The 72,089-nt window shown below is 34.9% G+C and overlaps 1 pseudogene; it reads right to left on the minus strand.

Annotated features, from left to right (window-relative positions):
- Positions 1-34,050: 34,050 nt before the first annotated feature.
- LOC110223545 (glutaredoxin-3 pseudogene) lies at positions 34,051-35,098 on the minus strand (annotated as a pseudogene).
- Between the last annotated feature and the right edge of the window lie 36,991 nt (positions 35,099-72,089).

Consider the following 72,089-nt stretch of genomic DNA (forward strand, 5'->3'; position numbering starts at 1 on the left):
AAGAAGCAAGAAAGAAACAATTCACATATCTTGAAACTACAGTCAGAATAACACAAGATTTAGCAGTTTCTACATTGAAGGATCAGATGGCTTGGAATATGATATTCCAGAAGGCAAAGCACCTATCCATCAAAACTGAGTATATTCTTTGAGGGAAAATACAAATTTAACAAAATGAGGGACTTTTTTAAAATATAAATTTATTTATTTTTAGTTTTCAATATTCACTTCCACAAGTTTTTGAGTTCCAAATTTCTCCCCCTTCCCCCCACCCAAGATGGCATGCATTCTGAATACCTCTTCCCCTGGTCTGCCTTCTCTTCTATCTCTCCCACCTCCCTTCCTTTATCCCCTTCCCCTTCTATTTTCCTGTTGTGCAGAATAGACTTCTATACCCCATTTCCTGTATTTCTTATTTCCCAGTTGCATGTGAAAACATTTTTTTAAACATGTGTTTTTAAAACTTTGAGCTCCAAATTTTCTCCCTTCCTCCTTCCCCACCCACCCTCCTTGAAAAGGCAAACAAATCAATATAGGTTGTATATGTGCAATTATGCAAAACACTTCCTTAGTAGATGTGTTGTGAAAAACTAACTCTATTTCCCTTAATCCTATCCTGCCCTCCCGTTTATTCTATTCTTTCTTTTGACCCTGTCCCTCCTCAGAAGTATTTGCTTCTGATTACCTCTTTCCCAATCTGCCCTCATCTCTATCACCCCCCTTCTCTCTTGTCCCCTTCTCCCCCTATCTTTCTGTAGGGTAACACAGATTTCCATACCCAATTGAATGTGTATGTTATTCTCTCCTTAAGCCAAATCCTATGAGAATAAGATTCTCTCATTCCCTATCACCTTCCCCTGTTTCCCCTCCACCGTAAGAGACTTTTCTTTTCTGTTTGTTTTTTATGTGAGATAATTTACTCCATTCTACCTCTCCCTTTCTTCTCCAAGTATCATCCTCTCTCATCCCTTAATTTTATTCTCCAAATATGACCCTTAATCTTCAACTCACCCTGTGCGCTCTATCTATATATACACACATACACTTTTTTCCTTCAACTTCCCTAATACTGACAAAGTTCTCATGAGTTACAAATATCATCTTTATATGCAGGAATGTAAACAATTCAATCTTAACAAGTCTCTTACGATTTCTCTTTCTGTTTACCTCTTCATGTAACACTGGAGTCCTGTATTTCAAACTCAAATTTTCTGTTTAACTCTGGTCTTTTCATCAGGAATGCTTGAAAGTCCTCTATTTCACTGAAAGTCCATTTTTTCCCCTGAAGGATTATATTCAGTTTTGCTGGGTAGCTGATTCTTGGTTGTAATTCTATCTCCTTTGCCCTCAAGAATATTATATTCCATGCCCTGTGGTCCTTTAACGTAGAAGCTGCTAAATATTGTGTTATCCTGATTGTGTTTCCACAGTACTTGAATTGTTTTTTTTCTGGCAGCTTGTAATATTTTCTCCTTGACCTGGAAGCTCTGGAATTTGGCGACAATATTCCTAGGAGTTTTCCTTTGGGGATCTCTTTCAGGAGGAGATCTGTGGATTCTTTCCATTTCTATTTTGCCCTCTGGTTCTAATACATCAGGTCAGTTTTCCTTGATAATTTCTTGAAAGATGATGTCTAGGCTCTTTTTTTCTGATCGTGGCTTTCAGATAGTCCAATAATTTTTAAATTCTATGTCCTGGTTCTATTTTCCAGCTCAGTTGTTTGTCCAATGAGATATTTCACATTGTTTTCTAATTTTTCATTCTTTTGGATTTGTTTTACAGTGTCTTGATTTCTCATAAAGTCACTGTCTTCCAATTGCTCTGTTCTTATTTCTAAGGAAGTATTTCCTTCAGTAATCTTTTGGACTTCCTTTTCCGTTTGGCCAATTTTTCTTTTGAGGGCATTTTCCTCCTCATTGGCTTTTTGGACCTCTTTTGCCATTTGGGTTAGGCTGTTTTTTAAGGTGTTAATTTCTTCAGTATTTTTTTGGGTCTCCTTTAGCAAGCTGTTGACTTGTTTTTCATGATTTTCTTGCATCACTCTCATTTCTTTTCCCAGTTTTTCCTCTGCTTCCCTTACTTGCTTCTCAAAATCCTTTTTGAGCTCTTCCAAGGCCTGGGACTGATTCATATTTTTCTTGGAGGCTTTGGATGTAGGAGCTTTGCTTCTGTTGTCTTCTTCTGGTTGTATATTTTGATCTTCTTTTTCACCAAAGTAAGATAATATAGTCTGACTCTTTTCGCACTGCTTGTTCATGATCCCAGCTAATTACTTGAGTTTTAAACTCTTTGTTAAGGTAAGAGTCTGCTTCCAATGTGGAGAGTGTACTGTCCCAAGCTTCAGGGGTTTGTGTAGCTGTTTTCAGGGATACTTGTAGGGACCTGTAAATTTTCAGTTCTTCCAAGGTGGTATGATAAGGGGCAAGGTGTTTACTCCTTTCCTGGCCTGTTACCACAAGTATTCCTTTCTGTCCCATAACTGTGAGGAGGGGTTCCTCTCCACAGCCATTACAAGCTCCACCATGCCAGCTCTCCTCCTCACCCCAGCACTGCCGCCCAGAACTGTGACCCAGATCCACACACGGGCAAAGCAAGAGATTCCTGCCTCAGCACTGGCAAAGAGATCCCTGCAGTCCCTTTCTGATCAGCCACTGGATTCCCCCTCAGTCTGTGGGCTGGAAGCTCAGGAAGCAGCTGTCCCCCCCCAGGGCCACGCTCTTGGGGAATGGAGCTGAATCCCCACCTTCCTTTCTCAGCACCGACAGAAACAAACTTTTCCCACTGACCTTCTAAGTTGTGTTTGGCATTAGTGGATTGAAGAGTCTGGAAACCTCCACAGCTGCCTGCCATTCAGTCCTCTGAGGCCTGCTCTAGGTTTGCTTGGCCTGCCTGCCCAGGCCGCAATGTGCTGTGCTCCCATCCCGGGGCGATACACCTTTCTGATCAATCATCCAGGTTGTCTTGGGTTGGAAATTTGTTTCACTCTGTCTTTTTGTGGGTTCTGCTGCTTCAGAATTTGTTTAGATCCATTTTTTATGAATATTTGGAGGGGTTTGGTGGAGAGTTCAAGCAAGTCACTGCTTTCTCTCTGCCATCTTTGTTCTGCCCCCCAAAATAAGGGACTTTTGACCAATCCCTATGAAAAGACTAGAGCTGAATAGAAATTTTGACTTTCAAATCCAAGACTCGGGTGGAACGTAAAAGATAAACAGGAAAAAGAAATCATAAGGAATTCAATAAGGTTAAATTGTTTACATCCCTAGATAGGCTGACTGCACTTGTAATACCTGAGAACTTTCTCATTATTAGGGCAGTTAGAAGGAGCATACATAGACAAAGGGCACAAGTGTGAGTTGAGTACAATGAGTTGATAGATCAAAAAATAAAGTTGGAAATTGGAAAAAAAAGGAATGCAGTGGAAAGAGGAAAGTGGAAGCAGAAAGTGGTAAATTATCTTCCATAAAAAGGTACAAAAGAACCTCTACAGGAGAGGCTAGGATGAGGGAAGTCAGAGGAAGTGCTTAAATCTTACTCTTATTACATTTGATTCAAAGAGGGAATAGCATGCATTCTCACTTGATTATGGAAATCTATCTTACCCTGAAGGAAAGTAGGAGGGGAAGAGGAATAAAGAACTAGGGAGGAGTTGCTAGAAGGGAGGGAAGATTAGGGTAGGTGGTGTTCACATGCAAAAAAAAAAAATTAGGATGGACAGGATGAAAGGAAAGAGAGTAAGATAAATGGGGGCAGAATAAGATGGAGGGAAATACACAGTAATCATAATTTTTAAAAATGAGAGCAAGCTTCTCTGATAAAGGATTCATTTTTAAATATGTAGAAGACTGAGTCAAATTTATAAAAATAAGAGCTATTTCTCAATTGATATATGGTCAAAGGGTATGAACAAGCAGTTTTAAGATAAAGAAACCAAAATTTCCTATAATCATATGAAAAAAATATTCTAAGTGAATATTTATTAGAGAAATGCAAAATAAAATATCTCTGAGGTATTGCCCTACACCTATCTTGTTGGCTAATTTAACGGAAAAATAAAATGAGAAATTGTAGAGGAAACGTGGGAAAATTGAGACATTAACTTATTGTTGGTAGAGCTATGAACTGATCCTACCATTCTGCAGAGCAATTTGAAATTATGCCCAAAGGGTTATAAAATTGTGCATACTCTTTGACTCAGCAATATCACCACTAGGTCTGTATCCCAAAGAGATCAAAGAAAAGGGGAAAAGACCTATTTGTACAAATGTATTAATAGCACCTCTTTTGTGGTGCCCAAGAATTTGAAATTGAGGGTATGTCCATCAATTAGGGGAATGGCTAGACAAGTTGTGATATATCATTGTGGTAGAATACACTTGAACTATAAGAAATAATGAGCAGGATGTTCTCAGTAAAACCTGGAGAGACTTACATAAACAGATACAGAGTGAAATAATCAGAACCAGGAAGAGAACAGTGTGCACAGTAACAGCAATATTGTACAATGACCAACTATAAATGATTTAGCTCTTCTCAGCAATGTGGTGATCCAAAACAATCCTGAAGACTTGTGATGAAAAATGCTATCCATCTCCATAGAGAGAACTGATGGAGTCTGAATACAGATCAAAACATACATTTTTTAAAACTTCCTTTCTCTTTTGTTTCTTTTTCTGCATTTTCTTTCATAATATGACAAATTTGAAAATATATTTTGCATGATTATAAATGTATAAAAAAATTTTTTTCTTCTCAGTGAGGGGGAGAATACAGAGGTCTGGAGATAATTTAGACCTCAAAAATTTTAAATCAAATTTTTTTTACATGTGATTGGGAAAAACATTAAATGAATATGTAAATAAACGGTAGCAGTTTTTTTGGGAGGCATATAGTGTCAATACTTATTCAGTGCACATTTACCAATCCTATTTATTTCAGAGCAGAAGATGAACAGCAAAGAAACTGAATTAAGAAATGATAAGTCTCTTGCGTGAAACAATAAAAAAAAAACTTTGAAATAAGTAACAGAAAAAATAATCCTGTAAAGAGATAATTTTGATTGGTCAATAGATTATAAGCATTTAAGTATTACTTCTATCAGTAACTATATATTTTATGATATTTGCAGTTAACATGGAGGGTCAGCCCTACAAGAAGGTGAAATACTCATGCTTAAACTTGTTGAAGGAATTTTGATTATGCCAGGAGATTCTTGAAGTTTTTTGAAAAAGGATCTTCTACTGATAATCTCAATTTGTAATTCTGACTTACCTATAAGCTGGACCTTCAAAGTCCAAGTTAGAAGAAACGTTATCTGGAATAGGTAATATAAGTCATTAGTAGCTATTAACAACTTTCCTGAAACTGCTTTATTAATGTCTTAGCTGGTCAGGTTCTTAAGGGAATTAGAGAAAAGATAGATTATTTGACTCTACTGTATTTGGAATCAGAAGTCCTGGCTTTGAATTCTCATTTTAGGACTTTTTAGCAATATGAACTTGAGCAAATCACTTACCTTTACTGATCCTCGGTTTCCTTATTTGTAAAATGGGGATAATAAAACCCTAACTGCCTCACAAAGTTGTGTAGAACAACAACAATAATTACAATGAGTGAGAGAATTTATGTAAGTTTGAGGTTTGCAAGGTGATATAAAATATTAACTTTTTCTTCCTAATAATTCTGAGAGATAGGTGTTATTATTATCCTTATTTTATAAGTGAGGAAACTGAGGCAGAAAGAAGTTATGTGATTTGCCCCAGGTCACACAACTAGCAAATTTTTGAAGCTGACTTTGGATTTATATCTTCCACAGTCCAGAGCTCTGCCCAAGCTGTCACCTGGCTGCCTCAAATTAGAAAATGAGTGAAAATTAATTTTCAGCTGTAGAGGCATAAGGTCATACAAATTACAATCTTTTGATTAGGTATTCAAGAAATTATAATAAGCTTACACTTAAGAGATTGCTTTAAGTTTTTCAAACTACAGACCATGGGACATTACCCAAGCCCTTGCTTGAAACAACTCCCTCCCCCAGGATATGTGGTGGGAGAATAATGAGGTCCTAATCACAAGCGTAATGGTGTGGACATGAGAAAAGAAGGAAGCAGATTGAAGACTGGAGAGGAAAAAAATAGCTACTTAATTTTGGCTGTCAATGAGCCTTTAGCATTTGCTATAGCTATGTATGCCATTGCCAAAATCTGACTTTATTTTAAAGAAACACAAAGGTGACAATATGAAGCAATGTGGTATATAAGAAAGACCACTAGAAAGGAAATACTGATTTGCCTTTGACTATTTCTCCTCTCATTATCCCAGGAGCAAAGAGAGGTATCTCATTGATTCTGAAGTTATAGGGAATTTCTCACTCATTTAACTTGGAAGAGTTGTGTTGGACACTCCTTCCTCTTTAGCTGATCTCCCACACTAGATGATGAAATAATGAAAGGACTAGTAACTAAAGACAAGATGAAATAGTTTATGAAATAGATTATAAAGATGTGTTTATACAGCTGAATCCTTAGGTACCACAGAAACCTTTGCTGATTTCAATTTAAGATTTCTGTTGTGTAACACTTGTGAACCTGATAGAGAAAATATTACTATCCCTTATATACTGATGAGTAGAATGGGGTCTGGTTGATCATGTGGTTATCTGAGTTGACATGACTAGTAAGCTTGAAATGATATTGTAAAAGTACACTATTCTTAATGCCACACGAAATATTTTATTCTGCTTACATTACTTGTATAGAAAGTTGAACTGAAGAAGAGGTTTGGAATGCCATTAGCCTCCTCTTGTGTGGCAAAATGTTGGGTGCTGATTCTATTCCAGCTGAGATTTACAAGACAGGGAGTCCACTGCTCATACAAAAGCTAAGTTATATGGTGAGAGGGGATTGACCCCAGGAGTTCAAGGAGGTCTTCAGTGCCCATCTCTATAAAGGAAAACAGAATAGGTTGTCCTGTGACAATCATGGGGAGGGAGGGTGGTTTGAGGGGGAGAAGTTTCTCTCTAAGTCATTGCTAGAAAGATTCTTGCCAGAGTCTTCCTTAATAGGCTATTCCTTCACCTGGAATGGGTCATCTACCCAAGAGACAGTGTGTCTTCAGAAAGGGCCAAGGAATGGTCAATATAGTATTTTCTACCCGACCACTCCAGGGGAATTGCCAGGAGCAGAAGAGAGGTCTGGACACAACATTCTTTGATCTGACCAAAGCCTTTCATACTTTTCATCAGAGGGCTTGTGGAAATCATGGCAAAATTTGATTGCCCAGAGAATTTCATCAGTACTATTATACAGTTTCATGACAGCATGATTGCACAGGATCTAAATAATGGTCAGTGCTGTCATAATTCCCTAGTTACCAGTGGAGTGAAGCAGGGCTGTATGCTTGCTCCTATGTTTTTTAACATTACATTTTCAGCAGTGTTGTCAGATGCCTTTAATGAGGACAAAAATGGCATCAAGGTCAGCAAACATTGACGGTAAATTATTTAACTTGAAAAAGCTACAAGCCAAGCTTAAGTGGAAGAATAGTTGGTGTGCAACTTTTTCCTCATAGATAACTGTGTACTCAATGCAGCCTCTGAGGCTAAGATGTAACAGAGTATGGATCAATTCTCTTGTATTAATTGTATTAATTTTGTATTAATACTTGTATTAATTTGTATTGCAGTTGTATTGCTACTTGTATTAATTTTGGCCTAAGAACATCAAGAAAACAGATTCTTGATCTTGCTATGACTGAATCATCCATACATGGAACCATTGGCTACAAAAATGGAGACATTTGAATGCTGTCGATAAGTTTACTTACATTGACAGTATATTTAAAAAATAGTATTTTATTTTTCTCCAGTTGCATGTAAAAATAATTTTTAACATTTTTTAAAAATTTGAGTTCCAAAATCTCTCCCTTCCTCCCCTCCCACCCCCTCATTGAGAAGGCAATCAATTCAACATAGGTTATGGATGTATAGTCATGCAAAACATTTCCATATTAGTCATGGTTGTGAAAAAAAATAGGCCCTCCCCTTAAAAAATATTAAGAAAAATAAAGAAAGTAAAAACAAGTATGCTTCAATCTGTATTCAGATATCATTAGTTCTTTCTCAAGGGCTTCATAGAATTTTTTCCACATAAGTCCTTCAGAGCTATCTTGGATCATTGTAATACTGAGAATAGCTAAGTTATTCCCAGGTGATCATCTTACAGTATTGCTGTTACTTCGTACACAGCACATTTCACTTTGCATTAACTCATGTGAGTCTTTCCAGCTTTTTGTGAGAGCATGTGGCTTATCATTTCTTATAGCACAGCGGTATTCCATCATAATCACATGCAACAAATTTTTCAGCCATTCCCCAATTGATGGACATCCCTTCAATTTCCAACTATTTCCCACCAGAAAACAAGTACTATAAATACTTTTGTACATAAATGTCCTTTTTGACTATTTTTTATCTCTTTTGGAATACAGACCTAGTAGTGATAGTATAGGTGAAAGGGCATGCATGAATTTATGGCCCTTTGGGTATAGTTCCAAATTGTTCTGCAGAATGATTGAATCAATTCACAACTCCACCAACAATGCATTAATGTCTGATTTTTTCCCACTTCTCCTCCAACATTGGTCATTTTCCTTTTCTGTCCTATTAGCCAATCTAACAGGTATTAGGTAGCACCTCAGAATTGTTTTGCTTTGCATTTCTCCAATCAGTAGTGAGTTAAATCATGTTTTCATATAGATAGTTTGATTACTTCAGCTGTAAAATGTTCATATCTTTTGATCAATTGTCAGTTGGGGAATGGATCTTATTTTTACAAATTTGACTCAGTTCTTTATATCTTTGAGAAATTAAGGCTTTATTGAGAAACTTGCTTCATTTTTTTCCCTCACAGTTACTATTGCTAATTTCATTTACCTCCATACTATGTCCCCTGTTTATTCTATTCTCTCTCTCTTTTCACCCTGTCCCTCCTCAAAAGTGTTTTGCTTTTGATTACCCCTCTCTCAATCTACCATCCTTTCTATCATCCACCACTTTTCTTATCCCCTTCTCTAACTTTCCAGAAGTGTAAGACAGATTTCTATAGTCAACTGAGTGTGTATATTATTCCCTGTGGAGCCAATTCTAATGAGAGTAAGGTTCACTCACTTCCCCTCACCTTCCCAATCTTCCCTTCCATTGTGAAAACTTTTTCTTGCCCTTTTTATGTGAGATAATTTGCCCCATCCTAGCTGTCCTTTGCCCTTCATCCCAGTACATTCTCACTCACCCTTATTTTTTTTAAAGATATTGTCCCTTCATACTCAGCTCACCCTGGTGCCCTCTGTCTAAATATACTTCTTATATATACCTAATAAGAGAAAGTTCTTATGAGTAACAAGTGTCATGTATCTCATGTAGGAATATTAACAGTTTAACCTCCTTAAGTCCATTATGACGTCCCTTTCCTCTTTACCTTTTTATGCTTCTCTTGAGATTTGCATTTGAAAATCAAATTTTGTATTCAGCTCTGGTCTTTTCATCAAAAGTCCTGTAAAGTACTCTATTTCATTGAATATTCATTTTTCCCCTGAAGGATTATACTCAGTTTTTCAGGATAGGTGATTCTTGGTTGTAATCCTAGCTCCTTTGCCCTACGGAATAAAATATTCCAAGCCCTCTGATCCTTTAATATAGAAGCTTGCATTATCATGAGTGTGGATCTATGACAATTGGATTGTTTCTTTCTGGCTTCTTGCAATATTTTTGCTTTGACCTGGAGCTCAGAAATGTAGCTATAATATTCTTGGGAATTTTTGTTTTGAGATCTTTTTGAAAAGGTGATCAGTGGATTATTTTAATTTTTATTTTACCCCCTGGTTCTGGAATATCAGGACAGTTTTCCTTGATAACTTCTTGAAAGACAATACAAGCCTCTTTTTTTTTTATCATGGCTTTCAGGTAGTCCAATAATTTTTAAATTATCTCTCCTGGATCCATTTTCCAGGTCAGTTGCTTTTCCAATGAAATATTTCACATTGACTTTTACTTTTTCATTCTATTGTTTTTATGTATTGTTTCTTTATTTCTCATAAAGTCATTAACTTCCATTTGCTCCACTCTAATTTTTATGGAATTATTTTCTTCAGTGAGCTTTTGGACCTCCTTTCCCATTTGGCCAATTCTATTTTTGAAGTCTTTCTTCTCCTCACTGGATTTTTGTAACTTTTACTGTTTAGCCTACTCTTTTTTTATATAATTAATTTATTTTTTAGTTTTCAACATTCACTTCCATAAGATTTTGAGTTTTTAAATTTTCTTTCCCTCCCTTTCCTCCTCCTCCCCAAGAAGACATACAATCTAACATAGGCTCTACTTATGCATTCACAATAAACATATTTTCCCACTAGTCATGATGTAAAGATGAATTAGAACTAATGGGAGAAACCACAAGAAAGAAGAAACAAAACAAAACAATAGAAGAAAAGGAGAACAAATAGTATGCTTCCATCTGCATTCAGACTCCAAAGTTCTTTCTCTGGATGTGGATAGTATTTTCATGAGTCTTTTGGAATTCTCTTAGATCTTTGCATTGATGAGAAGAACTAAGTCTACCAAAGTCATTCATCACACAGTGTGCCTTTTACTGCGTACAATGTTCTCCTGGTTCTGCTCATTTTACTCAGCTTAGTTCATGTAAGTCTTTTCAGGTTTTTCTGAAGTCTGCCTGCTCATAATTTCTTATAGCACAATAGCATATCAATACATTCATATACCACAACTTGTTCAGCCATGCCACAATTGATTGGCATCCCTTCAATTTCCAATTCTTCTCACAACAAAAAGAGTTACTATAAATATTTTGGTACATGTGGGTCCCTTTGCTTTTTTTTAGGATCTCTTTAGGATACTGATATACAAATGGTATTGTTGGGTCAAAGTGTATGCCCAGTCTTATAGCCCTTTGGGAATAGTTCCAAATTGCCTTCCAGAATGGTTGGATTAGTTTACAACTCCACAAAAATTGCACTAGTATTCCAATTTTTCCACATCTCCAACATTTATCATTTTCCTTTTTTGTCATATTAGCTAATCTGATAGGTATGATTTGGTACTGATAGTTATTTTGATTTACATTTCTCTAATCAATAGTGATTTAGAGCATTTTGTCATATGAGTATAGATGGCTTTAATTTCTTCATCTGAAAACTGCCTGTTCATATCCTTTGACCAAATGGATCAATTGGGGAATGACTTGTATTCTTATAAATTTGACTCAGTTCTCTTTATATTTTAGAAATGAAGCCTTTATCAGAGAGACACTGGCTTTAAAAATTGTTTCCCAGTTTTCTGATTCCCTTCTAATCTTGGTTGCATTGGCTCTGTTTGTGCAAAAACTTTTCAACTGAATGTAATCAAAATCATCCATTTTGCATTTCATAATGTTTTTATCTCTTATTTGGTCATAAATTCTTCCCTTGTCCATAGATTTGATGAGTAAACTATTCCTTGCTCTCCTTATTTGCTTATAGTGTGAGCCTTTGTATCTAAATTATGTACCCATTTTGACTTTATCTTGGTATAGGGGATAAGATGTTGGTCTATGCCTACTTTCTGCCATGTTATTTTTTTTTTTTAGTTTTCCCAGCAATTTTTGTTAGATAGTGAGTTATTGTCCCAGAAGGTAGAATCTTTGGATTTATCAAATAGTAGGTTGCTATAGTCATTGACTATTGTGTCATGCATACTTAGCCTATTCCCCCGAACTACCACTCTATTTCTTAGCCAGTACCAAGTATTTTTTATGATTGCTGCTTTACAATACAAGTTAAGCTCTGGTACACCTAGGCCACCTTCCCTTGCATTTCTTTGAATTAGTTCCCTTAATATTCCAGATCTTTTATTCTTCCAGATGAATTTTTCAATCTTTTTTTCTAGCTCTATAAAACAATTTCTTGGTAGGTTGATTGATATGGCACTGAATAAGTAATTTAATTTAGGAAGAATTGTCATTTTTATTATATTAACTCAGTCTACAATGAACAACTAATATTTTCCTAATTACTTAGATTTGATTTTATTTGTGTGAAAAGTATTTTGTAATTGTGTTCATATGGTTCCTGGGTTTATTTTGGCAGGTAGACTCTCAAATATCTTATAATGTCTACAGTAACTTTAAATGGAAATTCTCTTTCTATCTCTTGTTGAGCTTTATTAATATTATAAAGAAATGCTGACGATTTATGTGGGTTTATTTTATATCCTGCAACTTTGCTAAATTAGTTTATTATTTCAAGTACTTTTTTACTTGATTCTCTAGGATTCTCTACATATACCATCATATCACCTGCAAAGAGTTATTGCTTTGGTTCTTCTTTACCTATTTTAATTCCTTCAATTTACTTCTCTTATTGTTAAAGCTGACATTTCTAGCACAATATTGAATAACAGTGGTGATAATGGACATCCTTGTTTCATCCCTAGTGTTTTTGGAAATGCTTCTAGCTTATCCCCATTACATATAATACTTACTGACGATTTTAGATAGATGCTACCTATCATTTTAAGGAAGACTCCATTTATATGTATGCTCTCAAGTGTTTTTAATAGGAATGTATGTTGTATTCTGTCAAAAGTTTTTTTCCTCATCTATTGAGATAATCATATGATATCTGTTAGCTTTGTTTTTGGTATGGTAAATTACGCTGATAGTTTTCTTAATAATGAACTAGCCCTGCATTCCTGGTATAAAATCCTATCTGGTCATAGTGTATTATCCTTGAGATTGGTTGCTGTAATCTCTTTGCTAATATTTTATTTGAAAATTTTACATCCATATTTATTAGGGAAATTGGTCTATGATTTTCTTTCTTTTTTGTTTGGCTCCTCCCAGTTTAGGTAACAGCACCATATTTGTGTCATAAAAAGAATTTGGTAGGAATCTTTCTTCAGGTTTTTTCCCAAATGGTTGATATAATATTGAAGTTAATTGTTCTTTAAATGTTTGATAGAATTTATTGCAAATCCATCTGGCCCAGGAGATTTTTTCTTAGGGAGTTAATTGATGGCTTGCTCAATATCTTTTTTCTGTAATGGGGTTATTTAAGTATTATTTCCTCTATTGTTAATGTGGGCAATTTATGTTTTTCTAAACATAAATACACTTCACTTAGATGTCAGATTTATTGAAATACAGTGGGGAAAATAACTTACAATAATTATTTTAATTTCCTCTTCATTTGTGGTGAATATCACTCTTGTAATTTTTGATACTGGTAATTTGGTTTTCTTCTTTTTAAATCAAATCAAGCAAAAGTTTATCTATTTTATTTTTTTATAAGACCAGCTGTTAGTTTTATTTATTAGTTCAATAGTTTTATTACTTTCAATTTTATCAATCTGTCCTTTGGTTTTCCAAATTTCTAATTTAGTATTTAATTGAGGATTTTTAATTTGTTCCTTTTATAGCTTTTTCTAGTTGCATGCCTAATTCATTGAACTCTTCTTTCTCTATTTTATATATGTAAGCATTTAGAGATATACAGCTTCCCCTAATAACCACTTTCACTGCATCTCATAAATATTGGTATGTTGTCTCATTATTGTTATTCTCTTGGATGAAGTTACTGCTTTTTTTCCTATGTTTTTTTGTTTAGTCCACTTACTCTTTAGTATCAAATTTATTTAGTTTCCAATTAATTGTTAGTCTATCTTTCCATGGCCATTTATTATATGCAAATTTAATTGCATCTTGATCTGAAAAGGATGCATTTAGTATTTATGTCTTTCTGCATTGGTTTGTGAGGTTTTTATGTTCTAATACATGCTCATTTTTTGTATAGGTGCAATGTATCACTCAGAAAAAGGTATGTTCTTTTCTATCCCGATTAAATTTTCTCCATAGGTCAACCATCTCTAACTTTTCTAAAATTCTATTTATTGCCTTAAGTTCTTTGTTGTTTATTTAGTGATTACATTTATCTAGTTCAGAGAGGGGGAGGTTAAGGTCCCTCACTAGTATAGTTTTGCTGTCTATTTCTTCCTGTAGTCCCTTAATTTCTCCTCTAAGAATTTGGATGCTATACCATTTAGTGTATATATGTTTAGCAATGATAGTACTTCATTTACTATGGTGCCTTTTAGCAGGATGTAGTTTCCTTCTTTATCTCTTTTAATTAGATCTATTTTTGCTTTTGCATTTTCTGAGATCAGGATTGCTACCACTGCTTTTTTACTCAGCTGAAGCATAATATATTTTATTCCAGCCTTTTACCTTTACTCTATGTGTATCCCTCTAATTCAAATCTATTTCTTGTAAACAACATATTGCAATATTCCGGTTCTTAATCCACTCAGTTATCAGCTTGCATTTTATAGAACAGTTCATCACATTCACATTCATAGTTATGATTACTATCTATGTCTTTCTCTCCATCCTACTTTCCCCTCATTTGTGCTTTTCTTTTTCCTTTATCCTTTTCCCTCCTCACTGGAGTTCTGCTTTCAACCACTACCTCCCTCAGGCTATCCTCCCTTTTATCATCCTTCACTCTTTTCTTTCCCTTTACCCATATTACTTCTTCCCTCCCTTCTATACACACCCTGCCTTTTTTTTCCTTTCCCCTCCTACTACCTATAGGGTAAGCTAGATTTCTATATCTAACTGATTATATTAGTCCTGTCTTGAGCCAAGTCCAGTGAGAGTAAGGTTCAAACAATTCACCTTTGTCTGACTCCTAATTTCCTCTTCTCCCAGAAAAATCCCTTTTTGCCACTTAATTAGTTTTTTTAATCACATCAAAGTTAACTTATACACATGCCTTCTGTCTATGTATACCCCTTTTGAATGTCATTATAGTGATATAGTTCTCAAGAGTTACAAGTGGCATCCTCTCTTGTAGGGATGTAAACAGATTTGCTTTTATTAATCACATATTGTTTTTTTTTTCTTTCCTGTTTACCTTTTTATGCTTCTCTTGAGTCTTGTATCTGAAGATAAAATTTTCTCTTGAGCTTTTTTCTTTTTAACAGGTAGGTTTGGAAGTTCCCTATTTCATGAATCACTATCTCCTCCCCTAAAAGTTTATACTGAGTTTCACTGGGTAGTTGATCCTTGGTTGTAATCCAAGCTCTTTTGTCTAAAAGACTAATGTGTTCTATGCCCTCTAATCTTTTAATGTAGAAGCTATAAGGTTCTGTGTAGTCCTGACTATGGTTCCATGATATTTAAATTGTTTCCTTCTGGCTGCTTGCAGTATTTCCTCTTTGACATGGGAATTTTGGAATTTGGTTAAAGTGTTCCTTGGTGTTTTCAATTTGGGATCTCTTCCATGAGGTGATGGGTGGATTCTTTCAATGTTTATTTTACTTTCTGGCTGTAGGACCTGAGGGAAATTTTTCTTAAAGATTTCCTAAGAGATGCTGTCCAGGCTCTTTTTTCATCATGGTTTTCATGTAGACCGAAAAATTTTTAAATTGTTTTTCCTGAATCGGTTTTCCAGGCCAGACATTTTACCAATGAGGTATTTCATATTTTCTTCTATTTATTCATTTTTTTGTTTCTGTTTGACTGATTTTTGATATCTCATTGAGTCACTAGCTTCCACTGTATAATTCTAATTTTAAATGAGTTGTTTCTTTTTATTATATTTTTGTACCTCCTTTGCCACTTGACACATTTTACTTTTAAAGGAGTTCTTCTTTTGGGGAATTTTTGTGCCTTCTTTTCCATTTGGTTAATTCTACTTTTTAAGGAGTTGATTTCTTTAGTATGTTTTTCCCCTGCAATTTGGGCAATTGTATTTTTTCTTTTTTGGTGAGGCAATTGAGGTTAAATGACTTGCCCAGGGTCACACAGCTACTAAGTGTCAATTGTCTGAGGTCAGATTTGAACTTGGATCCTTCTGACTCCAAGGCCAGAGCTCTATCCACTGCACCAACTAGCTGCCCCCCAATTGTATTTTTTAAAGACTTGTTTTCTCCAGTCCATTTTTTCCTTCCTTTCCAAGCTATTGACTCTCTTTTGCATATCTCTCATTTATTTCCCAATTTATCTCCTACCTCTCTTATTTGACTTTTAAAATCCTTCTTGAGTTCTTTCAAGAAGGTTTTTTGAGCTTGAGACCAGTTCATATTCCCCTTTGTGGTTTTAGATGTGGGTATATTGAAAATGTTGTCCTTTTCTGAATTTGTGCCTTGATCTTCCTGTTCCCATAATAAAAATATATGGTGGTTGTCCATTTCTGTTTTTTGCTCATGGTGTTTGCCTTTTTCTTGGCTTTTAACATTGAAATCTCCTTGTGGAGTGCAAGGGGCACTGACCAAAGATTCTTTGCAGGGAGCCCAGTACCTGGTCACTGACTTTCTTTGTGTTCTGGGGCCTTAGGGGCTGGCAGCTGGAGGCTGAAGGTCTCTGGCAGTTTACCTGGTGCTGAGCTGGGGTCAGCAACACTGGAGCTCTTGGAGTAGGGGTGGGACATCTGGCCCTTGGAGGATGCCTGCTTACCCAGGCTTCTTTAAAGTACCTGAAGGGCAACTAGGTGGTGCAGAAGATAGAGCACCAGCCCTGGATTCAGGAGGACCTGAGCTCAAATCTGGTCTCAGACACATAACACTTACTAGCTGTGTGTTCCTAAGCAAGTCACTTAACCTCATTGCCTAGCCAAAAAAAAAAAAAAAGTACTTGAATGTTTGGCTACTGGAAGATGTCTCCCAGTCTTGAGCTGTGCCTCCTGGAGTTATGCTTCCTGGAGTTGTGCTGAAGCACCAGGAGATATGGTTGCTGGTATACATGGTGGTTTTCTGAGCTATTGTCTACCAGTTCCTCTGCCTGTGCTGAGGCACTCAGAGGTTCCTGGTGTTGGCTCTTGGTTATTCCATCACTATAATTTGCTGAGATGGGGCTTGCCACTGGCTTCCTGGGATGCCTCCCATTCTGTACTGCTCCCTCTCCCCCCAGAAGGAGCAGGTCTTTTCCTTCTAATTCCCCAAGTTTCTTGGGCTATAAGACTATTGCACCCCATCTTTCTGCTGGGTCAGCTGTTTCAGGGTTTTTCCTGGGCTGATATTTTCTGGGCTTTCAGAGGTCATTAAGGGAGAGTGAGAGTGACTTACTTCTTACTCTGCCATCTTGGCTCCTGGAAGTCCAAAAACCTAGTTTGTTATTTAAGGTGTTACTTTCTTCAGTATTTTTTATGTCTCATTTACCAATTTGTTGACCCATTTTTCTTGATTTTCTTGCATTATTCTCATTTATCTTCCAAATTTTTCTTCTACCTCTCTTACTTGACTTCCCAAATCTTTTTTGAGCTCTTCCGTGGCCTGAGACCAATTTTTTTTTTCTTCAAGACTTTGGATGTAGGAGCTTAGTGTGTGTTTTGATCTTCCTTGTCAACATAGTAACTTTCTGTGGTCAGATGTTTTTCTTTTGTTTGCTCATTTTCTTAATCTATTATTTTAATTTTAACTCTTTGTTAAAGTAGAGCTCTATTTCCATGCTGGAAGGTGCACTGTTCTAAGTTTCAGGGTTTTTTTTTTGAAGCTGTTTTCTGAGATATTTCTAGGAACATATAATTTTTCAGGTGTTCCAAGGTGATATGGTCTAAGGAGAAGTGTGTTTATTACTCTCCTGGCATGTGCTCTGGTCTGTGCAAGACCACAAGCATTCTGCCTTGGAAATGTGAGGTGGGTCCCCACTCCACTGTGGTAGGAAACTCTGTTGTACTAGTGCTCCTTCTTGCCCTGGGACTGCCACCCAGGACTGAACCCAGGACTGGTACCCAGATCTTAGTATAGGCAAAGCAACAGATTCCTGCCTGAGTGCCAGCAAAAATGCTCCTGTAATCTTCCAACCTGTCATTTGACCCCTTTATCTTCTGTGGGCTGAGAATTCAAGAAGCAGGTGTTATAGCTGTTTATTCAATGGCTTGCAAAGGCCTGCATCTGTTTTTCTGGGGCAGGGCTATGCTTGTGCAGCTTGTACTTGACTGTATTCCACTGTAACTATGTGTGACAGCCCTTTCCTGCTGACTTTCTAAGTTGTCTTTGGCTAGAACATTATTTCATCCCATTCTTCTGTGACTTCTGTTGTTCCAAGAATTATTTTATGGCAATATTTAAAGATCTTTGGAGAGGTTTTTGGAGAACTCAGGCAAGTTGCTGTCTTTTCTCCACCATTTTGACTCTGTCCCAACAGTATACCTTTGAGGGATGTACACATAGATGATAAAGTTGATGCACACATTGCCAGGGTTAGCTCAGCATTTGGTAGGACCTGAAGGTAAAGTGTGGGAGTGAAGAGGTATTAGGCTGCCTACAATATTAAAAGTTAACAGAGCCACTGTGGTGACTTCTTTGTTGTATGTCTGCTCATCCCAGATTATATACCAGTGCATTTTTAGGAAAGTGAGTTTCTTCCATTTGAATTTTCTTAGGAAAATTCTGAAGATAACCTGGCAAGATAAGATACTAGACACTGAGTTCCTTTCTTGAGCTGAACTACCAAGGATTCAAATTCTACAATTGAAATAAGCTGGCTGTGTTGTTCAAATGCCAAACATTAGTTTGCCTAACCAACTATTTTATAGAGAACTCACACAAGGCAGGTATTCACATGGAAGTCAGAAGAAGTGATACAAAGACAGTCTCAAGGTCTCTCTGCAGAACTTTGGAACAGATTGTGAGACATGAGAGACTTTGGTACAGGACTTCCCATCATGTCATGCCTGCATCAAAGAAGGTCTGTGCTCTATGAACAAAACAAAATTGAAGTAGTTCAAAAGAAACATTATACAGGCAAATTTAAAGATATCTCCCTTCCAAATGTCGATTTAGATTATTTATGCTTGACCTGAGGTAGAGCTTTCCAAACTCATATTGTTTTGATCTGCCACAGTTTGTCACACTGTACCTTTACCCTTACATAGTGATGTCATTTTGATTCTTTTTGAGCACTAAGGACATCAAACATAACAAATATTTCCCTGTAGATAGAAAACAGCTGAAACAAAGCATTTATACCTTTTTAACCTTTTTCTGTCATCAGCTAAAAATAAATATACTATTTATGAATCTTATTTTGGACTGATGTAAAGGTAAAAAAAGTAAATTTGATCAATTTTAAAACTCAAACTTTGTTTCATTCAGGTCTCACTTGAATTAAATTCTAAGGCATTTTAATTCATCTTTGATAGACAAGATGGGGCTTAAATACAACCCCAGTCATTAATATGGGACTCATGGCTCAGCATCCATTCTAGGACTCTAGGTGAACAAGGATTGGATCCAATCCTTGAAGTCTGATGCAGAGTCATTATGTATCTTTGGCTCTCCTTTACTCTGGAGTATCTTCTGGTAAAGCTAAAACAGGTATAACTTGTGTCTGTTTTCCCAAAAGTGGAGGTATAGTCAAGATGGATACATAGCTCTATATATTTCCAGCCAGTGTATATTTGTTTAATTACAGAAGTAGCATAAAATTGTACTATTTTCTTTACTGTAGACCCATTCAAGAGAGACTCAATATCTTGCTTAAAGAGACACAGAGTTAATGAGGACATAATTAGAACTTGAAACTAGTCCTTTAACTGAAAATCAAGTGTTGTATACATTCTTCAGTGAAGATTCTAAATACTTAATCGGTATGAATGATTTAACTAGATGTTAGGTCAAAAAGCAATCAAGAGACATTTGTATCAATAGATAGTATGTCTTAACCATCCAGTTATCCTGCTTGGCCATGGCTGGGAAATTCTAAAAGAAAAAAAATCACTGCATCTTGCGATTTTTTTTTAGAAGAGCATATTGAAGGGGAAAAAAGTATAAAACATTTGTTCATCTACAGTAAGAAAAAAAGGCTGACTCTATAGCTGGAAGTGAAAAATCTTGAATCATTTTTACTTTTGGGATAATTTTTTAAGCCAAGTGCCTTTCAGATAAATCTCTCAGCTGACATTTGGTGAGGATGAAAATGGAAGTAGTGTGAACAGAGCTATTTTCATAGCATTTCACACCTAGTTAAAATCTAGAGATTTTATGAGAAAGCCTTTTCTCATGAGAAATATGTCCTATTTTCCTTCTTGTATTTTTCTTGTGTCTCCTGTAATTTTAGTAAAAGACTCTTAGAAAAAGATTGTTTCTAAGATATTGGTGGTCTATTGCTCACCTTTCAAAATTAGCAAAGCTTCTAAGAATTTGTGATATTTGTCTCTAAGTAATTTTATGTAAAAAAAAATGGATTCAGACCATAATTTGCATTAATTTAACCATATTGATCTCCTTTTTTTGTTGTTGTTCAATCAGTCCTTATTAAGCAGCTATTATGTTCCAAACATCAGGGGAAGAACTGCAGGTACAATAAAAGGCAAAGAGAAGCCCTTTCCTCAAGTAGCTTACAATCTAATGGGAGAGACAAGATAGGGATATTTACAAGGCAAGCTATACACAGGATAAACAAGAAATAATTAATAAAGGGAAGGCATTAGCATTAGGAGAGATTAGGAAAGGCTTTTAGTAGAAGATGGGGTCTATCTGGGGCTTAAATAAAGCCACAGAAGTCAGTAGTGGGAGAAGAGGTATTAGTGTAGCCATAGAGAAGGTCTAGAGTTGAGAAATAGAGTGTCTGGTTCATAGAACATCCAGGAGGCTAATGTCACTGAAATGAAGAGTATGTGACAGGGAGTAAGAAGCAAAAAGCCTGGAAAATTTGTAGGTGGCTAGGTTATGAAGGGCTTTGAATGCCAAACAGAATATTTTATATTTGTTTCTGGAAGCAAAAAATAGGGTTTGTTTGTTTGTTTTTTTTTTTTTTGTGGAGAAGGTTGATATCTTTGGACCTATAATTTAGGAAAATAATTTTAGAGACTGAATGAAGAATTTTTTTTGAGTCTATTGAACTACTTTTAAAAAATGTTTTGGAGATCCTATACTCTCAGGTATAGTATTTTCATCCAGAAATGCATTTAAATGACTTCAGTAATTGAAAAAAATAACATCACTCCAAAATGAATTGTGTGGTCACAACAACCCATGAAACAATTATGAAATATAGATGTATGTTAAGGTCCAGGGGTATACAAAATGTAGCTTGTTCTCTGCTAGTTCAAAATTCTCTGTTTGCATTATTTATTTCTTTTATCCTATTACTTACCTAGTCTTTTCAGAATCTTAGGAGTGAAATAACTCTAGATGATCTAGTATGATTATCCTATGAGTTCTGGGCTCAGTCTGGTAGGATACATCATATTAGCCATAATCAAATCTCTGAGACTAGGCAAACACGATAGAATAATATGAAGGAAGATCCCAGTAGCAATCAGAAGATATCTCTGAAGGAAAACAGAAGATATATCAAAAGAATCTGGACATGTATAGATGTGCTGATGGGATAACTGGTAGTGAATAGGCTTGAGTGGCTAGAGGTCAGAAGAAGACTTTCAGATACATAGTCTATTGAGGATTAATAACTTGTCATGGGTCAAGTATATTATTTGGTTTAAACAAAAACCAAGAAAGGTGGCAAATTAGGAAACAAATAGGCCAGTCCAAATGACAATAGAAGAATCAAGGGCAACCAAGCTATGAGTTAGGGAGTATATATATCTATGTATAATATATGTATGTATGTATGTATATGTGTGTATACATATGTATATATGTATATGTGTGTGTATGTGTGTGTGTGTGTATATATATATATATTCAAACTGACAAACTCTCTGGTGTAAACTGACATTGATGAGGGGTTTTTATTTTTATCTCTCTTCTCCTCTCCCATATCTTTATCTCTTGAAGAACTTATTGAACCACTTAACCATATGTGCTATGGCTCTTAAGGAATCTCATCTAAGGCTGGGTCTTTACATTGAATTTGACAGGGACTGATTACTAGAGTTGACATGTGAAATAGGCGGTAGGTTAATAGGTACAAGGAAAGAACCCATGCAGTTGATCAAAGGTATATAATCATAACGGAACCAGCATCATGAACTGACTATAAAACACCTTATGCAAGTGTTTGCTGAAAAGTTAGAGTGATCACATAATATGGAGTGGAACTGTGGCTAAAGGCAGAGCCAATGGAACCAGATATAGGGAACGGGAAGATAAAATAAGAAAACCAGATGGAATCATTATAGTTTTTTTTAAAGGCATGTTCGAGGGATTATATTTATTTTATTATTTTTATTTTTAATTCACATTTATTTTATTATGTATATTATATTTATTATTTAACTGTTGAAAATATGTAATGTTCAAAAATATTCAAAGAAAAAAACTCAGTTACTTTAAAATACAAAATGAATGGAAGGATGAGATTAAAAAAATGGATATATTAAGTAGATGACCAGTTAACTAAAGGAAAGTAAAAGGGTAAATTTTTGAAAGCAGGTAACAGTTCTTGGTTTCCTCTCTCACTGAGACATGGTCAGATTACTAGGGAAGATACCACTAGGTACTGGAGAAAACAATGCTTTGGTTTGATATTTTTTGAAGTTTTAGATAATTAGATAATTTAGATAATAATATTTTTTTATTTGTTTCAAAAGAGCTTCACTCTACATACATTCGATGTTCTTCACCATCTTGGTAACCTTTTCATATATTCTTTAGCTTGTCACTGTTGTTTGTTAGCTTCACTACCCAGACTGGAAACCAACACTTTAGGTGTCCCACCAGGGCAGAAAACAGAAAAATTATCAGCTCTCCATTTTTGGAAGCTGTTACTCTCTTAATCTGTATAAGGTTACTCTAACTTTAATTTCTTTTTTACTTAAACATATGAGCTTTTCAGACCACTGAAGTTTCAGATATTTTTAAATTAAATTTTATTCTTTTAATTAACAAGAAAGTTATTTTCTCTCCCCATCCACACAATTGAGGGAAAAAAAGAAAGAAAACAAGGCCTTTGTACCACATATAATGTTGAGCAAAATAAATTTTTACATTGGCCACATTATACATAAATGTATGCGTAAACTTTAATGTGTATACATGTATACTTATGTATGCATGCATGTATGTATAGATTTATGTTTGTCTTCTTCTATACCCTGAGTCCATTACTTTTTAGTGAGGAGCTGGGTAGCATGGTTCATTAACAGTGTACTGGACTTATAGTTGGTTACTGAATTGAATTTTTTTTAATTCTGCATTGTTTTTACATAAATTATTCTCCTTGTTCTGACACTACATTCATCATCAATTCCTAGAAGTCATTCCAGCTTTCTTGATACTCTTTACTTCCTCATTTCTTATGCAAATACTATTCCATTACATCTATATACCAAAATTTGTTTAGCCATTCTACAATTGATGAGTACTCCCATAGTTTCAAGATCTTATTAATACAAAAAGAACAATTACAAGTATTGCTTTTGTACATATGGCTCATTTTTCTTTTTCCTTGATCTTTTTAGGTTATAGTTATAGTACTAATATTGCTGAGTTTTATCCATTTACAGAATCATATCAAATGGCTAGGTAGCTCATATATCTGTGTAATTTCAGTGTATCCATAACTTCAAATTTTGTATAGGTCAAGTTGATTTTTTTATGTACTAGCTATAAGATCTTATATTAATTCCTGTAAGAAGCCTGGCTTGAGTGACACCAGTTCTGTGGTGTGGGTTCAATTCTGGAATGAAATGAGATAGTATTAGGTCATCTAATAGTTAACAAAAATTTTACTTTGCCAAATTAGGGAAAAGATATTCAACAAGATATGCTTCAAAAACATCATATATTAGTTCAGCAGAGCAAAGCTACCTTGATTCTGAATTACTCATGATGATTTGTTAGCTGAGCATCAGAAAGCAATTTGATCTCCAAATGACTCATTTGTACTCAGGCAACTGGGAAGTGATGTCTATGGACTAAGGATTTAGTTTACTAAGCCAATTAAGTCTCATGTTTGGATCAAATAACTTTTACTGGACAAAAGGAAAAAAAAATCTAGCTTAACTTTTGTGGGAGTACATGTGTGGAGGGTGGGTGTGCAGGGTGTTGTTAAAGTATTGATTTCAGGGGGCAGCTAGGTGGCTCAGTGGATAGAGCACCTGCCCTGGATTCAGGAGGACCTGAGTTCAAATCCAGCCTCAGACACATAACACTTACTAGCTGTGTGACTGTGAACCCCATTGCCTAACCAAAAAAAAAAAAAAAATATTGATTTCATCATAATCCTTGTTGAATTTAATCTTATTAACTCAGCACAAAATTCTGTCCAGTTTCATCTACATGACTCTGTCATGGACTATATAATCCCTTCCAACTTTGTATCATTTCCAGATCTAATGAACATGCCATGTATGTTTTTATTTAAGTCATTAATAGAAGTATTAAATAAAATGTAGCCAAGCGTAGATCCCTGGGTTACTGTAATGGAGACCTCCTTCCAAATAGGCATTGAATCATTTATGACCATTCTTCAAACTATTTATTATAATTACCACATTTTACAAATCAAAATATTCCTCTTAATTATTTATTTCATCACATCTTATACTTTAGTACAGGGAGTGGAACCTGCAGCCTCAAGGCCATATGTGGCCTTCTAGGTCCTTGGGTGTGGCCTTTTGACTGAGTCAAATTTTACAGAACAAATCCTTTTATTAAGGGGATTTGTTCTATGAAGTTTGGATTCAATCAAAAGGCCACACTTGAGTACCCAGAGGGCCACATACGGCCTTGAGGCCACAGGTTCCCCACCCCTGCAGTTTAGCACTTTTAATTCATCCCTTTTATTCTCTACTGCCTTTTAAATTCTGTTATAATAAGGTTGATGGCTGACTTATCTCTGAGCACTTTGCACATAGTAATTCAAAATTATTTTATTTTTAATTATTGCTTAAAACTATTTTATTTAGTTTATTTTTCATGTAGTTGTTTGATAACTACTCATGATCCTATCATTTTAAGAAAGATTATAGCTGCCATAATTTTATGGAAAACTGATTTATTTTTTTTTTCTTTTAATCACTACTAAGCTCCTAGCATCACCTCATGGCAAATACCCTAAATTAAAGGCAGAAAGTCCACAAAGTAAGTGTAACAAGTCTCCAACCCCTAACAGTCAGTATCCAGGGAGGCAATTTATGTGTCAAATGGGTCAACCATCCCTAACAACTACTACATTCAGGTAATGCAGTCCAGCCCATCTGAAGCATCAAGGTACCCTAGAGGATTGACAGAAGGCAGCATGTGTCAGCCAAGTCAAACCACCACTGCCATCTAGACCATCATCTTCCTTTAGACACTGATGGACAGATTCCAGGACCCTAACCCCAAAACCTTGGGAATAAGCAATGTTTCTACCCAATCCTTGCAGCTATTATCCTGGAAAGCAAGCCCTGTGTAGATATAGCCTGGCAATTTTCAGCTACTGAAGATCCAGAAAAGAAAATTCTTACCAGAAATATCCTTGGCTCTGTCAAATGCTCAATATCAGAAACTAATATTATTTTATCAATGGAAGTGATATTAAAGAAGTATGGTTACTATCAACTTTGTACTGGGACTTTAAAGGACATGGGACCTTTGTGCCTGATTTGCAGCTGTAAACTTCTGTATCTATTTTTGCCTCATTAGAACATGAGCTCCTTGAGAGCAGGCATTGTCTTTCTTTCTATATTTATCACCATTACTTAGTACAATGTTTTGTACATAGTAAGTGCTTAAAATACTTCATGCATTTCTTCACTCAAGAAATATGGCCAATAGAATCAGTAATATCAAAAGTTAGCATACATATTAAATGAATAGGTCTAAATGAATATCAATAAAAGTTGTATTCATAAAGGAACAATGATTGAAAGGAAAAATTTAAATTTCAATTCTGATTATCCTTGAGGACATATCTTTAAATGTTTTAATCATAACATGAGCAGAGTGTCAAAGTTTCATAATAATATTTTAGTAATTATTGAATAAACCTTAAATTCCTTGGATAGACCATTATTTGTGAGTCTACTATGTGAGCAATAGAGGTAAAGTACAGCTGAGGAAAGTAGGATAATTCCAATAGCACATGGAATTAAAAACTGAGGCTATCAACACACAAAAGGCACATTTCAAGGCTACTGGAATAATTTAACAAATCTTTCAAATTCAATTTATAATTCAAATCATACAGTAAATTTTCTTTAATACAATTGATTAAGACAAAATGGCAAGACTCCAATTTAACTATGATAGCTCACTGCAATAATGGACATCTTTGTTTCACTCCAGATCTTATTGTAAATGCTTCTAGCTTGTTACACAAAATGCTGGATGATGGTTTTAGATAGGTGCTATCTATAATTTTAAGGAAAACACCATTGATTTCATTCCATTGATTCCTATACTCTTCAGTGTTTTTAACAGGAATGTGTATCATATTTTGCCAAAAGTTTTTATTATTTCTGTTAATTTTGTTATTGATATGGCCAATTATGCTGATGGTTTTCCTAATATCGAGCCATTCCTGCATTCCTGGTGTAAATCCCACCCAGTCATAGCATATAAACCTTGAAATAAGTTGCTGCAGTCTCTTAGCTAATATTTTATTTAACATTTTTGCATCTAGATTCATTAGGAAAATTGATCTATAATTTTCTTTCTCTTTTTTGGCTCTTGCCAGTTTAGATATCAGCACAACATTTGTATTATGAAAATAATTTGTAGGACTTCTACTTTAACTATTTTGAAAAATAGTTTCTATAGTATTAAAATTAATTATTCTTTAAATGTTTGGTAGAATTTACTTATGAACCCATATGGCCCTGGAAATTTGTTCTTAGGGAGTTACTTGATGGCTTGTTCAGTTTCTTTTCTGAAATGAGGTATTTTAAATATTTTATTTCCTCTTCTGTTAATCTGGACAATTTATATTTTTGCAAATATATATCCATTTCAAAGACATTGTAAGATTTATTGTGATACAGTTGGGAAAAATAGCTCCTAATTGTTGTTTTAATTTCCTCTTCATTGGTAGTGAATTTCACTCTTTTCATTTTTTGATACTGGTAATTTGGTTGTCTTTTTTTTTTTCATGTTTTAAATCAATTTAAACAAAGGTGTATCTATTTTATCCTTTTTTATATAACCAGATCTTAGTTTTATTGATAAGTTCAATAGTTTTCTTAAATTCTTAATTTCAATTTTGTTAATCTCTCTTTTGGTTTTCTGAATTTCTAATTTGGTGTTTAGTTGAATGTTTTTAATTTGTTCTTTTTCTAACTTTTTTAGCTCCATGCTCAATTCATTGATCTCCTCTTTCTCTATTTTATTCACGTAAGCATTTAGAGATACAAAACTTTCCCTAAGAACAGTTTCACTACATCTATAAGTTCTGGTATGTTGTCTCATTATTGTCATTCTCTTACATGAAGTTTTTGATCGTTTCTATGATTTGTTTTTTGACGCATTCATTCTTTAGGATTAGATTACTTAGTTTCCAATTAATTTTTAGTCTATCTTTCCATGGCATTTTAGTATATGTAATTTTTAATTGCATCATGATCTGAAAAAGATGCATTTAGTATTTCTGCCTTTCTGCATTGGACTGTGAGGTTTTTATGCCCTAGTACATGGTCAATTTTTGTGTAGCTGCCATGTACCACTGAGAAAAAGATATATACCTTTCTATCACAATTCAATTTTCTGTAGAGGTCTGCTATATTTAACTTTTCTAAAATTGTATTCATCTAGTTAACCACTTGGCACATATATGTTTAGTACTGGTATTACTTCATTGTGTATAGTAACTTTTAGCAACATGTAGTTTCCTTTTATCTCCTTTAATAAGATTTACATTTGCTTTTACTTTGTCTGAGATCAGAATTGCCACCCCTGCTTTTTTTTTTTTTACTTCAGCTGATGCATAATATATTTTGCTCCAGCCCTTTTCCTTTACTCTGTATGTATCTCCCTGTTTCAGATGTGTTTCTAGTAAATAACATAACTTAGGACTCTGGTTTTTAATTCACTCTGCTATCTGCTTATGTTTTATAAGATAGTCCATCTCATTCACATTCACAGTTATGATGACTAACTCTGTATTTCTCTCCATCCTATTTCCCCGTTTATATTTTTCTCTCTCCTTTCACCCTTTCCCTCCTCACCAGTGTTTTGCTTCTGACCACCTCCTCCCTTAATCTTCTCTCTATTCTATCAGCTCCCTTTTTTCCCTTCTCCAACTTCTTCCTTCCCTTCATCTCTGCCTTCTATCTACTCCTTCCCTTTTCTTTCCCCTTTCCTCTTTGCCCTGCAACTTCTCTTTTATCCTAGTATAATTCTTATTTTCATCCCTTAATTAATTCATTGATTAATTATTCTCATCATCACTTCAAATTCAACTTATTCCCACACACTAACCCTTCTAAATGCCATCAAGAATTACAAGTATCATCTTCCCATGTAGGGATGTAAACAGTTAACCTTATTAAAGAACATATTTTTATTTTCTTTCTTGTTTATCTTTTTATGCTTCTCTTGAGTCTTATATTTGAAGATCAAACTTTCTGTTCAGTTTTTTTATTCAAGAATGATGGAAAGTCCTTTATATCATTGAATATTCATCTTTTCCCCTGAAAGATTATGCTCAATTTTTCTGGAGAATTGATTCTTGATTGCAATACAAGCTTCTTTGCCTTCCAGAATATCATATTCTCTCCATCCTATTTACCTGTATCCTTTAATGTGAAAGCTGCTAAGTCCTGCCTAATATTGACTGTGGTTCCACAATATGCAAATTGTTTCTTTCTGGATGATTACGGTTTTTTCTCCTTGACCTGATAATTTTGGAATTTGGATATGATATTCCTTGAGTTTTCATTTTGGGATATTTTTAGGAGGTGATTGGTGGATTCCTTCAATGATTACTTTACCTTCTGGTTCTAGGATGTCAGGGCAGTTTCCTTGACAATTTCTTGAAAGATGATGTTCAGGCTCTTTTTTTTTTTTTGATGTTGGCTTTCAGATAGAACAAAAATTCAATCTCTCCTGGATCTATTTTCCAGGTCAGTTGTTTTCCCATGAGGTATTTTACATTTCCTTTCGTTTTCTCATTCTTTTGATCTTGTTTGACTGATTCTTGATGTCTCATACAGTCATTAGCTTCCACTTGACCAATTCTAATTTTTAATGAATTGTTTTCTTCAGTGAGTTTTTATACCTTCCTTTCCATTTAGCCAATTCTACTCTTTACAGAGTTGTTTTCTTCAGTTGATTTTTTCTCTATTTGACCAATTATATTTTTTATTTTTTTTTTTAGGCAATTGGGGTAAAGTGACTTGTCCAGGGTCACACGGCTAGTAAGTGTCAAGAGTTTGGTCTGAGGCCAGATTTGAACTCAGGTCCTCCTGACTTCAGGGCTGGTGCTCTATCCACTGTGCCACCTAGCTGCCCCCTTGACCAATTATATTTTTAAGGAATTCTTTTCTACATTAAATTTTGTCCTTCCTTTTCTCTTGACTCTTTCTTGAATACCTCATTTCCCCCTGAATTCTTCCTCTACCTCTCTCATTTGACTTTTAAAATCCTTCTTGAGCTCTTCCAAGAAGACTTTTTTTGGTCTTGAGACCAGTGAATATTTGAGATTTGAATGTATTGATAATGTTGTCCTCCTCTGAGTTTCTGTTTTGATCTTCCCTGTTCCATAGAAACAGTCTATGGTCAGTATTCGTTATTGCTTTCTGCTCATTTTGTTTGCCTATTTCCTGACTTTTAAAGTTGACCTTTTTCTCTGGAGCATAGGGGGCACTGCCCCAAGCTTCTTTTGATGGGGTTCAGTCCTCTGATCACTAGCTTTGTGCCCTGGAGTCTCAGGTGCTGTAAGCTGGAGGCTGGAGGCTATAGGTGTCTGGCAGCTTATCTGGTGCTGACCTGAAGTCCCGGTTATGGTGTCTGGCAAGTGGAATTTTCAGCATTTTCCCAGTGCTCTGCTGAAACATGGGGAGGTCTGCTGCTAAAAGACACCTGCCTGGGCATGTGGTGGTTCTCCAAGCTGGAGTCTGCAGATTCCCTTGGATATGCTGAGGCATGTGGGGTTGGGAGGGTGTCCTGGGGTTGGTGTTTGCCTGCTCCACCACTCTGGTCTCAAGATCTCCTGCTGGTTTGCTGAGTTGGAGCCTACAGCTAGCTGGCTTGTGGGGATACCTCTTTTCCTAAACTGCACTCCCCTTGTACCAAAATGATATATACCTTATTTACATATTCTTTTAGTCCACTGGATCAAAAGATTGGTGCACCCTGACTTTCTGCTGGTTCTGCTATTGCAGAGTCTTTTCTAGGGAGCTGTTTTATGGGTGTTTAGGAATGAGAATCAGAGAGGGACAGTGATCTACTGCTTACTCCACCATCTGGGTTCCCAGAAGTCATGATAACTCATTGTGGCATAGAATTGATCTTGACCTCTTGAAGGCTTTGTTAACAGAATGTTAATTACATGTTCTAGCATGTTCTACAAACTTAAAAAACCTTCAGTTGACCATTTCTAATAAATCAAGTAGACACAAATAATACTGCCACAAGATAGTTAGAAACCTGTACCAATGATAACAATTATAGCAAATCTTTGGGCAAATCCTGAAGACTTCAATAGGAGCACAGGTGGTGTTTGAATCATTGCTGTCAAATATAGGCAAATGAATAAGAATCAGATTTGTAAGTAAACAGATGACTAGTAAGATGATACCAGAGAATGGAAATTAGAATTCTGGAGTATGGTTTAGGAAAAAACAGGCTTTCATCCAGACATGGAGTGCACCCAACAAAAGCAGATACCTGGCATCTTATAAATCTAATCAAAAGGTCTTTGAATTAAAAAATGATAAAAGTAGAAAGTAATTAACTACCTTTATTCCCTAGGCTGCCTGTCATAGAGTGTAGTTGCCATGTAAGAAGAAGAAGAAGAATGTGACTTGAGAAACCCAGGAATTTTGAGGAAACAACATTTAAGAAAGGATTAGTTCTTAAGACCAATATACCCTACAATATTTTCAAAATTACACTAAATTTGGGCAACAAGCAAGAAGAATTAGAAGTTTTAAAGCAAAGAAGCAAAGCCAACCTCAAAGCTAATATTTTGATTTACTGTATTGAGATGTAGGCTAGAATGTATCAGGGTAGATATCTCTTATTCAAAATTAAAATGCATGTGGGGTCATGAGCAAGTTTAGATTCTTTTAACATCTCTAGGCATAGTAATGCCATTATGATAACTAAATGTGCTTTGTTGATGACTTAACTTTCAAACTATTTTACCTGCAGAGAGTCCCTGCTTATTCTCAGTCCCTAGATATGGTAAATGTTCCTTTGAAAGTGGTTGTCAGCCAGTTGCCAAAGCACTCTTAACTAGATGTGGGTTTTTTTTTTTTCCCCTCACTGGTATTCTTTCTGAGCTCATATAGTTGAAGCAAATAAATTCATTATTTCTGACATTTTTGCCCTGGGGGGGCATGTACAGTACTAATGAAAATCTAATAATCACTCCCCCATTCCTACTTCTCAGTGTTAGGCACCAATCTAAATAGTTAAACAAAAGTATCTGTCATCTCTACAAAAAGGAATGACCCTTATTTCTTTTTCATCCATATGTGGAGTATTCAAGGAAGACAAGCACCTCTGGTTTGAGGGCTTGTTGAGTCATTTTTAGGGTTGCTCATCCTCCTTTGGTGCCCACCTTCACCAAGTTCTCACCTGTGGCTCCAAGAAGTTGTATGACAGAAAAGTTGCCTAAGAAAATTCCAAAATGAGTGATTAAGATATCTTTAGTGATCATATTGATTTTACTTTAATGAAAGCAGGACATGACTGACTAACTAGATTTTTTTTTCAAATTGATAACTAAGCTTATCATGTGAAGGGTGTAGATGTCGTATTCTTAGATTCTGGTTTAGATTAAAAAAAACCAACAACAAACCTCATGCTACTCTTATAACAAAGATGGAAAGAAATTAGTAGGATTTAGATTCTGAACTGACTAAATCACTGGCACAAAAGTTTTATTTGTATAATGTCAACTAAGAAGCCGATTTCTAATGTTGAATCCTAGAGATCTAGGCTGTTCCATATAATATTTTTATTATCAATAACTTGCATAAAGACATAGATATCATGCTTATCAGATTTGTGTATGGCACAACGATGGATAAAAGTCAGGGTCAAAAAAGATCTTTGCAGAGCAGACCATTGAACTGAATGTAATGAGGGAGGAAATGTACAATCTCACACTTAAGGAAAAAAATTGAAAGTAGCATTTTTTAAGACTCTCTTGTTGATCGGAGACCCAAACTGTTAAGTAGTGAAAAGGTTGTGTCTCATAGGGTACATATAAAACAATTAGACCTTATTACCTCATCATGCAACTAAAAAGTAGAAAATGCCAGATATAACATTAATCAAAGACAGGCATATTCTGTTTTAAAAAGTAAATGCAGAAATGGACATGCAATCTACGTAAATGTGTGCAAACAAAATTCCAGGTTAAGTAAAGCACTTGGGCATTCATGAAATTGCTTATATCAATGTTTCAATAAAACTGTGCTATATATAGTCATAGAATTATGTATTTTCTCCTTTAGTGAAACTATAACATCAGAGGCATCATTCTTTTAAATAAAATGTTGTATGTCAAGAAACAAAGAGAAAGCAAAGCTAATTTACTTCCAACCAGGCGCATTTCATAGGGAAACTTCTTGAATGCTCTCTGTTGCAAATTCTATCCAAACATATTTCCCCTACAGAGGCATAGTGCTCTCATATTTTGTTGGCATAGCACTGGACAGCCACCTGCATGGTGTCAATAACTTGTTGCTTATATTTTCAAAATACATTTTCCTTTATCAAAAGTGAATGGCTCTATGGTGGACTTCCATGTAAATAAGAAAAATAAAAATGATTTCAAACCATTTTGTCCCTCGATTTCTGTGGCATCATCTAGGTAGCCAGGAAAGAGTTGCCAGGTCTCAGTAAACAACTCTTCTTTGAAGGCAAATACAAAGAGGAGAAAATTAATTTGACATAAAACACTTAGGATCCTAGTGCATCACAATGACCAACCATGATTCCAGAGGACATATGATGAAACACATTACTCAAATCCAGAAAGAGAGGTGATGGACTTAGGCTGAAGACTGAGGTATAGCTTGGACATGGTCAATGTGGGAATTACTTTTACTTGAATTTACATATTTTTAAACATGCATATTGTTTGCTTGTTTTCTAAATGAGGTCAGAAAAGTGGAAAGGAGACAAGGCATTTCTTCATTTGAAAAAATAATAATTTTAATAAAGCAAATGGGTGTGACAGAAATAGCCATATTCATTGATCTTAAAGTAGACTAGTGTTGCTTCTATCACAAGCTTTCTTATGTGTGTATGTGTGTGCATGTGTGTGTGCATCCCTTAACCACAACTGTCCTTACAAATAACTTATCTTATTATTAGAGATAAAAAAGTGGTAACAAAAGTATTTAAAATAATGCACCAGGTGATTCTTCCTGTCCATGTGGAAAGAAAATGCGTGTTGATATTTTTATATAGTAAGTCAAAGGGGAGAATTCTGGGAAAATGGTGGAGTAGGTCAGAAAATTTCAAACTCTCAAGATTTTCCTTCACAAAAGAGATAAATAGCACCTCATAGTGAACATAGAGTGGTGAAAATAAATAATAGTATAGGCAGAACAGGGCTTCTTTTGGAACAATAGGAGAAGATCTGAAGAAAAATGCCAGGATTAAATTTCATCCCTGTGAAGAATAAACACAGCCAGGCTAGGGGCACTTACACAACAAGTGGCAAGCTTTGGGGTTAGCTGGGTTGGGAGGCTGCCTTGACCCCAGTCACAGGAACTTTTTTTTTTTAATGCCTTCTTTTTCAATTGAATTTTGAGATGTTGTGGGGGGAAGGAAGGGGTGCTAATATGACTGTGTACATGGAGCATGACTGTGGGCAGGAAGACAGACACAGATGATGAACAGGTGAAGAAGCCCTAGGCACCCCACTCCCCAGGACTGACTCATGAATCATTCCACACTCAGGGAATGCTTTGGGCAGCACTCTGCAGCCCTGTAGATCCTTAAGTTTCTCTTTCCAGGACAGGCAAAATTTGCCATTTTCTTTCAGTTCCTTAACTATATCCAATTCTCCAACAAGCTCACCTTTCATGTACAACGGGGGGTACGTTGGCCAGTTGGAGTAAACTTTTTGTCCTTGCTGCACTTCTTCATCCTTCAAGATATCAAAGGTATCAAAATCAAGACCAGTTTCATTAAGAAGTTCTAGAATTTGTTTGCTGAATCCACATTTTGCCATCTGTTCGCTTCCCTTCATAAACAGCATCACAGAAGCTTTATTTGTCAGTAATTTGAGCCTCTCTTCTAGTTTGGGGGCTTTGGGGCAAATTTTATGAAGCTTGTTAGAAAGTGCCAGTTCCTTAACAATATGAGCCCTCCTATCAGCTTTCCAGACACATATAACAGAGGATAAGTGGGTCACCTGGAGTATATTTTGAGTCCTTGGTGCACATCTTCATCTGAAAAGATATCAAAACTGCTACACTGAATATTATGCTTGTTAAGAATTTGCACCATCTGCTTGCTGAAGCCACAGTGGGGTTCTTGTGGTGACCCTTTTGTGAAGAGCATGCATGGAGAGGCGTTTGTCAGCTTCTTCAGCCGACATTCAAGGTCTTCCTTCATGAATTCGACGGGGGTAAGAACAGTGCTGGAGATGTGGCACGCCACCTTCCTGGTCAGTTCAGAGGCGTGGGCACAAATAACTGATCCACTCTCTGCTTGTTCTTAAAGAACAGAAAGGTCGGGACAGAGATATTTTCAAATATCACAGACACTTCAGGAATACCTTCCCCTTCCAACTTCACAAATGCCACTTGGGGGCATTCCTTGGCTAATTCCTCCATGACACCCTTCATCTGGGTGCACTGAGGAGCTCATGGTGCCCAGAAATGGATGACAATAAGGGACCTGGATCAGAGGTGCAGCAGCTCCTCCAACCATAGGACAACACCTCCAGCAGAGGCCTGGGCTGGGGGTTGGCCTCAGGCTCCAACCCTGACCCTGCCCAGCCACCACCTCAGCCCCAGCTGCCACGGCCTTAGACGCCATGCTGCCCACTGCCTGTGCACTTCATTGGTGCTGCAATCAGGCAGGAGTAAAAGAGTGCTATCCACTCACAGGAACTTTTACCTCTGGGACAGTGAGGGGAGTGGGGCACCTGAACTGGGGAAGGTCTAGGGAACCTCTACTGACAACGAACATCAAACCTAGCTTTCCTGTGGAGATGTGGTGGGGGCAAGAAGGAACCAGCACAGGTGAGTGCAGAAGCGGTGAGGTGGGATGCACTGGATGTGGGCACTTAAAGGAGGCCGGGATCTGACACCAGAGGCACCAACCTCCATACACCAGGACTAGAAGCGATTATAAAAAACTAAACTATTAAAAAAAAATGCACAGGCAAAGGAGAAAGAGTCTAACCATAGAGAGCTACTATGGGAATAGAGAAGACCAGGTACCATCTTCAGAGGAGCATACTGAAGCAAAGAAGCCCTCTTCTACCCCAAATACTAATGTCAAATGGTTACCTGCCAAAAAGGATTCATTGAAGAACTTAAAAAAATACTTTAAAAGTCAAATGAGATACACTGAGGAAAAACTAAAAAGAAAAATAAGATTAATCCAAGAAAAGCAAGGAGATTGTGAAAAGAAAGTCAACCAATTAGAAAAGGAGATCCAGAATGTTAAGGAAGAAAATGACTCTTTGAAAATCAGAATGGGGCAAAAGGAAGCCAGCAAAGTTAGAAGAGGTGAAGAAACAAAACAAAATATAAAGAATAGGAAAAATAGAAGAGAATGTGAAACATCTCATAAGAAAATCCACAGATCAAGAAAACACAAAAATTATCAGACTACCTGAAAGCTATGATAAAAAAAGGATCTTGATATAATAGTGCAAGAAATAATTTTTAAAAATTGTCCTGAAGCATTAGAAAAGCAAGGGAAAATAGAAACAGGAAAAGTCCACTGATCACCACATGAAAGAGATCAAACAAGGAAAACTAACAAGAATATTATAGTCAAATTCTGAAACTCCTAGCTTAAGGACAAATATTCTGAACAACAAGGATAAGAAAAAAATTATGTGTGGTGGTACTACAATTAGAATTACACAAGACCGAGTAGTGGGGACACTAAAAAACCTCAGGTCTTGGAACACTATATATTGAACAGCAAAAGAACTGGGCTTCTGGCCAAAAATGTCATACCCATCAAAGCTAAGCAAAATTCTGAATGAAAAAAAAATGGATATTTAAGACTTTCAGGACTTTGTTAAAAAAAAACAAAAAACAAAACTGAACTTAATAGAAGATTTGAAATACAAGAACCAAGAGAAATATTATGAACATACCAATGACCAATTACAAGGGACTCAATAAGGATATGATGTTTACCTTTTAGGTATGTAAAATGTAAAAACAATATCTAAGATTGTTATTAGTGTTTTTGCACCTTATAAGAAAGATTGGAGGATACATGAATATGATATGACTTCAAAAATTAAAACTGTTTAGGGGGGCAGAGCCAAGATGGCAGAGTGAAAGCAGTGACTTGCTTGAGCTCTCCCCCCAAACCCCTCCAAATACTCATAAAAAATGGCTCTAAACAAATTGTAAAGCAGCAGAACCCACAAAAAGACAGAGTGAAACAAATTTCCAGCCCAAGACAACCTGGATGATTGATCAGAAATGTGTATTCCACCAGGCTGGGAGCACAACGCAGCACAGCATGAGCGTGGGTGTGCAGGCCTCAGCGAACCTGAAGCAGGCCTCAGAGGACTGAATTGTGGGCAGCTGTGGAGGTTTCCAGACTCCTCAATCCACTAATGCCAAACACAACTTAGAAGGTCAGTGGGAAAAGTCTGTTTCTGTCGGTGCTGAGAAAGGAAGGTGAGGATTGAGCTTCCTTCCCCAAGAGTGTGGCCCTGTGGGGGCAGCTGCTTCCTGAGCTTCCAGCCCACAGACTGAGGGGGAATCCAGTGGATGATCAGAGAGGAATTGCAGGGATCTCTTTGCCAGTGCTGAGGCAGGAATCTCTTGCTTTGCCCGTGTTTGGATCTGGGGTCACAGTTCTGGGTGGCGGTGCTGGGGTGAGGAGGAATGCTGGTGTGGTGGAGCTTGTAGTGGCTGTGGAGAGGAACCCTTTCTCACAGTTACAGGACAGAAAGGAATACTTGTGGTCACAGGCCAGGAAAGGAGTAAACACCTTGCCCCTTATTATACCACCTTGGAAGAACTGAAACTTTACAGGTCCCTACAAGTATCCCTGAAAACAGCTACACAAACCCCTGAAGCTTGGGACAGTACATTCTCCACATTGGAAACAGACTCTTACCTTAACAAAGAGTTTAAAACTCAAGTTATTGGCTGGGATCATGAGCAAGCAGTGCAAAAAGAGTCAGACTATATTATCTTACTTTGGTGACAAAGAAAATCAAAATATACAACCAAAAAGAAGACAACAAAATCAAAGCTCCTACATCCAAAGCCTCCAAGAAAAATATGAATCAGTCCCAGGCCTTGGAAGAGCTCAAAAGGGATTTTGAGAAGCAAGTAAGGGAAGCAGAGGAAAAACTGGAAGAGAAATGAGAGTGATGCAAGAAAATCATGAAAAACAAGTCAACAGCTTGCTAAAGGAGACCCAAAAAAATACTGAAGAAAATAACACCTTAAAAAATAGCCTAACCCAAATGGCAAAAGAGGTCCAAAAAGCCAATGAGGAGAAGTATGCCCTAAAAAGCAAAATTGGCCAAATGGAAAAGGAAGTCCAAAAGATTACTGAAGAAAATACTTCCTTAAAAATTAGAATAGAGCAATTAGAAGACAGTGACTTTATGAGAAATCAGGACACTGTAAAACAAATCCAAAAGAATGAAAAATTAGAAAACAATGTGAAATATCTCATTGGAAAAACAACTGACCTGGAAAATAGATCCAGGAGAGAGAATTTAAAAATTATTGGACTATCTGAAAGCCATGATCAAAAAAAGAGCCTAGACATCATCTTTCAAGAAATTATCAAGGAAAACTGCCCTGATATATTAGAACCAGAGGGCAAAATAGAAATTGAAAGAATCCACAGATCTCCTCCTGAAAGAGATCCCCAAAGGAAAACTCCTAGGAATATTATAGCCAAATTCCAGAGTTCCCAGGTCAAGGAGAAAATATTACAAGCTGCCAGAAAGAAACAATTCAAGTACTGTGGAAACACAATCAGGATAACACAAGATTTAGCAGCTTCTACATTAAAGGACCGCAGGGCATGGAATATAATATTCTTGAGGGCAAAGGAGATAGGATTACAACCAAGAATCAGCTACCCAGCAAAACTGGGTATAATCCTTCAGGGGAAAAAATGATCATTCAGTGAAATAGAGGACTTTCAAGCATTCCTGATGAAAAGACCAGAGCTGAATAGAAAATTTGACCTTCAAATACAGGACTCAAGTGGAACATGAAGAGGTAAACAGGAAAGAGAAATCATAACATACTTATTAAGATTGAACTGTTTACATTCCTGCATGGAATGATGATATTTATAACTCATGAGACCTTTGTCAGTATTAGGGTAGTTGGAGGAAAAAAGTTATATGTATGTATGTAGATAGATAGATAGATAGATACATGGCACTGGGTGAGTTGAAGATTAAGGGGAAATAAAAAAATTAAAACTGTTTAATAATAGCTAAATGAGTAATTAACTTACACAAATGAAGTGCAAGAGGAAGAACCAAATACAGAGGAATTAAAAGGGAGAGGGATCCTGTTAGTTCTGGAAACCTACTTTCATCAGGAATGATTTTAAGATGGAAAATATATATATAATCTAAAAAAGATAAAAGTCTTCTAAATTTAGAAAGAGATAAAACTCTAAAGCTATAGGGGGGAACATAAAGGAGGGATCTTCAGAGGGAAGGGTGAAGGAATAGGTCAAAGGGGTGTACAAAAAGATATTTTGAGTTATGCAAAGGGGAAGACAAGGAAGGAATTGTTGTGGTGGGATAGGTTAAGTAATAGGAAGACAAGGGAATTGGTAGAAGAAAAACAATAGGTCAAAGGGGCATATAAAAAATGTTTAGATTTATGGGAATGGGAGGATAAGGGAGGAATCTCTGGAGGTGGTGGAGGTTAAGTAATAGGAGGGCAATGTAGCAGGTAGAAGTAAAAGAATTAGAGGAATTAGGAGATATAGGGAAAAAGAGATAAGTATAAACATAAAAACAAAGACTAGGAATAGAATCTCTTAGGGAAAGTATATATTAATATATGTATGTATGCATGTGTGTGTATATGTATGTGTGTGTATATATGCATACGTGTATGTATATAGCTATATAGCAATATATATGTATATATCTGTATCTATGTATGTATGTATGTAGGTTTCATATATACATATGTGTGTATACATATGTGTGCATACATACATGTGTTTATACGTGTGTGTGTGTGTGTGTGTGTGTGTGTGTGTGTGTGTGTATAAATATAAAAACATATATCCACACAATTGTAGCAAGGCTGAGGTCAGGGTGGAGAAAGGGGGGAAAAAGAATAAAGAATAAAGTAAAAAGTGTACAGCAGAGAAAGAAAAGAAAACTGACAAGGAAGCAAAGAAAAGATGGACAGCTTTCAGCATAACATGGAGTATTTAATATATAGGCTTACTTGCAATGGAAAGTTATTGCTATATATTCTGAATCCTGTCCTATGTTGTGCTACACATATGACTTATTTTCTTTTCCTGTTTTATATTTAAGTTTAATATTTAAATTGTTAATGTTTCCTTTTGTTTTCTTATTATGTATTTATTTCAGAAAAAAATTAAAAAAGGCATTCAATGACCAACTTAGATTAAAAAAAATACAAGCAACAAGCGCAACAGTTGGTAGTATGAATGAATACAAAAGTTTAACACATTCCCATAATAATATTGTTAGATGATAAAAAATTCAGAATGAATTGAGTCTGGTAATAAATGTGTGTGTAGAGATAGAGACTTGATATATGATTTTATGGTATAGGGGACTCTCATATAATGAAATTTCATCTCTAGGTTGCATAAGAATAAAAAGAACTTTACTTAGAATGATGTGACACCTTTCTAAAACCATCAGCAAGCATTATCTATAATAGTGACAAGATTAAAGCCTTCCAAATAAGATCAGGAGTGAAGCAAGCAGTCCCATTATCACTGCTATTAGTCAATATTATAATAGAAATGCTAGCTATAGCAATGAGATAAGAAAAGAAATAGAATTAGAAGAGGAAATGCAGAAACAAAATTCACTCTGCCAATATACTAGAGAAATCTAGAGAATAAACTAAAAAAACTAGTTGAAATAATTAACAACTACCAAAGTCTCTGTATAAAAAATTGTTGTTTAGTCATTTTTCAATCATGTCTGACTCTTATTGAACGCTTTGGGCTTTTCTTAGCACATATATTGAATTGATTTGCCTTTTCTTTCTGTATAGGTAGAAAAAAAAAAACAACAGTAGTAAATGACCATAGTAATCTAGTGCTTGATAAACCCAAAGATCTAAGCTTTTGGGACAAGAATTCATTTGACAAAACTACTAGGAAAACTGGAATGCAGTCTGTCAGAAAATAGGTATAGATCAACATCTCCCACTGTAAATCATGATAACTTAAAAAACGGTACATGACTTAGACTTAAAGTGTGATACCATAAGTAGATTAGAGAAGTATGAAATAATTTACCTGTCAGATCTGTGGATAATAGAATAATTTATGACCAAAGATGAGATAGCTATCATTATGGGATATAAAGTCAAAAATTTTGATTATATTAATTTAAAAAGGTTTTGCACAAAATGAAACCAATGCTTCCAAGATTAGGAGGAGAGCAGAAAGCTAAGGGGAAAAAAATACAGCAAGTTTTTAGCTGAAGGTCTAATTTTCCAAATATATAGAGAACTGAGTCAAAATACAAGTCATTCCTCTATTGATAAATGGTCAAAGGGTATAAACAAGCAGTTTTTAGGTAAAAAAAATCAAAGCTTTCAAAAGTCACAAGAAAACAATTTTAAATTACTATTGATTAGAGAAACACAAATAAAACAATTCTGAGTTACCATCTCACACCTATCAAGTTGACTAATATGGAAGAAAAAAAAAGACAAATGTTTAAGATGTGGAAAAATTGATATACTAATACAATTTTGGTAGACTTGTGAACTGATGAAATCATTTTGGAGAGCAATTTGGAACTATGCCCAAAGGGCTATAAAAATGTATGCTCTTGATCTGGCTATATGACTGTTAGATCTGTATCCCAAAGATATTAAAAATAAAAGAAGGAAAAGGACCTCTATGTACAAAAATATTTACAGCATTTCTTTTTGTGGTGGAAAAAATTTGGAAATTTAAAACCTGCACATCAATTGGGGAATGGTTGAATAAGTTGTGGTATACTGATTTTAATGGACTGCTATTGTGGTATAAAAATTAATGAGCAGGATGCTTTCAGAAAAAAAATCTGAAAAGATTTACAGGAATTGATGCAAAGTGAAGTGAGCAGGATTAAAAGAACATTGTACACAGGGATAAAAATATGATGATCACCTTTGAATGACTTAGCTATTCTTAGGAATATGATGATCTAAGACAATTCTGAAGGATTCATGATAAAAAATGCTATGTGTCTCCAGAGAAAGAACTGGTGGAATCTGAGTGCAGATCAAAGCATACTTTTCTATTTGTTTTTACTTTATTTTTCTTGGTGTTTTTATTGAGGGGGGGTCCTTTGTTTTCTTTCACAACATGACTAATATGGAAATATATTTTGCATGAGTGCATGGGTATAGCCAACATTAATATTTTTTTTCCTTTCTCAATGAATGTGGAATCCCTTTCTCAAGGGATATGGGGAGAGAATTTGAGACTTAACTTTTTAAATGAATATTAAAGTTGTTTTTATAAGTAATTGAAAAAAAGTTAAATTGAAGGAAATTGCTTCTATTAGAGGAATTTAACACCTGGAAATTTCTCTGAAACTTAATTTGAGATGCCTACAACACTGAAAAATTAAGTGTTTTGACCAAGATCACAAAGATAGTTTGTGTCAAAGGCGGTGCTTGAACCCAGCTTTCCTGGCTTCGATTAGAGGTCTCTATCCTTTATACAATACTGTCTCTATAATGCCAATTCAACAGGGACTGATTAATGAGAGCCCAACATTTATGAACATATGTGGCATGTTGGACTTGATACAATTTCCCACGTGGACTTCAAAGGATATTTGACATTCTTGTCTGGCTATACTCATGTGAGGAGACAAGAACTTCTATCAGCTTTTGTTATGGGAAAGTGCCCACCTTAATGAATAGGAAGCCAGGAGGTTATACTTTGTTGTTTCTCTCCCTATTTTTTTTCTATTTTTCTCTGCCTTACGTAAATTGGAATAATGAAGAAAGGCTGGATTAGGCTGTGGTTCTTTGAGCTTTGAAAGGATGGAAGAGCTCAAAGAATCCATAAACTCTTTAGAACATGCTAAAAATTTTTAGCAGCACTGCCCATTAAGGAATGACCCATTTGACTTAGTGTAGCAGTATTTTGATAGCAGTACTCCGTTGAGCCTGGAGCAAAAGAAGTATGACTTTTGTCTATAATAAAACCATGGCCCTAGCCAGAGACTCACCAACAAAGTATGAGAGAATTCATTCTGTAAGACAAATCACAAGATAGGCATAGGTAAACACTTAGGATTGACTTGGATGAAAATTTTAATGTTTAGTTCTCATTATTTTATACATAATGAATCAGAATCTCAGAAAGATTGTGATGTGCCTAGGGTGGAGATTTAAAGCCATTCCCTTTGATTTGAAATCCAGTAGTACTCTTTCCACTAAACTTTACTCTAAATCTTAAGATCTTTGGTTCCATTTTTCTAATAAAGACATTGAAAGAAACTCCACAAATCTCTTTTAAGCAGCAAAATCAGCAAAAATGTTTCAATATTTAATATCTAAGGTCTATTTGAATTTTAAAATTTGTTAATTGAGGCAACCTTATCACTAATCTGAGACAACTGCCAAATGGCATATCAATGCAAGTTGTTATTGACTATACTTTGCCTGAACCACCTGCAGTAACAAAGCATCCTATCATTGTCCTATCATGTCCTATCATTCTTGTGTTTTCATCATAACTCACATTTATATATCACTTTAAAGCTGACATTAGTAAAGAAAATAAGAACCAATAGGTACAACCATTATAACTAAAAATCTGAATCATTTATCACTATATCAAAGAAAGATCTGAATGACAAATTTAATATTTCACTTCTCATCTGTATGTTTTGGCATAAAGTAGACATTGGTTAAGCTGGTCTTCTTGTTGTACTATCTTACTTTTTAAAAACAAGTATTCATTCCCCCCCATGCCATGTAAAAACAGTTTTTAACATTTAAAAAAGTTGAGTTCCAAATTCACTATTTTCTTCCCTGTTTCACCTGTCCCTCCTTATCGGAAAGCAAGCAATTTGATAGAGGTCAGATATAGAAGAAACATGGTAACGTAGAGTAGTAACATAGTTGTTACTGTTTACAATGTCCTCTTGTTTCTACTCATTTCACTTTACATCAGGTTTTTATGAAAAGATGTTGCTTGTTATTTCTTGTGGCACAATAGTAGTTCATCATAATCATGTACAACAACTTGTTAAGCCATTCCCTAATTGATAGAATTTCCCTCAATTTCCATTTTGTTTTTGCCACCACAAGAAGAATTGCTATAAATATTTTTGTACACAGAGGTCTTTTACCTTTTTTTTTTTTTTAAGAATCTCTTTGGAAAGAGATGCAAATTTGACAGTTGTATTGCTGGATCAAAGGACACGCATTTTTATAGCCTTTTGGGTATAGTTCCTAATTGCTCTCCAAAATAGTAGGATCAGTTCACAACCCCACCAAAATTGTATTACTATATCAATTTTCCCACATCCCCTCCACCATTTGTCATTTTACTTTTTTGTCATACTAACCAATCTGGTTGGTGTATGTTAGTAGCTCAGAATTGTTTTGATTTGAATTTCTTTAATCAACAGTGATTTAGAGTATTTTCTCATGTAAGTATAGACAGTTTTGACTACTTTGTCTGAAAACAGACTGTCCATGCCTTTTAACTATTTATCAACTGAAGAATGACTCATTTATATAAATTTGACTCAGTTCTTCATATATTTGAAAAATGAGGTCTTTATCATACAAATTTTTATTGATTTTTTTTCACTGCTGTGATTACTAATTATGTATTTTCTTCCATCCTGTTTTCCCCATTTATCTTTGTCTCTTTTCACCATGTCTTTTTTTCAAAAGTGTTTTGCTTCTCACTTTGACCTTTCCCAATCTGCCCTCCCTTCTACCAGCACTCCTTCCCCCCTTCTCTTATTCCTTACTTTTCCTATGTTTTGGTAGGGTTAGATAGTGCTCAATGGAATGTCTGTACTATGCCCTCTTTGAGCCAATTCTAATGAGAGTAAGGTTCATGTATTCTTCCCCATCTTCCTCTCCACTATAATAGCTCTTTTGCACCTCTTTTATGTCAGATATTTTAACTCCATTATTTGTGTACCTTTACCCTTCTCCCAGTACATTCCTCTTTCTCACAATTTTATTTTAATTTTTAAAATACTCATCGTATTCAACTCACGGGAATTACCACTGTGAACATATACTCTTTATAAATGCCCTAATGATGAGAAGTATATTGGGAGTTACAAATTTCCTTTTTCCATGTAGAAATATAAACAGTTTAATCTTATTGAATCCCTTATGATTTCTCTTTCCTTGTTTACCTATTTTTGCTTCTCTTGAGTTTTGTTTTGAACAGCCAAATTTTGTAATCAGCTTTGGTCTTTAAATCAGGAATGTTTGAAAGTTCTCTGTTTCATTGAATAGCCATTTTTTACCTTGAAGGATTATACTCAGTTTTGCTGGATAGGTAATTCTTGGTTGTAATTCTTGCAATGTTTTCTCCTTAACTTGGAAGCTCTGGAATTTGGCTATAACATTCCTTGGAGTTTCCATTTTGGGATCTCTTTCAGTAGATGGATGGTTGATTCTTTCAATTTCTATTTTATTCTCTGATTCTAGAATACCAGAGCAAGTTTCCTTGTTAATTTTTTGAAAGATAATGTCTAGGATCTTTTTTTTTTTTTTAACATGGCTCTCATGTAGTCCAATAATTCTTTTGATTTTGATTGTTTCTTGATTTCTCATAGAGTCATTAGCTTCCATTTACTCGATTCTAATTTTTAAGGATTTATTTTCTTCAGTAAGCTTTTGTACCTTTTTTCCCATTTGGACAATTCTACCTTTTGTTTGTTTGTTTATTTTTAGCATTTCTTCTCTTCAGTGAATTTTTGTGCTTCTTTTACCATTTGGCCTAGTCTGTTTTTTAAGGTGTTATTTTCTTCAGTTTTTTTTTGGTCCTTCCTTTACCAAGTTGTTGACTCTTTTTTTTTTTATGATTTTCTTGTTACATTCTTATTTCTGTTCTCAAATTTTCCTCTGCCTCTCTCTATTGATTTTTAAAAGTCTTATTGAGATCTTCCTTGGCTTGAGACCAATTCATATTTTTGTTGTTGTTGCTGTTGAGGCTTTGGACTTTGCTGTCTTCTTCTGACTTTGTGTTTTGGTCTTCCCTCTCACCATAGTAACTTTCTATAATCGGAATATTTTTCTGCTGTTTGTTCATTTTTTCAATCAATTTCTTGCCTTTAAAATCTATTCTAAAATGGGGCTGTACTTCAAAGTGGAGGAGGCATTGTCCCAGCCTTCATGTTTTTGTATAGCTGTTTTCAGAGGTAATTCTAAGGACCTACAAGTTTTTTTTTTCATGGTGGGATGTGTGTTTACTACTCACCTGGACTGTGCTCTGGTTTGTGAGTGACCATGGCCTTCTTTTCTATGCTAGAATCATGACCAGAGTCCCAGCTCCCTTGCAGCCAAAAGCTCTGTTGTGCTAGTGCTCCTCCTCACCTTGGACTGAGACCCAACATTGTGACCCAGATTCTTATATGGGCAAGGCAAACAAATACCCCTGGTGCTAGCAAAGGAATTCTGGTCTCCTCCTTCTAAGCAATTAGCTAACTGCCTTACCACCTATTCCACTGATTCAGTTTGCCACCAAAACCTACTGATGGTTTGCTGGGGCACAGCCTACATGGGACTGTTGTCTATTTTCATCCCAGTGCAATAGACCTTTCCTTCCAAACTTCTAAGTTGTCTTGACCTGGAAAATTATTTCACTTGGTCCTTTCATAGGTGCTGCTACCCCAGAATTTGTTTTGAGGCATTATTTAAAGTTGTTTTGAGGAATTTGGGGAACAGCTCAGGTGAATTCTTACCTTTTCTGGGCTATTTTGGCTCTGCCTCAAGTTCCATAATTTTCACCCTTTACTGTGTTGCTTTGAATGACAATTCCTAAATATTTGCATAAAGAATACCCAGAGTATTTTCTTCTGAATACACAAACTTCTCAAGACTTAGAAGTAGTCATTTAGAAAAACAAAAAGAAAAAGAAAAACCTTTGGGAAAATTAATGGACCTGAAACCGTAAGAGATAAAAATTATGTGATTCGTACACAAATGAACACAGTCACATGAAATGACAAAACTTTAAAATGGAAATAAATAGACAAAACATTTATTAAACACTTGTTAAGTGACAAATATTGTGCTGAACCCTGGATAAACAAAAAGAAAGGCAGGACAGTCCTTGCCCTCAAGGAGTTTATATCACAATAGAAGAGATAGTTAGCACACATGATGGAATGGTGGATAAGGAAGAGTGTTTGGGTTTGGAAAATCACCAGAAATGAGAGACATAGGAGAACTGAAATATTTTTCAACAGATAATGATAGTGTGTTGATTGGATTCCAGATCAATTATTGGAAAATGTTGAGGGAGGAAGAAATAAGTGCAATGGCAATGATATGACTGGGCTACAAAGGGATATGAAGCATAGTCCATGATCAGGGGTAAGCTGGGTATGTACAGTATGTATTTGTTCTGGCTAACTCACTGATCAGACAAGTAGGACCTGAGAAAAATGGTTTAGAAGCTGAGTGGATCAAAATCATGCTTTAAGGAAGTATGGTGATATATTACCTTAATAAGTCATCTTGTAGCTATATGAACTCTTCCATAATGTTTCAATCCTTATGTGGTACTGTGAGGGACATCCTCAAGTCTTCAGAGCACTTAGTGTAATATAAATATTGATACTGGAGTCAAGATATGCATAAAAATATTGAACAGAGTTTGGATAAATCATCTAGCTCCAGAAGGAACCTTAAATACAGTACTCTGTAACTAAACAAGATACTCATTGGCAGTACCAGAAAATTGTGGAAATGAATTCTTCTTTTCACTCACTCAGCTTCCAGGAGATGCTCAAAATGAGCCCATTACAACTTTCTCTGTTACTTGTAGTGGCTTTTGATTTAGTGCAGACTACTCATGGTACTTTATGGAGAGAGGGAATCTTTTATCTTAAGTGACTACAGATCAATCTCATTTTTTGTCTGATATTTCCCTCTATCCCTGATATTAGAGATAGCTAAAACTAGAATATAAACAAAAGTTGCTTTGGCATGAGATGATATCATGGGAGAAACAAGCAAATATAAATTGTTTCCAAGTAGTTCAGAAGGTGTGCCAGATTCTTGTTTTTCATACAGTCAGAAAGTGATTCAAATGACCCCCTTGAAGAAGAAGATTGCCCCTAACTACCTTTTAACTAGTTAAAAATGGGCTAGCATCATCCATTCCCCTCACCCCTGCTAGGGATAGCTAACTGATATGGCATCTGTCAAAACATCCAAAACATCCAAATACCAATCACATAAATATAGTTCTGTAATTGGATTTTGTTGACTACATCATATACTACGAAACAATGCATAAATCAGACAAAGGGATAGCAATACACATTAAGAAAATGTTTCATCTTTTGAGATGTTGACAGATTAATGAGGTAGTAAATTTCCTTTGAAAATCAAAACTGACAGAATGATGCTGATGTCCATCTCCTCTATTACATCCATTTATCGTACATTTTCTGCTGGTATCATCTATCTATCACATTCAGCAACAAATGTCAATAACAGGGCTAAGGTCCTGGAACACAGTAACTTGTAGTTAAGTTATTATAAGTGAAAAGTCAGTATGCAGAATGTGTAGAGACAAATTTCAACCAAATATAAAAGTGGATTTGACCAGATGGCTTCTAAGGTTTCTTTCAAATAAAAATCTTTGATCTAATAAAATATTCAAACAATTAAAACTATGTAAATGTTGAATATTTTTCTGTGATAGATAGTGAATTCTCCATTCCTGGCTCACAAACTGTGTGTCATCCTTAACTCCTTACTCTCTCTCTCACTTCCTACCCCATTTAATCAATTTCTAAATCCTATAGATTCTTTATCCTTTCTTTTCTCTGACATAGTCACTATCGTGGTGAAGGACCTGATTACCTCACTCTTAGACTATTTCAGTACTCTTTACACTAGTCTTTTTGCCTCATCTCTCCACATTCCAGTCCATCTCCACTCAGCTGGCAAAGTGATTGGGCTGAAGTGAAGATCTATCTCACCATGTCACTATCCTACTCATTTACCTTCACTTTTTCCCTTTTACCTAAAGAATAAAATATGAAATCTTCTGTTTGACTTTTAAAGCCCTTCATAACCTGGCCCTTTCCTTCCTTCCTAATCTTATTATGTCCTATTAACCTGCAATGAATTGTCCTTGGCCACTTTGGCATTTCTTATATCATATTCCATATTCTAATTCTGGGCATTTTCACTGACTGAAATTCTCTCCCTTCTCATTTTGTCTCCTAGTTTTCCTAGTTTTTTCCAAATCCTAGCCAAAATCATATTTTACAAGGCACCTTACCGTATCCACATTGATGCTAGTACTTTACTTTTATTGATTATATCTAATTTATTGTGTCTATATCTTGTCTATAAATAGTTGTTTTCATTCAGTATCTCATATAAGAGTATAAACTTTTTGAAATTAGAGACTTTTTTTTTACTCTTCTTTACATATCCAGAGCTTAACAGTGACTGGCACAAAGTAGGTAGTTAAAAACTCCTGTTGACGAAAAGTAGAGTCTGGATAACCACCTATTAAAGGTATTATAGAAAAAGAAAACTCCCTACTGTTACTGTTTGGATTAAATGACATCTGACATTCCTCACAACTCCAAGTTTCTCTATCTGAGACTGTGAGAAAATCAAAAATGAATATATGTCCAAATACATTTTTTAAAGAAAACTATGCAGATAAGCTCCAGAGAATCAGATAAAAAACAAAACAAAACACAACAAAGCAAACTTCAAAGAGAGTAAGTACCCAGACTAGCCATACAACTTTCCCCAATAACATATTCCAGTATCTTAGTCTGTAATGCATGTCTTAAAATTCCTCTTAATACAATAAAAATCATTTTATTTGGTCCTGTCCTCAGTGGAAATGGAGAACAGCTGCTTACCACCATCTGTACAATATCCCACATCATGCTGAACACAAAATAGTTTCATGGATCATGTTCATATGCATTTCATAGAACCAGACCTGTTAGAGAATCAGGAGTAGAAAGGAAGTACTTATTAACAACCTTGAGGACCAGTGTTACATAAGGCACTATAAGATACAATAACAAGATGAGGAAGCGCAAATCATGTCTATGCTATGTGTAAATTGATTGAAGAAGCCAAGTATGTTAAGATTAGCAAAGAAAAGATTTAGAGAACATGAAAGCTATCATCAAGCATATGGTATCTACAGTTGCCCATGTATTATTTTCCATTTCCTGCCTCCATGTCATTGCAAATGCTTTACCAATGACTGGAATACCCTTTTTTGTCTCCTTTATCTCTTGAAATAACTGACTATTTTAAAGACCTAGTTTAATTTTGACTCCTTACCTAAGTCTTTTGTTGGTCCCCCCAGACTCCTCTCACAAGTTGTTAGAATTCTCTAAAATTTCTTCATCTACAAAGGTGAAGTATATTCTTAGTATATTCTTTTTTAAATTATTTTTCACTTAGTACATTCTTAACAATTTCATCAAGAATTGAATTGTTTTAAAATGTAAATTGTTATCACATTGTAAGTACAGATCATATCATCATAGATTAATATTTGGAAAAAAATATTAGAGGTCATTTTGTTTCCCCAACTACCCCTTCGATTTTTTTTTACATATTAAGAAAATGAAGATGTAGAGAGTTGGTGACTTTTTCAAGGTTACCCAGATAGTAAACTCCATGGTCAAAAACTGATACCAGCTTCCCTGATTCCAGAGCTGGTGCTTTCTCACTATACTGTGCTACTTCCTTATAGTTTTCTTCTTAATATGAGAGAGAACATGGGCCAGATAAACAGAAACAAACAAAAAAAAAATTCAAGAAAAATTAAAGAAAAAGTTTCAATCTGTATTCAGATACCATTAATTCTTTCTCTGGGAATGGATATAAGATTTTTCATCATAAGTCCTTCAGAGTTGCCTTAGATAATTATTGCTGAGAATAGGTAAGTCATTCATAACTATTCATCTTACAATATTGCTGTTATTTTGTATATAGTACAATTCACTATGTATCAGTTCATGCAAGTCTCTCATGTCTTTTCCAAGAGCATCCCACTCATCATTTCCCATAGCACAATAGTATTCCATCACAATCACATACCACAACTTGTTTAGCCATTCCCCAACTGATGAGCACCCCTTCAATTTTCAGTTCTTTGCCACGAGAAAAGAACTGCTATAAATGTTTTTGTATGTATAGGTCCTTTACCTATTTTTTAAATCTCTTTTGGATTACAGACCTAGTATTAGTATTGCTAGGTCAAAAGGAATGTGTGGTTTTATAACCCTTTGGGCATGGTTCTAAATGGTTCTACAGAATGATTGAGTCAGTTCACAACTCCACTGACAATGCATGAATGCCCCATTTTTCCGACACTCCTTCCACCATTTGCCATTTTCCTTTTCTGTCCTATTAGCCACTCTGATAAGTATGAGGGAGCACCTCAGAATTGTTTGACAATGATTTACTTCTTCAGTCAATGGTGAGTTAGAACATTTTTTCGTATGGCTATAGTATCTTTGGTTACATCATCTGCAAACTGCAAACATGTATTTTCATAATTTGTCCATGGAGGAATGGCTCCATTATAAATTTGACTCAGTTCTCTATATGTTTGCGAAATGAGGCCTTTATCAGGGAAACCTGCTTCAATATTTTTTTTTCAAAATTACTATTGCTAACTTCATTTCCCTCCATCCTATCTCCCCATGTATTCTGTTCTCTTTCTCCTTTCACCCTTCTCAAACTATTTCACTTCTGACTATCTCCTCCCTCATTCTTCTCTCCCTTCTATCACTCTCCCCCCTTCTCTTAATCCCTCCTTATTCTACTTTCCTGTAGTGTAAAATAGCTTTCTAAACCCAGTTAAGCCAATTCTGAATGAGAGTAAGGTTCACTCACTCTCCCTCAGCTCCCACACACCACTTTCCCCTCCATTGTAAAGCTTTTTCTTTCATCATTTAGGTGAAATAATTTACCCCATTCTACCTCTTCCTTTCCCTTTCTCCCAGTACATTCCTCTCTCACCACTTAATTTTATGTTCTTTAGATACCATCACTTCATAATCAACTCACACCTGTGACTTCTGTTTATATATACTCCTTCTATCTGACCTAATAATAAGAAAGGTCTTATGAGATACAAGCATCATTTACCCATTTCAAATGTAAATAGTTTAACCTTATTAAGTCCCTTATGATTTCCCTTTCCTGTTCACCTTTTTATGCTTCTCTTGAGTTTTGTATTTGAAAATCAGATTTTGTATTCAGCTTTGGTCTCTACATCAAGAATCCTTGAAAGTCCTCCATTTCATTGAATGTCCATTTTTACCCAGAAGAATTATACTCAGTTTTGCTGGGTATGTGACTTATGGTTGTAATCTTAGCTCCTTTGCCCTCTGGAATATCATATTCCAAGCCATCTAATCCTTTAATGTACAAGCCACTAAATCTTATGTTATCCTGATTGTGGCTCCATGATCCTTAAATTGTTGTTGTTGTTTATTTTTTTTTCTGACTGCTTAAAATATTGACCTGGGAACTGTGGAATTTGGCTATAATATTCCTGGGAGTTTTTATTTTGGAATCTCTTTGAGGAACTGTTCTGTGGATTCTTTCCATTTCTATTTTACTCTCTGGTTCTGGAATATCAAGGCAGCTTTCCTTGATAATTTCTTGAAAGATGATGTCTATGCTTTTTTTTTTAATCATGGCTTTCAAGTAGCCCAATACTTTTAAGATTATATCTCCTTAATCTATTTTTCAGATCAGTTGTTTTTCAAATGAAATATTTCATATTGCCTTCTATTTTTTTCATTCTTTTATTTATTTTTCTTTGATTTCTCATAAAGTCATTACTTCCATTTACTCCATTATAATTTTTAAGGAATAATTTTCTTCAATGAGTTTTTGTACCACCTTTTCCATTTGGCCAGTTCTACTTTTTATGTTTTTTTTTCTTTATTCAGTGAATTTTTGTGCCTCTTTTTCCCCATTTGGTCAATTGTGCTTTTTAAGCCATTCTTCTCTTCATTTGCTTTTTGAACCTCTCTTACCATTTTGCCTAGTCTTTTTTTTTAAGGTATTTTCTTCAGTACTTTTTTGTGTCTTCTTTACCAAGCTGATGACTCTTTTTTTATGATTTTCTTGCATAACTCTGATTTTTCTTTCCAATTTTTCTTCTACTTCTCTTACCTGATTTTCAAAATCCTTTTTGAGCTGTTTCATGGCCTGAGATAAATTCATATTTTTCTTCGAGGCTTTGGTTGTAGGCGCTTTGACTTTGTTATCTTCTTCTGAATGTATGTTTTGGCCTTCCTTGTCACCAGAGTAACTTTCCATGGTCAGAATTTTTTTTTCTGTTGTTTCTTCGTATTCCCAGTCTATTACTTGACTTTTAACTGTTTGTTAAAGTACGGTTTTTCTGCCAGGATAGACAGCACACTGTCCCAAACTTCAGGGATTTTTTGCAGCTATTTTCAGAGATACTTCTAGGGACCTGTAAGCTTTCAGTTTTTCCCAAGTAGTATGATCTAAGGAGAAATGTTTACTATTCTTCTGGCCTGCACTCTCATCTGTGAGTGACCTCAAGCACTCTTTTCTGCTCTGGAATTGTGAGGAGGGTTCCTGCTCCATTGCAGCTTCGAGCTCCTCCTCATCCTGGAATGGTCACCCAGAACCATGCATGGATCTGAGTATGCACAAAGGAACAGAATCCTGCCTCAGAGCTAGCAAAGAAACCCCTGTTATCTCCTTCTGAGCATTTGTTGACCCCCTTACTATCTCTGGATTGAGAAACTCCAGAAGAAGCCTCTGCTGCTACTGATTTAGTGGCTCCTAAGGCCTGCTCCTGGTTTGCTGGAGCCTAGTCTGTGCTGGCATGGTCTGTGCTGGACTATGTTTCACTCTCACTCTGGTGTGACAGACCTTTCCTGCCAACTTTATAAGTGTCTTGGGTTGGAAAATTGTTTCACTCCATTGTTTTATGGGTTCTGCTGCTTCAGAATTTGTTTAGAATCATTTTAAAAGGTATTTGGAAGGGTTTGGGGGAAAGGTCAGGTGAGTCCCTGGCTACCATCTTGGCTATGCCTCTGTAATGATATTTTAAATATCATCATTCATCTGCCACTAATATTTCCTTTAAATGTCAGCTTCCTGAGGGCTAAAGCAAAGATTTTTAGCATAAGTACCGGGTGACTCCCATTCTAACAGGTACCACATTACTCCTTGATTTTACCATTCTGATGTTGGTATCATTTGTACCATTACAGTACATTATAGTACGCTGACTCAGTCTGTACTGAATAGTTCCCCAGTTCTGCTTCAATCAGACAGTAACCATTTTCTTCTTGTTGTCGAAATTACTCTGGCAGTGTCTGGATCAGCAGTTAGCTTGCAAAAGGAAATATTGATTAGCAAATAATTTACTCTTCCACAGAACTCAGCACACAAGGAAATCAATAAGCCTACTTTTTCCTGCAACTACCCCAAGCCATTCAGATTGGAGTCCCAAGGTTTCTACTGTCATATAAGTTTGTTTTTATGACATACAACATTCAAAGTAGACTTTCTTCTCCTTTGTAAATATAAGGGGGTCTGAATTAAACATTCAGTATTCAGTATCCAATGTAAATTATTCCCAACAATACAATTTCTTGTTAGTGGGAATGCATGGCATTTTTAAAAATCAGGATTTTTGTTTTTCTTTCCACAGCTGACTCCACTGAGGCATATATACTGACTCATATTTCCATCAATAACCTAGTAATATCAAATCATTAAATATATGCTATAAATGCATAAACATACAGAAAGCTTTCATGCCAACAACATTTTAATTAGACAGAATAGGATTGTACATTGAAACTATTGAAGCTGTTTTGTTATACAATTCATATTGATATGGAGGCAGCAGTGGTATAATGGAATGAATACTGATGTAGAATCTGAAGTCCTAAATAATGCTAGTTCCAATTTTACTATTTATATACTACGTGACCTTGGGTAAGCCACTTTGAATCTCTAATCTTAATTTTCTTGAAATGAGCAGGTTGTACTGGAAGATTTCTAAGGTTCATTAAATTTTTGACATTTTGTCATCAGAACATGGCTTAATTGTATTCTCAAAATGCAGTACTAATCCTTCCCCAAATTGCTTAGTGTTCTTCCCATTAAGGAAAAGCATCCATAATAATACTTTGCCCAGGCAAGTGCTTAAATTATTGAATGATCAAACTTACAAAACTTTTAAATGTGAATCAGGGTAATATCCAACAACATATAAAGAACTTAATAAGTGCAGCTGTGGAAAATGATCACCCCCTCCCATTTAGAGAGAATTCTCAAACATACCCTTCAGAAATTTTGAATGCTCAGAATTAAACCAAAATTTGCTTGTAGCAAAACGGTTTCCCAAATCCTTTAAGTAAAGAGGCTCAAAAAGGGATATTACTGTTTACAGACAAATGCCTATGAATGTTGTAAAACATGAAAAAAAAACACATTGAATTAAATATCTAACAGAGGAATCACTAATTTTTTGAAAGTCAATTTTTAGGCCCTTTGCTATACTTCATAGAAATATTATGGTTTTTTTTTTTAAAGAGAAACAGGCTATGTCACAATAAATCTTGGAAAATTTCAAGAGACTTCATCTCCAGCTTGATTCTTTCAGTCTCCCTGTGTTTTGTGATACTGAGACAATATTTGTATGTCCACAGAATATAATCCCACCATTGAAACTTTGCCAAAATATATGACAAAAATTAAAATAGTAGATAAGAACATTGAACATGTGAAAATCAATAAGCAAAGATAAACAAAGAAATTTTTAAATTGATTTTTCAAAAGAATCTGATTTTGTGACATATCATGTTATGCTATGCTATGCCATATTACTCTGTTATATTATCTATGCTATGTTACGCTTAGCTATACTATATAATTACCCATATGAATATAAATATTTACCTAATTATGTATATGCATAATTTTACTTAAGTATAATTGAATTCCTTTGTAATTTTATGTATTTTTATCTATTTATAAAGGTTATTTTCTGAAGAGGTTGTATGCATATTTCACCAGATTGACCAAAGAGACCACAAAACAACAGAATTTAAGAACTATATCTAGAGAAATATGCCTTATTATAAGCATTATTCAGTTGTTCTAGTCATGTGTGACTCCTTGAGACCCCATTTAGGGTTTCCTTGACAAGGATACTAAAGTGTTTTCTATTTCCTTCTCTAGCACATTATACAAATGAGGAAAATGAGGCAAACAGTGTTAAGTGACTTTCCCATTGTCACACAGCTGGTAAGTATTGGAGTCCAGATTTGAACTAAAGTCTTCCTGATTGCAGGCCTGGTGCTCTGTTCACTTCACCACCTTGTTTCCTTGTTATAAGCATTATACAAGTATATATCTTGATTATATCATATATATAAGATCCAATTGGATAGATTTTATTCTCACTACACCTCTCCTGTTTTCCAACCCTAGTCAGAAATGTATCTTATCTTCTTTTTTCTTCTACTCTACTTATGGAACTTGGGAGAAAGGAGAGATGAGGGTCAGAAATGACCAAAAAAGACAGAGGAGAAACAAAGGAGAATAATACTAATTAATTAATGATTAGAGTTAATGGACATAGAGAAACAATTGTAATCAAATGTGTAAGCCTAGGTATACCTAAAACTTTGTCATTGCTTCTTTAAGTAGCAAAAGCCATAGTATTTTTGGTTATGCTATATGTTTGCTGCTGAATTATAACTAATTATCATAAATAGTAATTCAGTAGCAACATACACAATGTATATGCAGCAGTCAAAATAAATGATGACTTTTTATTTCCTTGTAATAGTATTAAAAAGAGTCATATTACAACAATTGATGATAATTTAGAAAAAAAAAAACAAACTGTGTTTTATAGACTTAGACATCTGTAATCTTGATAACTTCCACCACAAACATCCATATATTCACCACAATGATTTTTAACATTGTATGAGAAAAAGGAACCCATTGTAAAGAACATTTGAAATAGTATTAGAATAGTAAAATAATAAAATAGAAGAATCTAGTGAGACTATTTATAAACTAGAAATTTCATGAAAAAGAGAACAATTGCTTTCATAACTAGTGATTTGCCACTACACAAAATATTGGTTTCTAAATCCTATTAATATACACCAAAACCATGATATTGTGTGATGAATAGAAAAACCTTTCACTTTTTCTTTGCCTCAAAATGAAGGTGATTTAGTCATCAAAGTAAAAAATGCACTTATGTTGTGGCAATGGTTTTATATTTTTGCTGATATATAAAGGCAGCCACACAATTATAGGACACAAATATTTTTTTTTACTATCTATCTATCTGTTTATCTATCTATCTATCTATCTATCTATCTATCTATCTATCTATCTATCTGTCTGTCTGTCTATTTTCAACACATTGAGAAATATATAAGCCTGACAAACATGGTGACAGTCTACAGTGTTCCACTGAAGTCAGGTCCACCCATTTAGTCATAAATAATTATCATAGGGATCAGGGAGTCCTTCAGTTACTTAGTTTATCAATATAAACTTCAGGGCAATAAAGAGATCCATAGTCACTTTGTACTTTTCCAGTGTGGTAAAATGTCAGGATTGTCAATAGTACTAAAGAAATGACCAAATCAATTGGGAAAAGGTTGGTAAGTAAATCCACTGTCTTGTTCAAAAGATAATCTGTATGTAATGCCACTATGATACTGATTATGTATTTTTAATTAAATTTAAACATAATCAAGGGAGTATAATAGCCTTTAGAGATATCTTCACTTAGGTCTATATTAAATCAAATGTCTTTTATTTGCTTTTTGAAATATATGAAGCTTTTTTTTAAATCTTGAACTGTTTGAGTGGTTTCTAAGTGTAGAACATTCTACTTGAATCATTGTCTCATTTATAATGAAGTGGAGGATAGTATCATCAATTATAGGTCCAGAAGACACGTGCTTTGAATGGGAGGGTTAGTCCAATTACCTTGCAATAATTGTAAATTACTTCCATGATTCTACCTTAAACTTCTGGCTTTTGAATCACCTATTTTACTGAAGCCATCATAGTTCCAGAAAGACCTCAGAAAATATATAGTACAAGCAAAAAGCCATACTGAAGCACTAGCACCTGTCAATATCTCAACATAAATGAACTATTGCACTGTCTAGAAAGACCATAAGGAATAAAGTAAAAGGCAAGTGAGTTCTGACAGTGTGATATCTAAAAGGTCAGATAAATGTGGAAATAATGATGAACCTCATGTTCAATATTTACTTCTGTGTTCTTTAAATTTAGTTAAATATTAGATGCATTCAATCAGTTAAAACTTTATATAGCTTAAGGAAATATGCAGTCTACTTGTGCATGGACATATATAAAATTCGAATGGATGTATGGATTTACATATTTACCCACATACATCAAGAACAAAAGATCCATGTGAATTGGGATTATTTCATTCTTTGTGATTGTATTCTGAGTGCCAAGCACAATGTCTGGAACACAGTTATCATGATAAATGCTTATTGTTTTATTGATATTTTAGCCTAAACCAAAGATGTCCTTAAATATTTAGTTGTAGAGAAGGAAAAACTTCTAGGACTTGGCTTCAGTGGAATGCTTTGAATTGTCCTCATGTTTGGCTTATTTTTTTACAATGTGTTGAAAACAGAGATAGATAGATAGATAGACCGATAGATAGAAAAAATTTCAACTTATTTAGTTTATTAGAAACATCTGATGCCAATTACAAGTAGTATTGAAAAGGTAGAACCAAAATTCATGGGGAAAAAAATTATTTGTGGCTCAACGTAACATAACACCCCAATTTTGCCTGACTTTTACTTGACGTTTCTCTTTCTCCCCTTGACTGTGGGCCTCTTAAATTAAGAAGCTTATTTTTTAATAGAATGTCTATTTTATACACATACACATATAAAACACCCGTAAATATGATAATCTCTATGTATAAGAAAAACAGAAAAGGTCATATGAAAATATGAATTTCTAATATAAATGTCTTTAAAGTATGTGTATATATATATATATATAATATATGTGTGTATGTGTGTATATATATATATATATATATATATATTACATTTTTTAAATTTTTCCAACTAAAAAACATGTGTTTTCTCTACCTCCCACTCTTTTTTTTCCAAAACAATAAATCAGCCAGATGAAAATGGAAGTAAATATTTCCAACTGCAGTTTACCATTTAAAGCCTCTTGTCACATGAGGCCTGATTACTGTGTTTTTGTCCCCCAAAGTTTTCCTTTAATATTTTCTGGGGAGGATTTCTTTCTCTCACATTAATTAATTAAATTAAGTCAAATTGACAATAGAAGTAAATGACTTACTTTCATTACTAAAAGTAATGACCATGACCACGTCTGATAATTAAATATAGGGTCTTTGAAGGAAGTGTAAAATACTACTTATTACAGTAGAGTATTAAAATTACAGGTAAACATTATACATTTGTTTTGATGATACCCTTGCTTTAGGGAAAGAAACATGAAACTCTATCATAGCGTGCAAAGATTTAATAAAACATATTGTGGATTGATTCTTGAAATTATTTCTGATGTATTAACCCAAATCTGAAGCTACCATACAGTGAATAATTTGGAAACCATAGGCAATAAGCTAAGAAAACCTAGTCAATGATTTTTGATTCAATTTTATTTTATTTTATTTTTTATTCCAAATTATCTCCCTCCTTCTACTCCCTCCACTACCAATTGAAAAGTCAAGAAATATTTATTATATAAACAAAGTATAGCAAAATGTATTTCCACATTAGCCTTCCCATTTCTTTTCATTAGGTCCTATGATATTCTAGACCTGTTGTTCTTCCAGATGAATATTGTTATTTTCTTTCCTAGCTCTATAAAATAATTTTTGGTAGTTTGATTGGTATGGTGCTGAATAAGAAACTAATTTAAGTAGAATTGTCATTTTCATTATATTAGCTTGGCCTACCCTGAAAAACTGATATTTCCCAAGTATTTAGACCTGACTTTTTTCATGTGAAAAGTGTTTTTTAATTGTGTTCATATAGTTTCTGGGTTTGTTTTGGCAGATAGACTCCCAACTATTTTATAAGGTCTGCAGTGATTTAATATGGAATTTTTGTTTCTATTTCTTGCTGTTGGGCAGTTAATAATATGTAGAATATATAGAAATGCCAATTATTTCTGTAGGTATATATCCTGCAACTTTGTTAAATTTGTTTATCATTTAAAGCAATTTTTACTGGATTCTCTAAGTATACCATTATAATATCTGCAAAGAGAGACAACCTTGTTTCTTCTTTGCCTATTCTAATTCCTTCAATTTCTGTTTGTTCTCTGATTGCTACAACAACATTTCTGACACAATATTGAATAACACTGATGATAATGGACATCCTTGTTTCACCCCAGATCTTACTGGAAATGCTTCTAGTTTATCCCCATTACATATAATGTTTGCTGATTGTTTTTGATAGATGCTATTTATCATTTTAAGGAGGGCTCCATTTATTCCTGTGCTCTCTAGTGTTTTTAATAGGAATGGTGTTTTCCCTTTCAATATTTCTCACTTATATCTAAATTTACTAATATTATATTCATTTCTTTAATGTCTTCTTATTTCTCTACAGATTTATCTAGGGATGAGAGGGGTAATTTAAGGTCCATCATTAGTACAGTTTTACTATTTTCTTCTGTAATTTATTTAATATTTACTTCAAGAAATAGGTTGCTATACAATTTGGTGCATATATGTTTGGTATTGGTATTAATTCATTTTCTATTGCGCTTTTTAACAAAATCTAGTTTCTATGATTACCTCTATTATCTCTATTTTAAGGTTTTCTCTGAGAACATGATTGCTACCTCTACCTTTTTAATTTAGCTGAAGCATAATAGATTCTGCTCCAGATCCTTACTTTAACTCTGTATGTGCCTTTCTGCTTCATCGATGTCCAACCTATCGTTGGATTCTGGTTTTCAAACCATTCTACTATAAACTTTTGTTTTGTAGGCAAATTCATCCCACTCACATTCATTCTTGTGATTGCAAATAGTATGCTTTGTTATCCTAATTTTTCTTTCTATCCTCTTCTTTCCCCTATCCCTCCCTCAGAAGTTTGTTTTACTCCTGACACTAGTTTGCTTAATCTATTCTCTCTTTATCTCTTTTAAACATCCTCTTTCTTTTTCATTTCCTCTTCCTCTTCTACTTTTTTGTTGAGTAAGATAAATTTCTATGCCCTGCTTTTTGTGTATATGTATTCCTCCGTCTTTGAACCAGTTCCCTTGAGAGAGATGCTCAAGACTTTTCCACTCTCCCCAATCTTTAGCATCATTTAAAAAAAATTTCCTCAATGCCTCTTTAATGTGAAAAAAAATCCCAATGTTTTCCCCTTTTCCTTTCTTCTAGTGCATCAGTTATTGTCACCCATCTGGTCTCCTTTTGAGATCATCCCAACATGATTGATACATACTCATGCTCTCTAAGTAGACTAATTCTAACTGCCTTCATGATGATAATGTTTTAAGTGTTTCATGTGTCATATTCCTGTATGAGAATGTAAACAGTCAAACCTTGGAAAATCCTTTGTGATTTCTCACTTACGTTTACCTTTTTATGTCTTTGCTGAGGCTTGGGTTTGAATGCCAATTTTTAATTCAGCTTAGCCTTTTCAAAAGGAATACTAGAAAGTCTTCTATTTCTTAAATATTCATTTTTCTTCTGTAGGATTATACTTAATTTTGCTGGGTAAGTTATTTTTTGTTGTAATTCTAGCTCCTTTCTCTTCCAAAAAAATCACATTTTAACTTTTCTGTTCTTTTATAGTGGTGACTAGTACATATTTTGTGATCCTGATTATGGATCTATAGTATTTCAATTCTTTATTTTTTGTCTGCTTGCAGTATTTTCTTTTTAACCTGAGAACTCTGGATTTTGGCAATAATATTGGTGAAAGTTTACATGGTGGTGTTTTTTTTTTTCAGGAGATGAACCGTGAATCCTTTCAATTTTGACATTACCTTCTGGTTCCAAGATATCTGGGCAATTTTCATTTATAATTTCTTGAAACATATTTTCTAGCACTTTTTAAGATTTGTGATTTTCTAGTAGCCCTCTCTCTGAAATTATCTCTCCTAGAGGCAGTGGGTGGCACAGTGAATAGAGAGCTAGGTCTGAAGTTAGCAAGACCTTAGTTCAAATATGGCCTCAGATAGTTACTAGCTGTGTTAACCTGGGCAAGTCCCCTAACCTCAGGTCATCTCAGTTTCTGCCTAGGTAAAATGAGGACTGCACCACCTCTTGGTGTTCTTATGATGACCAAATGCAGTAATGAAGGTAAAATAATTAGCATAGAGCCTGGTATATTTTGGAGTGTTTTCTTGGCAAAGATAGGCTGCCATTTCCTTCTCATTTTTAGATTAGGAAACTAAGGCAAAAATGTTTATGTAATTTTCTAAGGGGCACACAGTTGGGGCATTTAGGTGGCACGGTGGATAGGGCACCGGCCCTGGATTTAGGAGAACCTGAGTTCAAATCCGGCTTCAGACACATAACACTTACTAGCTGTGTGACCCTGAGCAAGTCACTTAACCCCATTTCCTAGCCAAAAAAAAAAGGCACACATTAACTGTCTCAGTTCAGATTTGAACTCAGGTCTTCCAGACTACAGACCCAGAAATCTCTCAACTGTGCCACTTAGCTGCCCCATCTTTAATATAGTAAGCACTATGTAAATGATAAATGTTAGATGTTGTTGTTGTTTTCTAGGTCAGTCATTTTTCTTATAAGATATTTCACATTTCCTTCAATTTTCCCCACTTTTTTGGCTTTATTTTATTTTTTTCTTAATGTCTCATGCGGTCATTTACTTCCATGTGAGAAATTCTAATGTCCATTTTAATGTAATCACTTAATTAATTTAACATATGTAGCCTCTACTTTTAATTTAATTAATTAAATTTTAATTTATTTCAGTTGTCTTTAATATATCTTTTGCCTTTTGGTCAATTACAGTTTGTAAGATTTATTTTCTTCCATAATTTTTGTACTTCTTTAACCAAGTTGTTAATTTTCTCTATAAAATTTTTGCAGAGATCTCATTTCTTTTCCCAGTTTTTCACCTCTGCCTAACTTATTTGATTTAAAATTATTTTTGCTCTTTCTTATGTCTCTTTCCTTAGTGATTGAAGCCATTCTTATTTGACTTTTAACTAAACTTGTTTTTTATCTTTACTTGTAAATGTTTTCTAGTCATTTTCTTTTCTGAGTTTTGTGTTGAGTTTCCTTTTCCTCACAGTAGGTTTTAATGGTCATGTTATTTTTTGTTTGTGATTTTTTCTGACTTTCACAGATTGATCTAAAACTCAACAGTTTTTTTGTGCTTCTAATGTAGTGTGATATATTGACAGATTTGCTTACTGGTTTCCTGATCTTCTCTCTGATTTTTTTAAAAAAGAGCTCCCTTGCTCACTTGTGACTGTTTACATCTGGAATTGTGACCCATAATTGTTTGTGGACAATGGAGCTATCATATAGTACTGGTTGTACCCAGCACTAGTAGAGGAGTCTCTTGGAATCTATTTCTTTCAAGGTATTTCATCTTTTTGTTGTCCCTGGGTGCTGCTGCATCCCCATAGTCCATAGATACCAGATCTTCTGTCTCACTTCCAGCCAGCTTGAAATCTTATATCTGTAGATTTCTCTTACCATCTTCCTAAACGTCAATGGGATAGGAAAAAATATGACTAAATTTTTATTGACTTTCCATTTTGAGGAAGAGATTTTGGGAGGAAGTTTGGTGCTAGTGAATTTCTACTTCATTATCTTGACCTCATCCCTCTTGAGCTGTTTGTATGATATAATTCTTAATGCACCATATCATCATTGAGAAAGCAGGAATATTTCTTTCTAAACCTGTTATTTTCATAAAATTATAAAAAATAACATATATAAAATTGTCATACATCAGTAGATAATAAAGATAGTGGTTAGTCCAATTAATTTATCTACAGATCCAAGTTTGAAATGGCATAAATACATTTTGTGATTTAATTGTTGTAGAGATCCCGTTGAGGTAGTTTTTTTTTTCCACCATAGCAAACCGGGAACTATAGTATTCATTCAATTCAACAGACATTTCTTAAGTACCTACTATAAGTACCAGACACTCTTCTAGGCATTGGGGAGATAAAAAAGTGGAACTGTCCTTGAAACTTATAATCATAGGGGATTTCCTGAAGCACTCAACTAGTATTTGTTAGAAGTAGAGCTTGAACCTCATGCATTCTTCAATATGGTTTACAAGTATAAATACATGCCCACAAATATTATTATGTATACATATGTAATGTCATATATATACACATATGTGTGTGTGTGTGTGTGTGTGTGTGTGTGTGTGTGTGTGTATTCTTTGCTAGAATGGGAATTAGGAGTCACTTTTCCTCAAGGGAATTTTTGAGAGCTCTCTGAAAATCTTATTACATTTGAAATATATATATATTGTGCTACAGGCTTCCACCTTCTTTCTGTCTTAGAACAGGAAGAAAATGCTATGGTATTTTGCTATGGCTGGCATAGTTGTCTGGTAAATTACTTTTAGAAGAGAAAATGGGAAATCTTTTGACGTCATAAGTAGGCTCTGACAAGCTATTGATGCAGCTGGCACCAGAAAATTCATTACAGAAAATAGCTATTACTGGTGCCGGGTCATCAAGATATGTATTTTTTTTTTTGTTAACCTCTATACACATTTAGGTCAATACTGTGACCTAAAATAAATTACAAAAGTAAGAATCAGAAAATGTGAAAAATTGTGGAATATTAATCCATGGGCAATGAACTATGTGAAATTTCTCCCCTAAAATACTATTGGAATTAAATACACACACACACACATGCTACTATAATACATAAATTTATGTGTGTGCTTGTGTGTTAGTGTGTGTACTTATGTATACATATATGTGCACTTATACACACACATATGTGTGTGTGTGACCATTTTTTTTTTTTATCATTTTGAATCATTAGGCAAAAGGAAAGGAAAACATCAAAAATATTTCCTGGCCAATTCCAACTTTAAATTCCAAAAGGAAAAGTGAAACAAGCAGCTCGTAACCATTTCAACAGGTCTCCTGTAGTGAAATTATTTCTTTTTTTTTTTTGCATTTAGCTAGCAGCTATCACATTATTGGAATACATGAGGTGTTCAGGGAGGACTAGCGCCTCTGGTGTGAGGGCTTGCTGAACCCTTTTCAGGGCTGCTTATTTACTTTTGAGGTCCAACTCTCACCTATGGCTCCAAAAAACAGTAGCATGCACAGCAGTCACACTGGGAAGGGCTAAACCAGGTTGAAGATAACCAACAGTCCTCTAACTAGTCAATGGGTTGGCAGTGGTGGGAGGGATGTCTACCCCAAGCATTGAAGACTTCCTTCCATGGAATGGCTGATAAGAAAAATTTGTTAAAATGGCCATGTTGGTGGCTGAAGCAGGCTCTGTGGAACTCTTAGAACTTGGTCAGACATTGGATAAACTAACTGCATCCTGGGCCAATTGTCATTCATCCTGACTTTTGTCTTGCCTTTGGACTTAAATGACTCTGGAAGAGAGGCTGAGGACAACTTTATAAAAACTCTGCTTCACATAAATCCCATTCATGCACAAGTCAGGACTTCACTCCATGATTTCATTGGTCCTCTTTGTAAACAAAAGATAAACAACCACAACAACAACCAGGTTATTATAATTAGTCAATATTCATTTTCTTTTCATCTTTATTTTCACTTTCTTTCCTTCCCTTATTTTCCTGTCTTTAAAAATATCCTCACAATGGTACTTGCATTTTCATAGAATTCCTCTGACTATAGTATTTCTAGTATTTATCATTTCCTAGCTTTAGCTTATGGTAGCAAATATTTCTTGTTAATATCTCTCTTTTTTTGGCTGAGTTTCTTGTCAAATTCCAATTCCAGTTATATAGATATTTGTCAAACAGCCCCAGATTCACAGAACCATAGAATTTCAGAAGTTAGATGAGATGGCAGAGGCCAGCTCTTCCATAACACACTAAAATCAATTATTTTACAAGATATCTTCTACATAATCATCTAGTCATTGCTTAAAGACTTCAAATGAAAAGGAATCCTTTCATTCTATTCAATGCAACAAGCACTTTCTGCCATGACAATCCATTTCCTGTTTAAATAACTTTAATTGTTAAGATTACTTTTCTTCCATCAAGTCTAAATTTTCTTCATTGAAACTTCCATTCTTTGATCCAAGGTCTATTCTTTGTGGACTAGCAGATAGGATTCAACTCCACAATCACCCTGCTAATCCTTGAAGGTAGCTCACATTTCCACTTTACAGTCATACTTTAAAAATATTATTTCTTTTACTTGCCAGGTATGAAGTATCACAATAAAGGAATAATGTCAATTTGAAACTATGTATTTGTCTCAGAAGTAAACTTTGCTTTGTAGGCATTTATCTAATGTTTATTTGAAGAATTAAAGTATAGACACTTAAGTGTTTCACTTGATGATATAGGGAAGGGAGAGGAAAAGGGACATACATTCATATAGAAGTTACCATGTGTCAGGAATTACGCTAAGATCTTTACATATATTATCTCACTTGATCCTAATAATCCTGGGAAGTAGGTGCTGTTATTACACCCATTTCATGATTGAGGAAACTGGTGCAAACAAAAGTTAAATGACTTACCTAAAGACACATCCTAGTAAGTGTCTGAAGCTGGATTTCAATTAAGTTCTTCCTGATTTCAGGCCCACTTCTCTATCAATGGCACCATCAGCTGCCTCTGTGTAATTTTTCATAATGTTGAAATCTACCTCCTTGAAACTTCCAGATATTACTGTTGTTAGTTTTGCCACTTGGAGTTAGACAAAACAAATCTCACTCCTCTTCCAAATGACTTCCCTTCAAATGATTGATTTCTGCTTTTATTTCTCACTTAATTCTTCTTTTGTCCACAATTCAGTATCTCCAATAGGCATCGGTCCTGGGCTGATTGCCCATGTCTGTATGGTCTCCAAACTGTGGATGTCTTTCTTTCCTCAAATGAGATAGATTGAATTGAACAAAACATTTCAAATGTGTTCTGCTCAAAATAAATGACAACAGGAATATTGTATATCTAGTCTTGGACATGATATCTTGATTCATGGAGTGTGATATTAAATTAGATTTCTTGTATTCCACTTTTGACCCTTTTTGAGCATGCAATGCACTAAGACTTTAAATAATTTTAAATGAATTGATTTCAGGCCAAGACTTGCATATCTGACATTTGCTAGTTTGATTTTTTTGAACCCAAAGGTAGAACTTTAAATTTATCCTTCTTAAATTTCATCTTAATCAATTCACTTCAATGTTCTAGCCATCAAGCTCTTTTTAAATTCTTATGATGTGAGCCATTATGTTAGTTAATATGTTTATGTCTTCTATAAACTTAATAAGCGTACCTGCTGTGCGTGTTTCTAAATATTTAATGCATACATTGAGAGGAATGGTTTTTTGGCTTCTCTACTGGAAACCTCTTTACTATCATTAACAACTGTTCTTTGGGTCTAAGATTTTAGTAGCTCTAAGTCCACATAATTCTAAAGTTTTATGAACCACATCTCTCCTTTGCCCCAAGAATAACATTAGCAACTTTGTCAAACATTTTGCTAGGCTTTAGGTATACTATATGAAAATCATTCACTTGATTAACCAGTATAATTAAACCATAATATTTCCAATTAAACTGACATACATTAGAATGCAATTTATATTAATAGACATTTACATAGCAGTTTATGTTTTGCAAGTCTATTTTTATAATCTTATTTCATTTGGTCCTCATGACAGTTTGAGACAGATACTAAAGCTAACCGGAAATATTTATCTACATTTTATTAGTGAGAAAATTGAGGCTTAATGAAACAAAGTGCCTGGCTCATGGTCATACTGCTAGTCAATATAAAATCAGGATTCAAATTCAGGTCTCTCATGACTGCAGGTTTAGAACTGATTTCGCCATATCAAGTTTCCAGTAGCAGATTATCTCTCAGTCAGGGTATACTTTTATAGTCTAACAAATTTAATCAACCTAAAGGGAAGTACAAAGAAAAATATCATTTAAGTATAAATCCTGTCAAGTAATTGAAACATCAAACGGGAAAATAGAGTAGAAAGTTCAAATTTGTCTTCTTTTTTTCTTTCTTGATACATAAACAGGTTTGAGCAAAATCCAGTGACATAAGCTGTAGTTTTTTAAACCAGGGAGTTAGGCTAAAAGCTTAGACAGCACCTAGGAGCATCAGATTATTCATACACAGTCACAGACCAACTGCCAAATAAATGAATTTCTAAACCAAGTTCTCAGAGATAAGAGGTGGAACCAAATTACCAAACATGAGCCATAACTGGTATCAGGGAACTTCTCACAGCATGGGAGTAGAGAGACAGGAAATATGCCCTAGGTTTAGCAGAACCACCTGTCATAGTCAGGATGAGGCTATGTCAAAGCTGGTTTCAAGTTCAACTACAGGATGACATGCAAATCAGCTTCCTGTTCATGAATGTATATTTTATGCCAGGGCAGAAGAGAAAGGGCCATTATCCTGTTCTGCTAATCTGTTCTTCTCCATATATAGTATAACTAAAGGCAACATCTATCTCTATGTGATAGTGAGCAAAACTCAGGAACTCAACCAGCCAAAAAGTACCAGACAGAATGCCTAAGCAGTAATTTGTGGCCACAACATATAAGCACTGACTTACAAGTCAAAGGGAATCTACATGAAGAAGAGTCAGTAAAATGGGTCAAGGTAATGAGTCCAGTGACTCAATAATAATGGTTTCCTTTGTTTGAAGGATCTTCTTACGATAGAGACATTTAATGGCTAACTATGTATTATTCCTTTATACATACTTAACTGAAGGTTGAAGAATATTTGTCTTTGATACAATGAGCTGTATAAAGAATTCCTCCTTTCTACTATCCCCGTGATACTGAAGAAACAGAGGGATATGAGCTGAGAATGGATTCCCATTCCTTGCTTTGTTTACCAGGAGAAATAGAAGTACGTACAATAAAACCAATACACACACATTTTATATATATATATATATATATATATATATATATATATATATATATATATATATATATATATATATATATATATATATATATATATATGTATGTATGTATGTATATGTATGTATGTATGTGTGTATGTATATAGAGTGTGTGTGTGAGTGTTTATAACAAATATATAGAAATGTACACAGAGATTTTCTTGGGTAGGGAAGGTAGAATCATAAAGAAAGCTTGGTGGCCAAAAGGAAGCTGGCATTGCCATTAAAAAAACAAATATTCTGTAGTCCCTAGCAATTGTTTTAAGATTTTGTAGTCTGAATTATCCCTGGCATGGGATTTTTCTTCCAGTCCTCACATTGTTTTATGAAACTAACTGCTTTCTATTTTGTTTCATCTAAAGTTATGTTTTAGCACAGTCAGCTAATGGTATTATATGAGTTTTGTATGTAGTAAAAGTCTCAAAACGATTTTGAATCAAGGGGAAGAGTAAATGTGTATGAGGAAGTAAAGTCTGTGTGATACAATGAAAACAGCCCTGGCTTTGAAGTCACAAATCCCAAGTGAATTCCTGTCTATAATCTACTGCTTGTTCCACCTTGGGCAATTCACTTAACTTCTCTGATACTTAATTTCCTCACCTGTTAGATGATATACTTGGATTAGATGAACTAAAAAGTCACCAAGAGTTCTAAATGTATGATTATATGGAGCAATCCAATAGACACTATAATTGCCTTCATCAAGAGAAGAATGGATGGCACATCATTTAAGAAGCTCCCTATAATTCTGCTGTCCCTTGAACGTAGGCCAGTCTTTTTGTTTTCATCCTTGTGCTTGCATCCTCCAAATATGAGGTCTACCTCCTCCGATAAACCTTTACAAATGACCACACAGAGGTTCCTTTAATAGACAGATAATTCAATGTGAGTATTCACTATTGTTTCCTTACGCTGTACTTTAAACATCAGCACTGAGATGTAGCCTAGAATGTTCTGCAATCTTCATACATGTCTATTGTCTAGGAGTTTTCTAGATTTTAGTGCATTTAGGTCTTCATCAAGTAGTGAACAAAATTATCATATATACTAGATAAATGCTGAAGCAAATTAAGTTATTTCAAGTGGTTTCCATTGTATGTATTTTATAACATTTATTTCCTTTTACAAACAACTTACCCTTTCTCAAATCAATGGACAAAAGAACAGTTCTAGCCTTAGCCTCTTTTCTGCAATTTTCTCCACCAACTTCAAAGCTTCTTCATACTCATCTCCTTCACATTATCCTCTGAAGCCCTGTGGATTTTCTCTAACATGTGATTCTGCCTTTAAAGTCAATGAAATTACCATCAACAGAAGATACATGCAGAGATGCTGTGGGAGATGAAAATGAATCTCTCCAACACAACAGTGGTATAAGCTGCCCTTCTCCATGCACCCCTTAGCAGGATTGGGGGGAAATAATGAAAGCCCAGATAGATGTTTTAACATTTTCAAAGGGTATCATTTTTTCTTTTTTTTTCCTTCCTTCAAGTTTCACTTTGATGGTAACTGTTAATAAACCCAGATAACTTTATTTTTTTTGGTTAAAGACCTTATTATTTTCCCTATTCCACTTAAAAAATCCTTTCAACATAGTTGCCACTTATATTTTAAAAATCTGTATTATATTTAATATTGCATTTTCAGTTTTAAAAGAGATGTGCACACACAATAATCCAAGTTCACTATCTCCAGTGTGGCTTTGGAAGAGACTCATGCCTTTCTTTCATTATTGCCTTTTGTTACTCATTTTTTTTTTTTCAGATGACTGAGATAGAGATGGGGAGTGGAGGAAGGAGAAGTCATTTTCCTATGGCTTACTTCTAAATTGGAAGGATCTGTGGAGAACACAGATAATTAATTACAACTTTGTAAATTTGATATGTATAGGCATCCCAAAAATCTTAGTACAGTTTTGACCTTTATAGTTTAAAACTAGACTAGGACTTAATGGATGCCTTGTATGCTGTTCTTGTCCAAAGACTTGGGTTTAAATTCTAACACATACTGTCTAGACATCCTAGACAAGTCATTTAACCTCTCAGGGTTCCAGAAAATTCTTTAAGAATATAAGTTTAAAAGCAGGTGTGGACCTGAATTATTAGAGGAAATTATCTCAGAAGGAAGGAAGGAAGCATTTATTAATCATCTACTACATATGGACATTCAGGGGAGATTAAAAACTCTGCTGTGAGGGCTGCCAAGCCCCTTTCAAAGCTGCTTTCAACCTTTTGTGGCCAACTGGTCACTTAACTCTCACCTGTGGCTCCAAGAAATTGTAGGATGTGTAGTAGCTACAATATGACAAAACATTTCAGTAGATGGGCTAAACCAGGTGGGCAACCAATGGGAGTCAGACCCATTGGTGAGTTGGGGGGGTGGTGATAACCATCCCTAGCAAATGAAGACTTTACCTGTTGGTGAGAAAAACAGAAGAGAAAAACTTTTTTTCCTTTTTTTAAATTAATTTCTTTTAAACTTAAATACTAAAACAAAAGCAAAATAAGAAAAAAAGAAAAATATGATTTAAAAACAAAATAAGAAAAGGAAAAAAAACATTTTCATATGCACAGCAGAACATAAGAGAGGGTTCAAAATATACAACAATGAATTTCCACTTCCAGAAAGCCTATATGATCAATACTGCACATTGTGTTCAGAGCTGCCCATCTTTTCTTTCCTTCCTTGTAAATTTTCTTTTGTTCTCTGTTGTGCACCTTACTTTCTTTTTTCCTCCTCCCCCCTTATATACACAAACATATACAAACACACACACACACACACATAGACTTACATACACATATATACACTTAGATATATACAATCATACCCATATATAGACATATACATTCGCATGTGTCTATGTAAGACCCTACTAAACTTGTTTGTCCTCTGTTTCTCTGGGGGTGGAAAGCATGTTCCTTCATTAGTCAAGTCTTTCCATAGTTTTCTAAGTCCACTAACTCATTTTCTATGCCACAGAAATCTTCCAACCTCATACTATCTAGTTATTTTAGTCTAAAACAATATTGATTAATATGGCTGACAGTGTAATTTCCTTATTTTCCTCTTTTGATTAAATCTATTTTAGTTTTAACTTTGTCTGAGACATGATTACTACCCCTGCTTTTCCCCATAATATATTTTACTCCTGTTCTTTGTTTTATACCTCCTGACTCCT

The sequence above is a fragment of the Phascolarctos cinereus genome, unplaced genomic scaffold, assembly GCF_003287225.1.
Source record: "Phascolarctos cinereus isolate Bilbo 61053 unplaced genomic scaffold, phaCin_HiC Scaffold_7;HRSCAF=346, whole genome shotgun sequence".
NCBI classification, from domain to species: Eukaryota; Metazoa; Chordata; class Mammalia; order Diprotodontia; family Phascolarctidae; genus Phascolarctos; species Phascolarctos cinereus.